This window comes from Dipteris shenzhenensis, chromosome 32 (assembly GCF_047967505.1).
Source record: "Dipteris shenzhenensis isolate YYH24624 ecotype China chromosome 32, Dip_SZ_1.0, whole genome shotgun sequence".
Classification (NCBI taxonomy): domain Eukaryota; kingdom Viridiplantae; phylum Streptophyta; class Polypodiopsida; order Gleicheniales; family Dipteridaceae; genus Dipteris; species Dipteris shenzhenensis.
The window spans coordinates 4,342,582-4,411,807 of NC_141627.1; the positions used below are offsets into that span (position 1 = coordinate 4,342,582).

Here is a 69,226-nt window from a genome sequence, read left to right on the forward strand (position 1 = left end):
TGAAGAGCTGGGCTGAATCAACCCCTTCTCCAGTAGGTCCTTGACCTGGTTCATAATTTCCTCTTGTTGGGCTGCACTAACCCTGCAAGGAGGTCTGTTAGGTGGGCTGCTACCAGGGATTATGTCTATCGTATGGTCTTCTCTCCTTTCAGGGGGCAACTCCTGTGGAAGAGAGTCAGAGAAACACTCTTTAAACTGGGGAAAAAAATTTTCCAGCTTAGAAAAATGAGACTCTTCTTCTACTGACTTCTTTTCAGATGCAAACACTAAGTACGTTGAAAGGTGCTTTTTCATTACGCTGCCAATGGCAGAAGCAGATACAACAATGATGCATTCTCCCTTCATAAGGATTGCAAAAAGAAGAAGGCTGATCAAAAAATGAAGTGTGCCAGCTTAGTGTCAGAGGAGTCATCTCAACTGTGGTCACAGAGGAACTTCTCTTGGTGGCATCTCCGAGTGCTACTGAGATTAGGTATATGGACTCCGATGTTGCTGTCAGGATGTCCGACATTGAAGATTGGTCAGGAGAGGAGTCAGAGACCTTTGTGAAGGTGATGGATAGTGATGGGTGTCTGGCTAGTGTTGTTGACACAAAGGGGGATTCATCAATAGGACCTGAGGGCTCAGGGTCAGACGGAGGTTGTGACTGAGGGAGGGACAACAATACAGAACCACAAATGGAGCTTCACGGTCCAAGTAATATGGATTTATGCCTGGGATATGATGTCTTGGGTATGTTGTTTGGTTGCAGACCTAGCCAGACGAAGGACGGTTGACACAGACCCTGAGAGCTTGGTGCCTAGAGGGCTTCAGGCTCTTCACCCATCATGAGGGGGACAATTGGAGGATACTAGTACCTAGAGTGCTCCAGTTTGATGGCGGGATCGTGACTGAAGGTGGTGGTGCCATCAAGTGATGCCAAGTATGGACCTGTGTACTAGACTGGTGTGCTTATGCGGAATCGAACCTGGCGGAGCAAGAGCCACTAGTGAAAAACCCAGGAAAAGACTGATCTACTGGAGCATCTTCATCGATGGATTTGGATCTAGCCATTGTGGGTCGATGAGAGGGGGTATTGGATTAGGGTTGGTCACCTCCCCACCTGTGAGCCCCCAAATGAGGAGTGCATCGGGGGGGTGGACCACAGAATGATAGGATGGGACATGGGGCTGCAATGTGGATAGCACATAGAGAGAGAGAGGAATTATCTCACAATTGGAAGCCACCTTGGAGGGTGATATGGCAATGTTCAGAGGGAGTCCGCACTGAGGAAGGGCAGGATTGCATAGGGAAACCAGCAAAGAAGGCTGCGTGGATAGAGCACTGACGTCAACAAGTACAAAAGTGACACGTGGCTATATGGGACCGGCAGGAGGTAGAAAGTAGAGGTGTTGCATGTCTCGGCTGTTTGGCAAAATTAATCAAGGCTGCATGAATTAGCTCAAGGAGCTCGGCTATTCATTGGCAGTTAACTTTGGCTGGACCAAGAACATAATTGGATGTTGAAGTGGCTTGCAGGCACAAATTGATCTCTCCATGCAGCATGAATGACCAGAGAGCTTTCTATGCTTTTTAAAGTCAATTGTGGTTTATGTTCATTTATTTGCCTTAGGATTTGGGGTTTCTAAGATTGCAGGAGTTTCCCTAGTATAGGGAAAAGCGGTTTTGGTTTGCAGTTTGATATGCCTGGTTAGCTGTAATTGTGGGAGTTGGACTTTCAATTGTAGATAAAGTTCATGTGTGTAATTTTAAAAAAAAAACACCAATCGACCTAAATGGAAGTTGAAGAGGAAGCTTCTAGGGTGGATCCCGTAGAATCAGGATTCATGCCGACCCCGCAGGTGTCGCGCCTAGCAGGCCATACACTGTCTGGTAGAATTGCATTATTGGAGGATGCTTTGCAACAGATTCTGGCTCAACAGCTGTAAGCAAATGTAGGGCAATCCGAGCTTAGGAAAATGGTTCACAGTATGTCTACTAGACCATCTCATGAGGAGAAAGGTAAAGCTCCAATGGAGCCTAAAACCAGTGTTCATACGGTTAAGCCTAGAAGGGCTAAGGTGCCTAATATTGCCAATTATAGGCCAGAAAAGTATTCTGGTCGGATGTCACACCGTAGTTCCGATATCATTGAGACCTAGTTACACAAATGGGATGAGGCTTTCGCCATTTGTGAAATCAGGAATAATATGAAGAAAATCCGCGAGGCCACCCACATGTGCAGCGGATAGTTGGTGGATAAAACAGCAGCAGGATGGAGTGGCATCCACTACTTGGGAGGGGTTCACAAAAGAATTTATTAAACACTTCTTGCCCCCTGACAAAGCATCCCGAGCTTGGGATCATTATAGAAACCTTCGTCAGAGAAATTTATCAGTGGCTGAATACACTGATAAATTTAGAGAAAGTGTAATGAAAGTTTATGAACCTCTACCAGGTAAAAGATTTTATCTTCGGATTGAACAATCGAATCAAGATGGAAGTTCGCGCTAAGTATGCGAACACGCTTGATGAAGCAATTGCCATAGTCTTAAACTATGAGGATGCCAAAAGAAACAGACCAAGTGGGTTTGTGCAGGTTGGGACTCGGTATGAGTACTCAAAGGAAACTGGGTTTAAGAAGAAGTTGGTTAGCAAAGGGAGAGTGCCTCACAGCCTAGTGGCCAAGCCAAGCAGGCGAAGCCAGTTGAGACCTTCTAAACCAAGTACCACCATTGGAATGAAAAAGAAAGTAACACCAATGGCAGCCCAGGCTTGGTCAAAGTCTTCTTTGACCCTAGAGAAAAAAGAGTAAGCGAGGAGAGAAGGTTTGTGTTTTGGATGCCTTCGGCCTCATCAGTCGAAAGATTGTCCACGAAACAAGGATCGTCGGATGGCTAAGATGGTGATCTCATAATGCGACGTAAAGATGGAGGGAAGTCCCAAAGTAGAACAGATGCGGATTCAGCTAGCGGGATGTTCTCAGAGGTCAATACATGTTTTGTTATGTGCATCTGTTGCTAAGCTAGTAAACAGTGCACCTCATAATATCCTATCAAAGCCCGCAACAACGGGATACAGAGTTAATTAAGATGAAGGGGCAAGTAGCCAATCATGACGCCATTGTGTTGTTTGACTCAGTGTCAACGCACAATGTAATTAACTCCAAGCTTGTAAAGAGGCTGAAATCAAAGACTAGCCCATCTGACTATGCATTTCCAGTCAGGATGGCAGACGGAAGTTCAACTGAAGTATGGGACCAAAGGGTTACCCAATTGGAACTTCAAATTCAAGACTATGCGAAGAAGCTTGATTTCGAAACGACAAAGCTTGCTCACGCAGATATAGCCCTGGGTAAGGCTTACCATTCTAAGAAGAATCTAGCCATAGATTGAAAAAAGCACATTTATCAGTTCAAGATGAAAGATGTGATGTATGTCTTACGAGGTGAAAAGAATATAACTCAAGGACAGTTGGTTTCTGTAATGGAAGTTTGGAAAACTCAAGAAGAGTTTTTGTTTCTTTGTACAACGTTGGTAGAGCCGATTGATACTCCATCGACTAGCACTGATGTTACCCAAGATGGGGAGATGGCCAAGATGGCTGATCAAATAGCAGAGGAGTTCTCTGACTATTTTAGGGATGAGTTGCCTTATGGGTTACCTCCAGAGCAGAACGTTCAGCATAAGATTGAACTGATCCCGGGGGCAGAACCTGTAAATAGCCTCCCTATAGGTTAATTTTTACCGAAGAAACGGAGGTATGAAGCCAACTGGAAGAATACCTCAAGCTAGTGCAAATTCAACCCAATTTCTCACCTTTTGCTTCGCCAGTGATATTGAAGAAAAAGAAATACGATACTCTCCGTCTCTGTATAGATTACATAGCACCGAATAATATCACTGTTAAGCACAAGTATCCAATGGCTCGGATCGATGAACATCAGTATCCGATCGCAAGATAGATCTTAAGTGTGGCTACCATCAGATCCGCATTAGGGCCGAGGATGTGCATAAGACCACTTTTAGAAGAAAATTTGGACATTATGAGTTTTTGGTAATGCCGTTTGGACTTACCAATGCTCCGACTACATTCGTCATGCTTATGGAAACGATTTACTATGGCCGTATATAGGGAAGTTTATAGTACATTTTATTGAAGACATTCTTGTTTTCTGCAAAAGTATTGCTGAGCATCACGAACACTTGAGAATAGTGTTCAGTACTTTGAGGAAAGCCAGTCTATATGTAAATAAAAAGAAAACTATGTTGTGCATGGTAAGACTTGAATATTAAGGATTCATTATTACTCATGAGGGGGTGGAAATGGATCCAAAGAAAGTGGCTGCAATACTGACTTGGCCTATCCCTCAGAGTTTGACCACTTTGCGATCATTCTTGGGATTTGTCCAATTTTATCAAAGGCATATATCAAAATTTCCGATATAGTATCGCCATTGACTAATCTGACCTCAGATAAAGTACCTTTTATATAGAGACATAATCAACAAGAAAGTTTTAACACCATAAAACAAGCTGTGGTCTCCGGACCGGTATTACAAATAGTTGATCCCCAGAAACCGTTTTTCATAGAAACCGATGCGAGTGGCATCGCGGTAGAAGCAGTTCTCCTCCAAGAGGGAAGGCTAGTAGCCTTTGAAAGCAAGAAGCTTTCTCCTTCTCAACAAAATTGACCGACTCATGAATTAGAGTTGTATGCCATTGTCCATGCTTTAAAAACATGGAGACGTTATTTGTATGGGTCAGAGTTTTATGTTGATGTTGATCGTGATATTCTGAAACATTTTTGTAAACAACTAGACTTGAGAGGCCGCCCAGCTACATGGGCAGAACTCATGCAAGCGTTTAATATGACCATTCGGTACCGAAGAGGAAAGGATAATAAAGCTGCTTATGCGTTGTCTCGCATTATGCATAATATGAGTTTCACGGTATTAGAGAGTGCTCTAATGGCCGAGATTAGAGAAACTCAAAAGTTGGATGAGTTCGTCCAAAGTCTTTGGCCTAAGGCTCATGTGCTTAAACCCAGGGAAAAGGGTGACATGGCATCCAGAAAAGGCCAAACTTATGCAAGATATACCATAAGGAATGGCATGCTGAAAAGAAATGGCAAGATAGTAGTACCTAATCAGAATGATCTCAGGCAAAGAATCATTCAACAGTGCCATGATTGCCAAAAATGAAAAAACATATGCATGAATATGTGACACGCTGTTTTTCGTGTCAAGTGAGTAAAGCAGAACAGGTGAAGCCACCCGGACTTTTATAGCCCTTGGAAATACCACTAGGTAGGTGGGAGAGCATTTCCATGGACTTTATGTAGATTTACCTACGACACAAGGTGGATATGATTCTATCCTTGTGGTGGTTGTTCGTCTTTTTTTTTTTTACGCAAAAAGTAGTGCTAGTTATATTGCTTGAAAACGAGAGTACAAGAGGGCCTAGAGGCCAGCGGGCTGTAATCACAAAACGGATACAGCCCGTGGTAACAAAATACTAATTACAAGCCTCTCAGGGCATAATCATCGGAGTGTGGACAAACAGCCACGGTGGGGGGGAGTAATGCCACTGAAGACTCTGAGCAGAGTGCTGAAAGAACAGCTCTTGATGGTCCCAGTCCAGAGGAAGCGCCGTCTCTTCTCCTTCCCTGCCCGGGACTCCCCCTGAATCTGATCCCACTGACCCTTGAGCGTGTGAATGATCGTGCTCCAAATGTCCGCTAGGGTCTGGGTAGCAGAAGAAACCTGATCTCCTAAGGTCTGCGCGCATCTGGAAGTCCAGATATGCCAGCCTACAATACTCCCTATGATCTCCCAAACTGGGTGCCGAGTCATCGCTCCTGCATCTGTCTCTGTCAGATGCCAAGGGAAGCTGTCCATGTATGCCCAGGTGGCCTGCGTGATGAAGAAAACTGGATCCTGCCTAGAGAACTCATAAGCCAAGTGATGTCCCATCTCGGTGCTGCACCAGCAAACGGCTCCCCAAGTGACCGGTCCTAGCTCGGGTGCAGCCCTTGCTAAGATCCCCATGACTCCCTTCCACACTGTCTGAGCATGCGAGCAGCTCCAAAGGCAGTGCTTCAGGAACTCCTCCTCCTGAAAACACATCTGGCAGTGCCCCTCCTGCCCCATCTGCCTCAGCCAGCTGCCAACTGGTAGCCCCTTGTGGGCCACCATCCAAAGAAAGTAAGAGATCTTCCTCGGCCGCCAGCTTGCCCAAAGAGTCTTCCAGAAAGTGCGAAGAAAAACCAGAGATATCCCTTGGGCATACCAACTATGTGCCTGTGTGGGTAGCCTGCGCTGGAGAGCCCCAAGAGCACACCTACCAGTACGCGCACTGTATGAGAAGAAGGGGAAAGGGTTCTCTGAGGTCTCCAGTGGTGGCCAGCGCCACTCCCCTAGGTCCCACTCCACCTCTGTCAAGGAGCAGCCCTCCCAAATCCAGAGTCTCCAGTCCTGGTCCTGCATAATCAGGGGGTCTATATGCCACGTTTTCCTTTGCAGACCTATGATGCGAAGGCGCTGCTAGGGAAGCTGGGGGTCGATCACGGCCTCTCTGCTCTGGAGACGGCTACCATCGGCGACGGAGAAGAAGTGAATCGAGGAGTCCAAGAAAAGGCCTGCAACCACCAAAGGAATGCCACGGGGTGTGAACTGCCCTAGCCACCTCTCATCTCCCAGGACGAGCTGTCTGGTGATCATGGGAATCCTCCAACCTGCAGGAATGGCAGCATCGATCTCCACTCACCGAGCCTGGATCCCATGTGCCGTACCTACTGCTGCTGCCAGCTCGCCTGGGCTCAACTGGCTATAGACGTCCCTCCAAACCCAGAGCGAGCGCGCAGGCCCACGCGCCCAGAGCGCCCATGGGATATGGGATCTCTCTCCAAGCTGGCGACCTGTATCATATGTCACATGGCTGCTCCAGATCAGGGGCTGTCTGTCTATCTCCTCTCGGCAGCTGGGGGGAACCTGAGAGAGGCTGTGCCGCAACTTCCTCCAGACCGAGACGAGGCCATGGAGGAAGGGGGAACGGGGCTGAGTCAGTGGGACAAAAGTGAAAATCCACCGGATAGAAGACTGCCAATCACCCCCTCTATGGGGGATACACGCGCTGAGACCATGCTGAAGCAAGAGCTTCCACGTCTGCCCTCCTAGGGTCAGACCGCGGATGACTAACTTGCCAAGTAATGCCTGACTTTGCAGTTCTGGATCTATGATGCCAAGACCGCCCTCTGTCTGGGGGAGAATGACCGTCTGCCAGGTGACCCGGGCTTTGGTGGTGCCGGAACCATCTGAGCCAGACCAAAGAAAGTTTCGCACCAGTCTCCTCAGCTGGGCTACACACGATCTCAAGAAACACCAGCAAGATGCCACGTACCAAGCGGTGGCAAGAAGGACCTGATTGACCACAAGGGCCCTGCTTGCCAAAGATAGCCGAGCCGTGCTCCAGAAGGCTAGCTTCTGTCGTATGGAGACTAGGACCGGTAAGAACTGTTGAGCCGGCGTGATATCCAGACCTACCTGGAATCCCAAGTAACGTGACGTCTGTCCTCTAGGGATCCAGCGAAACCCCAGGAAAATACCCCACCGTGAGCTGGCTCCCGGATCCGTAAGAAAACCAACTGACTTATGCCAGTTGATTTTCGCCCCAGCGGCTAGGCAAAAAACCTCTAAAGACAGTCTCACTCGCTCCAGTGACTCGATATCATCCTGCACAAACAGGGCCGTGTCGTCTGCATACTCGGAGTCCAGAAGTTTTGCATCGTCCCGAATAGGGAGGCGCATCCCTCGAAGACCAGTGGTACGGGCTAATAGGAAGTGAGTCATGGCCTCCGCAAAAAATAGGAAGAGGTAGGGCGCAAGCGGGCAGCCCTGACGCACCGAGCGCTCGAGGGTGAATCTCTCCCCCATCCTGCCACTGATGATAACCCGACTGGAGGCCGACCTGTAGAGACTAGCAATACCTCTGATCCACTCGTCCGGAAAACCGAACCGAGAGAGTGTACCTTCCAAGAAGGACAAGTCTACCCTGTCGTACGCCTTCTCAAAGTCAAGGAGTATGGCAAGGTGCTGGCCACTGTGCTGGGCCCACTCCGTCGCCTCTGAGAATGTGAAAATGGGTGGTTGTTCGCCTTACCAAGATGGCTCACTTCATTCCGACGAGAGAGTCTGTTAGTGCCCCGCAAGTGGCAGATTTGTTTATTAAACATATATTTTGTCTCCGTGGATTACCCAGATTCATAGTGTCAGACAGGGATGTTAAATTTACCAGTCATTTTTGGACTGCAGTGTTTGGGACACTAAGGACCCCGACTTGGGAATGAGTAGTGGGGATCATCCAAAAACGGATGGTCAGACGGAAATAGTCAACCAGACTTTGGAAGCTATGCTTAGAGCATATGTTTCATTGAGGCAACATACGTAGGACAAGTGGTTGCCGCTATTAGAATTTGCCTACAATGATAAAAAACATTCCTCTACAGGGATCAGTTCGTTCGAGCTGAACTATGGTTATAGACCAGCAAATCCAACTACAGATAGAATACCTCAGAAAGTGCCTAGTGCCATGAACTTTGTGGTTTAGATGCGGGAGATGCTAGCACTTGCGAGAGCTAACATTCGCCAGGCTGTGGATAGAGCTAAGGCATATGCGGATGAAAACAGATCCGTTAGGGAATTTAAGGAATGAGAGAAAAATCTTCTCAGAATCCCTTCACACTCCAAGTCTTTGACTGTAGGAGTGTGCGCTAAGTTATCACCCCAATATTGTGGGCCATGGTTAATTCTAAAAAGAATAGGCAAGGTAGCCTATAAATTAGAATCACCATAGGGTTGTAAGGTGCACCCAGTGTTTCATGTTTCTTGTTTAAAGAAGTTTTTACACACAGGTGACTAACTGATCAAGGGTGTTGTTTTGTTTCAAGAGATAAGAGGATAATGCAAGGTGCAAACCGACAAGAATCCTAGACCGAGGAACAATGTACGCCATCAGAAGATACCCACGGTGTTGGTTGCATGGCATGGTTTACCTCTATCTGAGGCTACTTGGGAATCCGTGTATCAGATGCAGAGAGCATTCCTAGATTTTATCATCGAGGACGTTGATGCCTGAAGAGGGAAGGAATGTTATGCTCAAGTTGAGATCACACGACCTCGGAGGGATCAGTGGACATTTTCCTTTAGAGGATCAATTGTTGTATTAGCACTTCATGTAAATGGTCAAAGGAAATGGTGTCAAGGTCCTTGATGAGGGTGACAGGGCACGGACTAGATGGGTCTAAGGCTATGGGTCTTAAATGCATTAAATGTGTAAATGTGCCTAGGGGCAAATTAATTTTATGTGCTCCAAGAGAGGGGTAAAAGATGCATTTAAGAGGTACCCTAGAATGATGACATGTGACAGACTAGATCCATCTAGGGAATTGGGGCTTTGTGAATTAGCATGCGAGTTTTTGAAACGTGTGTATTCTTCTTGTGAGTATGCTGTCACAGAGATAGGCTGGGAGGTTAATGAGCGTGCCATCACCTGTGATTCCCAACAGAGAGATTGGAATATGACGTTTCAGAGGGTGGGTGGGGAAAGAAGCAGAGGCCGGCTGGATGGGGATGTAGGAAGAGAGAAGAGGCTGCCACGATGCCTCCTTCACAAAATTCCAAATCACTCGCTGTCCTTGCCTGCAGCAGCCTTCTCTAGATAGTCGCCTGCGTTCTGGACTAGCCACGCCCTAAGATCCCCTTCGACAGTGGTTCACTTCTTCCCGAGCTGTCCACGATACATGACCTCGTGCTCTGATGTTATATGTGCAATCACCACTATCAAGACACAGGCGATGGTTTCATCCATGCGTGCTGCAGGAAGGGTGGGTGGGATATGAACAGCGACAATATCTCAGCAAACTCTGAACTGTTCATGAGCAAACTACATCAGCCCCAAACGCTCTCTAGGTCCAAGATTTTAGTACAACCTGGTGCTCTGATACCATGTCAAGGTTGCACAAAACTTGAGAGAAAGAGCGAGTAAAAGAGAGACAGCAACATAGATTGTGGAAAGATAACCTCGTTAACAGCATGGACATACCGGGCCAACAAATGGGGGGTGTGTGTGTGTGTGTGTGTGTGTGTGTGTGTGGAGGAAATGGAACAATCACAACGTGGCAAGGGGGCGCTATTTATAGGGGAAGCCCTGGCAGAACTGACCGACCCACCAGCCGACTGACTTGACCTAACTAGCCGACTGACCCGACGGTTGACCTGACCCTGGTCATGGTCACAAGCTGGCCTTTTACTGACCACTAACCCTGTAGAAAACACAGTTAGAAAAGACTGATTAACTACACCTCTCAATGGGAAGGTACCCCCGCAGAGCAGCCCTTACTCTCCACAAAAACATGGCTAGCTGTCCTAAAGCCTAACCTCACAGCGGAAGACTTTTCCTAGATGGATCCAAACTAAGCAACACTTAGGTACACTCAAAGCTAAAGTGTAAACAAGCAAGCAGCCACTTGAATCGTGAAGAGAGATGGTCACTTCAATGAACAACACCATAGTACTAGAATATATCCAAGCTTACAAGTTTTTTTATTGAGCGAGAGAAAAAAAAAGGGAGTTTGTAAGAGACATTAAACAAAACTAAGACGAGCAACATAAAAATAAAATTAACTTTGAAAGCAATGCAAAATGCTTTAATATTTATTCAAAATAAGCCAATCTCGTACGTAAGTCTGTAACCCAATTGTGGGAATACACCTGCAGCTCCTCCTGCTGTAGAAACACCTCATGGGCTGCCAAACTCTTCTCCTGACCTGTCTCTCAATTCTGCTAGCTGTGTGCTCTTGCGAGCTTCACTGGCTCTCAGTGAAGTGGCCCCAGAGGTCTCTATTTACAGGGATCTGGCTCCAACACGCATCTGGACCAACTAGTCCCCCTTTGACATTCTGAACGGCCTGTAGCGTGGCCAACCCAGTGGCTGCTGCCACATGATACGCCAACCTGCTCTGGTGATCCACCAACCACAACCTCCCCTGGCAGACCAGCCTCTGCTGGATAACCAGGCCTGGTTTATATAAGGCCTCTGCCAGCCCCATTTCCAGTCCCATGTGGCTGCTGCCACATGATACGCCAACCTGCTCTGGTGATCCACCAACCACAACCTCCCCTGGCAGACCAGCCTCTGCTGGATAACCAGGCCTGGTTTATATAAGGCCTCTGCCAGCCCCATTTCCAGTCCCATTGCTGGCCCTTTGCTGCCCCAGCCCTAGGCTGCTGGCTTGCACGCACTTCCCTTATGGCTGGTCTCTCTCCATCAGATCCAGCCTACACTGTGCCAGCCCTTGCAGTCCTTGTTGCCCTTGTGGCAGCCCATTTACTGCTTCATTGTGCTGTCCATGTGATGGCCACATGACATGCCATTGCTACCCACATGGCAGCCTCTTTGCTGCTGTCCCTGTGGAAGCCCTCATGGCAACATCATGTGCCCATGTAACTTGTGCCCACATGGCACTCCAGTCACCCATACATTCTCTATAGGTGATAAGCCCCTATGCTCTCCTCATACAAGAGGAACATTGTCCTTTCTTCTCCAACAATAGGCTGCTATGAAATACTCAATTACACACGAACAAGAGAAGTATATGCTTCATTTGATGGAATTTTGATTCTATGATCTCAATTTGCATCCATCATAGATGGACCAATGGGAAAACAAGAGAAAGGGCCAACAGGCATATCCAAAACTTGGAGGCCAATATTGAATACAAGTTCCCTGATGTGGTCACCAGTAATCCCCGCACGAACATGTCCCACTGTTGAAATGGTGGAACCGATAGGCATCTCTCACCATAATTTCACGCTCAGCAATCTGAGATATAAACTTCATAGCAGAGTGGCAGTCACTGCACATACGAAGATTATTGATTATACGAAGAGTTGTTCTTTTTGGTGTAGCAACAAGCCCCAAACCAACAGCAAGCTTCTCACTATGTTGGCTTATGTAGTGCTCCTTTTCCTCCTCCTCCACATCATGCAGGACTAATTTTGTATTTGGCACATAACCCATCTCCTTCATTTGAGCAGTCAGCCTTTCCAATTCTGCATTTATTTCATCCATTCGAGGGTGCGATCGATCCCTCGCTACAAACTTGTGCACTTTGTTGTTCAACTCAATCAAACTGCACCCAGGTTGTTTCTTTACACCCCGGTCTTCCATCGCCTTTCTCACTTTTGCCACCTCATACCAATTTTCCTCTATGGCATAGATGTTTGACAACAAAATATAAGGTGCAGGAATATCAGGATCCAACTTTAGAACATGTTCTGCAGCCCGCTTTCCACGTGGCACATCACCATACACTCTGCAAGCTCCTAGCAAGGTCAACCACACTATGACATTTGGCTGTAATGGCATTTTGGAGATGAAGTCTTCCGCATCCTGTAAATATCCTGCTCGCCCAAAAAGATCGACCATGCAGCCATAATGCTCTAACGTTGGTGTTATGCCATGATCCTCAGACATGGAAACAAAGTATCTACGTCCATCATCCACCAGGCCAGCATGACTGCATGCAAAGAGAACACCAACAAATGTTATATCGTCTGGCAGCACCCCTTCATGTTGCATTTGCACAAAGAGATTGAGAGCCACCTTTGCTTGCCCATGCTGTGCATATGCAGTGATGAGGGCATTCCATGAGACTACATCCCGGTTCCGCATTTTGTCAAACACATCACGTGCCTCCACCAAACTCCCACACTTTGCATACATGTTTACAAGCACATTACTTACCATCCGATGTGATTCAAATTTATAATCAATGACATGTGCGTGAACCACCTTTCCCTGAGCAAGAGCTGCCAAGCTAGCACATGCACCAAGGATACTTACGAAGGTGGCCTCATTCGGTTTCACCCCATCCCCCTGCATTTCTCTATACAATTGAAGAGCCTCCATGCCATGCCCATGCTGAACATAGGCTGCAATTATGGCATTCCAGGAGACTGCATCTCGCTGCTCTATCTTCTCAAACACCCTCCAAGCATTTATTACACTCCCACACTTGGCATACATGACAGCAAGGGCAGTCCCGATGACCCTACCAGATGCATAGCCATTATTAACTGCACTGGTATGGATCAACTTTCCATCTGCCAGGGCTCCAGGACTAGAACATGTTTTAGAGACATTGAGAAAGGTGATCTCATCTGGCTTCACACCTTCCTGTTGCATCTGTTGGAAAAGCTCTACAGCATCTTTGCAATTGCCATGTTGGGCATATGCTGCAATCATCGTATTCCAAGAGGCCACGCTCTGTCGTTTTGTTATATCGAATACTCTCCATGCATCAACCATTTCGACATCCTTGCTGTACATGTTGACAAGGGCACTCCCTATAACAGGATCTGATTCTAGTCCAGCTTTCACAAGGCTGGTGTGTATCTCCTTCCCATCCTGTAAAGTTGTTACGTTGGCACAAGCCCCAAGAATGCTGAGGTAGGTGAACTTATCTGGCTGAAACCCGCAGGCCTCCATCTGGTGATACAGCTGAATGGCCTCCTTGACATGGCCATTCTGAGCACATGCTGTAATCATCGCTGTCCATGAGACCACATCCCGATCGTCAATCTTCTCAAAAGCCCTCTTCGCATCCTCATAGTTCCCACATTTTCCATACAGATTAATAAGAGCCGTCCCCACTCTTATATCTGATTCAAACCCATCTTGCACAGCGCTGGCATGGATTAGCTTACCCTCTTCTAGGTCTGACGGGCTGGAGCACACGGTGAGGACGGTACCGTAAGTGACCTTGTCCGGCTGTATGCCTTCCAAATGCATTCGCTTGAACAGTTCCAGGGCCTCTTCACCGTGTCCGTGCTGTGCATACACAGCAATCATGATATTCCACGTAAAGACATTCCGCTGATACATTTCATCAAAGAGCGATCGTGCGTCGTCCAAAGCCCCGCAGCTGCCGTACATCTCGATGAGAAGGTTGCCCAGGAATGTGTGCGTCTCATGTCCATTTGCGATGATGTGATCATGGATAAACCTGCCCTGTAAGAGTGCACGAGAATTGCGGCACCCACGAAGCAGAGGAGCGTAGGAGGCAGAGACCGTAGGGAATCCAAGGTGATCGAGATGATGGAGCGACTCTTCTGCGGAGCTGAAATTATTGGAAATGTTGTGGCTAGGAGCACAACATGGCAGAAATGGCGGTTCCTGAGGGAAAATTAATCCACCATAGCCGAGTCGGAAATCAACAGAGAGTTCTTCAGAAGGCATATTCAATGAGTTTTCGCATGCTGAAGAGGAATTCAAAGGAAGAGCGCAGCCAAGGGCCCGAGCTTCCATCCCAGCCACGCCTCTTCCTTCTCAACTCATCAACTCACTTACCCGTGATAGTGTACACCACAAGCACTTATCCGGCTTACTGGCTTGTTTAACGCTTCATGCTTACACGTGTCAGCACTTAAAACAACAATTTGAATGATAACAAGGGGTCACTCGATAGCACTGCCCGTTACTAAAATATTAGACTTTGGCCACCAAGGTTTCATCAACTAGATCCGGGCAGGCAGCTCTTAGATTGTGAAAGTGAATGATGAGTTGATCTTCGAGGGTGGAACTCCATAAGTATTCATTTTTGTTATAAATTTGGATAACATCTTTTGCCACTCTTCTAAATATGTATCGATGAATGGCCATGATGGAACACTAGTGTATAACCGTCTTTTCTTATTTCGGATACTATTATGATAAGCACATACTCGCTTTTCAGTAAATGTTCGCTTCATTTTTTTGAATGACAGCAAATTAGAATATAAAAGTACCTGGTCTTTAGATGTGCTTGTAGATAACTACCCGTATCAATTGCTTGTAATCCACATGATATTGGTGTAGATGACAAGTCGTGTCAATTGATCATAAGTCACGTCTCCATCCTATATTGCAAATGTAAAAAGATATGTCATGAAGGTATACAAGAAACGAAGAACACTTGAAATGCTTTCTTATTTGCATGACAAATCTTTGTTTTATTGTTATGTATAATTACATAGCATTGTTCACATTTGGTATATAATCACACATTGATGTGGATAGAGAGTTGGCATGTGGATAGAAAGTTGGCAGTATATATAACCATATAATCATGTGAAAACATGATCATCTGGGCACAAATTTCACATTATATATAACCACATGTTCGTGTAACTACACGTTCATGTGGGGGGAGAGTTGGCACACTTTCTCTCCAAAAATTATAAGACCAAGAAATGTGCCATTCCTTGGGAGCTTGTATCGTGTATTTTGCAAATCGCATAACGTATGTGCGTTCCTTGGGATCTTGCATCATGTATTTTACAAATCGCATAATGTTTTTGCACATTGCATAATATGTCTTTTTTTAAAGAATATTGTTGTTGTCATATTGAAACGGATGTAACCATATCCAAAGAGGGGAAATTTAAAACGTGAATGTTCCACGTTGAGAACCTTCATAGACGGATCCATCAACCTTTTGACTTGTGCATACAGGCTCGCCTGAGACAGAATGTCAATTTGACAACCACCTTTTTGTTTTTTGCCCTTTGGTGCAAAAACATTGTGAACTGGTTCATGAGAACACAAACATTGAAAGGGTGAGTGCGATAGATATAATTAAGGCATGCCTATTCAAACATATGTATAGATGGGTTTCTCACCTTCACCATATTACTAAGTCTATTGCGCGGCACACTCAAAGACCTCCTTTAATGACCTTTTAACATTCTTGCTTGCACGAGACTGTTTAAGAAGCAATAGGGGCAAAGCTAACTTTGTTGGAGGAGACAAAGTATAGATAGAACACCTCTTCGCAACAAAAATTGGGAATACGAACAATATCGTCAAGTATAACTTCTTTCTTCTTTCCTTCTTTAATCTCCCGTGCTTTCTCACACTTTGCAACAATGTCAATCTTCTCTGTAGTTTCAATTCAACAAAGACAATCAACACAATCACCTTGGAGAAAATACAATTGATGAACTATTCCAAACACGCCTACCTTCAAGGCACAATGTGGCATCATCGACAAGCACATCACGTTTTCCCTTGCCATACCTTTTCAATACTTGTGCATGCACTAACCATCAATGTCAAATCAGAAACAAGGAAATTGAAGCTAGACAGGCATACAACAGTATCACCACGTGATCGTGTTTGCTTAGGGCCAGTGCACACGAGAAGGAAAATGCATGATCTAGAAGGAGAGATGAATTACACAATTTTGTTCACATGGGGAAATACAAAACACCATTTAGGCATTTAAACAAGCTCTGACTTGATTGGAATGGACGTCTGAGTACTTGCATTATGAAGAGCTGGGCCTTGTTGATTGGCCTACAAATCTTCATTTGTACCAAAGCCAGAGCATTGAAGGGATTGTAACCCCATACAGCTCTAGATGGCAGAATACGATTGGTTGGAGATGTGATGGCACTTTGGTGTGCAAATCCTCACCCTCAAAATCCAAGTTGCAAAAACGAGCACCAAGGGCACTTCACCTTGTCTAGAAATTCGAGCCATTTGCTAGTGAATTGCCACTAGCTTCGCATTACATGGAGAGTGTGCACTAGCTCTTAGCTCGGGCTGCTTCTGGGTTGCTGCATCACCGAAAGATCAAACCAGACAAAGAAGATGAACCCTTGCAATATTGTGCAACACCAATATATCAACACAAGATAGACAGCCAAAAGTTAAGATCAGATTGACAAAGAAGATGATGAACCTTTTGAACTGTTACGTCTCAATACCTGGATCGGTACATTTAACCACAAGCTTGTCCACAACATACACTCTTGCAAATTCATTCCAAGCCACATGTCGATGGTTATCAATGAAGCCATGCATTAGGATGGATCATTGTTGAGATGATTCAATTTTTTGAAGATGCTTGGGGTTATCTTGAGGATGATCAGAAAATGTGTCCCTCTCATGTCATGAATGCCGTTAAGCATCATGCAAAAGAACAAATGATGCATTGCATTGCTGATAAGAGAAAGCCACCTAGAGAGATCAGTGATATCTTAAAGAGAGTAGAATGTGAGGGAGAATTGGCTGAGGCCTATGAAAGAGATGAGCCTTGCCCTTAAGCTTGCAAAGCCACATTTTTGTCTTGTAATATTTTTGGGACACCATGTGCCAAACTTATTTTATTAAATTTCTTATTCAAAAATAAAATAAAATTTGTACCATTTGACATAAATAAAGATTGCAACATGTAAGTTTTGTTAAATTAAAGTAATTTTGTTAAATTAAGATAATTTTGTTATAACTTGTTTTGCATAGCATATGTAACAGTTTGCATCTTGCATGGGATATGTAACATCTTCATCTTTCATTGAGCATATTGCATGTGACATTTGCATCTTGCATCCTACGTCACACATCGGCACCTCACAAATGTTAAATTTGATGCATGCACACTTTGCATACCATCGCACACCAAGCATTCATCTACACTTTGCTCTCTGCAACAAGCAATACTTTCCTATGAGAATGTCACAAGGAGAGGATACTCCTCCTTTGCCCAGGGAGGAGGAAGGCTCCAGAAGAGTGGGCAAGCGTCCATTGATGCAAGAGGAGGATCGACGTGCCAAGCATCAACACTTGCAGTTAGAGCAGCTACGCAGGGTTGCCAATGCAGCGCCCAAGCATGTGCTAGACACTATTGCATGTGCATCCGTGTATGCTCAACCTATAGGTCTGTATGTTTAATAATTCAATTTTTGCATGCTTCTTATATTCGATGTATCATTTCTTAGGTCTTTTGTCAATAATTATCACATACGAACTAGCAACCAACACCATGGCCATTGGCTTTGCAGGCATGCAATGGAAAGAAGTAAACAAGCTTCTCTCAAAACAATACCTTTTGGCAATCTGGCCCTAAGAGGCCGATGAAGAGGAAGCCTCAGGCAGCCAAGCGAGGAGACGTAGAAGAACATCAGAGGGAGGTGGAAGCACCCCAACCCAAGCTTTGGACCAACACGGGAGATGGAAGATAACAAATTGGCGAGATGAATGGATTCAGCAAAATGGTAGGCAAATATATATCGAGGTATATGGGAAGGTGCCACACCATAATGAAGTGGCAATGTACTTTGTGAAATTCTTGTACACGCACTTCATAAAGGGTATCCAAGTGGACTTCTAATCTTATAAGGACAAGTGTACACGCTGTCATACTGAAGTGACGATCACCCAGTCACAATTGCCGACTAGATCTATTTGTCCACTTTGTAAAGCCCAACTATCAATGGCATTGTACATGGTGTTGGGCTTAGGATAGTTATATCCAGGACCATGACTTTCACCTCTTTACAATGTATACATTCTCTATGATGGAAATATATGACTTTGTTTCAAGTTATATGTTCTTTCAAGTTTATATGGTTGCAATTATGAATAAATAAAGTAATAAAGTAATTAAAATTTATAGCATAAAGTAGGTTGCAATTCTAAATCAAAATGCTCAATTAAATGGATAATCATTTAGCATTTGCAATTAAATTTTATTGAATTTACATGTGCATTCCATCCGAATTGGCACACTAGCAATCCTAAAACAATATGTAGGTTTCTATCTCGCATTAAAAAGCTAAAACCTAAATGAAAAAGCATTTTCTATTTCTCATTGAAATATAAATTTAAGACTAAAGAATAAAGTATTTTCCATAAAAATTAAAAAGCTTACCCAGTCATGGATAATTATATGCACTTTCATAACAAGCTCTGTGTGTGTGTGTGTGTGTGTCTTAAGACTTTGCATATGCTTCTTGTGCACGGCATCGCATAGGATTCTATTGCATATGAGGCTTATGCGATGCTGACATGGAAGAATCAAATCTTCAAAGGCCAAACCCTAAGCACAAGACATTTACAATGCATGATGAGACAATACCATACTGCCACCCAAACAGCATGCATGATGTGATAGAATAAAACCTCTCACTCTCTCTCTCTCTCTCTCTCTCTCTCTCTCTCTCTCACACACACACACACACACACACACACACACACACACACACACACACACACACAAAATTAAAACTTATCTCGAAAGTCATCCAAAAATAATGTCACCAAGGACAAGAAATATCACTTTGCATATGCTTCTTCCTCATGTCATCACATAGGCTTCTATTGTATACAATGGTGAGTGGTATATGTTGGAAAGTCAAACCTTATTAGGTGTGATTGAGGATATGGTTGGTGCGATGGAGATCACGAGATGCTCTCTTGAGCTCATGTGTGATGTCATCTACCTTTGTATTGAGCCTATTTAGAGGCTTCTCCTTCTCAATGAGATGATCAATTGCATTTCGTGTTCATCCCTTCATCTCTTTCAGCCATGTTTATCTTCAACCCTCCATAGCTATCCTCGTATTTCCCTACAAGTGGTATCAAAGCGGGTTGTTGCCAATGATGCTATTGACCAAGCTTCTTTGTCACCATCTGCTACTTATGTGCTAAGTTTTGCCAGCAAGCGCTCTATTTTTCAAAAGTTTGATTATGTTTCCCATAGAGTAAAGCATCTATGGAGCTGTGTGTCACTATTTAAGATTGTCTACAAGCTGATCTGCACCAACAGCTGTGGGAGCTAGAAACCAGATGTAGCATCATTACCCTCCTTCCAATCCAATAATGTCAGAATAGCTCCTCATGAATAGAATATAGTTTGAGAGGCTAGTTTGATATATGATCCTTTTTTAATTTGATATAGGATGCAGTGCCACACCCACATATGTTGCCCTATGCTCATCATGAGGAGGAGAAGCATTGACGATATGAAGTGGGATCTTTAGGAGGGACGGTTACGGATGCATAGAGTGATGGTGATAGTAGCCCTCCACCATTACCTCATGAGGCCATGGAGAAGGAGGTGTTTGATGATATGGTGCGGGATTTATATGTCCATCAGTCCTCAGGTAGGGATGATAGCATGAAGCAGGACGATCTTTTTACTGCAGCATCGACTCCACTGTTTGAGGGGTGCACATTCTCGCTATTAGACGTGCTTATAGATGCGCTTATAGACACGCCCATATTTTCACTATTCTAGCTGTCAGCGGTTTGAGTATTGTCGTGTTTTGATGGGCATTGGATAGTATGCTCACTGGTTATTCTCCCTTAAAGGCACATTTAGAGGCTTTGCACCTTTCATCAAAGGTGAAAGAAGCATCTCTCCTTCAAGAATCGGCTCACTATTTGTAGTGATCTCTGTGTGAAACACAATAAACATATTATGCAAAGAGTCTACATAATGTTCTTATTTTCATGTTTTCAAGCAACGCTATACTTATCTTGATAGTGAAAGAGAGTGCAGTGCAGTAGAAACGGCAGTAGCTCGTCAGTAGAGCTAGAGCAGCAAAGAGGCATCAAAGAGAAGCAGCTCCACTTATTCTTACAAGCTACTACTTTTGTGAATCTGAGGTTCGGCATCCCTCCATTCCACGAGACCTGATAACAAGGAAGTTCTGAAGTTGATCACTTCATTTAATTGCAAAAGTGTGTGGATGATCTTAAGAAGCAGACTCTTTGCTGCTCACTCATGCTGCATGATGGATTGGAAAACTCTATGGCACTTCTGTGTATTTTTTGAGCATTCCCAAAAGTATAAAGCCTATTTATTGCAGCAATTGAAGGAGCTCAATTTGTTACTAGTTTAGCGATTGCGGGAGTATCTTTCATGGCAGCTGTTCCAATTGCCATTCTTGGCTCTCAATTTTGCGGAGTATGGCCAACTTGTTCAGTGCTGCAGACTTGGCCCTTTGATTTGCAGTTCTTAAAGTCCTTTTGTGGACGTACCTCTGTGGGAAGATCATTGAAGATGCTGGTGTTGGATGGCTGCAAACAATTGCAAAAGCTCTCCCTTTCTACAAGTGCCATGACAAATTGTTTTGGTCACTATCTAGGCCCGTATCTAGGCTACAGTTTTGTTTTTATATGTTTTGGTTGATGGGTTCTCTGCCCAAGATCTCCCAAAATGATTGTAATGCCTTGAGTAGGGTGTTGTTGTTGGTTGGCCTTTCCATTTTGACATGCTATCAGTTTGAGTTAAAGTGCCTTTGTGAGAATACCCTCTCTTTGTGTTTGTGAGGGAGATCTCTTTTGTGAGCGCTCGTACTCGTTTGGGCTTTTACACCGACTTTGTTTTGTGAAGCTCTTTTGTTTTGAGCATTCACTATTTTGTCAAGGGTAAAGCTATTTGGACAATATGTCACTTTCAACCCCCTATCTTCAGTTTGAGGAGGGGTATGTTGGAAAGTCAAACCTTGTTAGGTGTGATGGAGATCACGAGATGCTCTCTTGAGCTCATGTGTGATGTCATCTACCTTTGTATTGAGCCTATTTAGAGGCTTCTCCTTCTGAATGAGATGATCAATTGCATTTCATGTTCATCGCTTCATCTCTTTCAGCCATGTTTATCTTCAACCCTCCATAGCTATCCTCGTATTTCCCTGTAGTATGCCAGTTGGCATGCTCGAGCAAATGAGCTTGATCAAGAGCACCGCAATTGGCATTACCACCTAGAGGCCTATGCGATGGCAACAAGGAAGAATCAACTTTTCAAAGCCCAAACCCTAAACACAATATATTTACAATGCACAATGAGACAATATCATACTACCACCCATTAACATCATGCGACGAGACAATACCATACACTGCAAATTTCTTAACCCCCCTAAACCACAACCTGCAATCAAAAAACAAGAACACATTCAGAATACAGTGAGACATTCAAAGCCCACTACCAGCATCATTGCCATCATTGCCACAATTCACAAGTCACTATCCTCATCATGTTCGTCATCAATGTCCTCATCTTTAGACCCATGTGGAAGGCGAATATTATTTCCTTCATGTTCATCCGATTCATCCTCCTCATTGATATCCTCCTCAGATGTTGCACCATCAGCCCCTTCCTCATCCTCTTCTTGGGGTTATGGGATCTACAACGATGGGACTCCTTCAAGTTGGATAGCATTAGGTGGGACATCGTAGGTCCATTTTGGAGCTTTCTCCTCATTCCCACATCTCCTAGTGTGTCCAGAATTTTATCAGTGGCATAGATGTACACTAACTTCTCAGCCCAATCCTCTAGAAGTCTATTTCGTAAAGTACTATGAATGTACTTATAATGACTCCAATTTCTTTTTGAGCCTGAATTTGAGCATGTCTGAGAAAGAACCCTCATTGCAATCGAGGGCTTAGAAGCTCACACGTGCCACCATTCATCATCCACCATTTCCAAGAAGATGTAGTTTTTGCCAATGCTTGAACATCGCTCAATGCAAACAACCCCTCCTTGCATTGATACTTGGCTAACTCGTTACAACACTTTGCAAACTCATGGTTTTGGGGATAATATTATCGCACAACCTTATGAAAGTCATGCATAACGATTGGGATCTCTTCAGGCTTCATATTCCTTCACTCAAGGTCTAAAAGGTACCCAACACTATGCAAGGGATTGTGAGCTTGTTTCCATCGAGGCCTAAACAATTGCCACAATTCCTTGCATTTTGTAGCATTGAATGGTCTTCTCTCATTCTCTTGGCTTGGGCGAGTAGGGGGATTCCTTGCAATAAGAGCTTGCTCAATACTCCAAAAAAGCATCCATTGTTGGAGCCTTTGAGTACCAAGCCCTAAGCACATATAATATAGGTTTCATAACATTAGCAGCATCCTCAAACCATTTCCATAATGTAGGGGATCCCAATGTTTCTTTCAAGTCGTGCATTTTCTTCTTTGTTGCCCTATCGGTCAACTGTGACATCCATCGTTCAAATGCATCATAATGAAATACCTCTATAAGAAAACTCCTATTCTTTACCAAGGATTGCAAAGTGTAGAAGTACATAGCAAATCTCATGGTTGCTGGCAATTGCAACATGGTAGAACCATCACAAGACATAAAAATTGCTTCGAGATGTTGCTTCGATCGTATTAACTTCACGATGTCTCGAGACTCACAAATAATCTCTTTGAACCATGGCACTTGTTTATACCAATCTTTCAATGCAAGATTTAAAGTATGTGTGCAACATGATGATGCATATAGGTTGGTATAATCCCTTTGCAATATTCTACCCACCTTTTTACAACTCTTGGCATTATCCATGACAACTTGTATAACCTTTTTCGGGCCTAACGCTATTATAACCTTTGATAATATGCCAGCTATATATGTCCCCAACTTCTTTATATGTAAGGCACCAATTGACGTGTGGAAGGCCTCCCCACGCGGTGATATAACCATCCCATTTAATAAAGCATGACATTTTATGCTTGTCCACCCATCTGAGACAATTGTGCATCTGGTGTTATGCAATTGCTCGAAAATGCTACAATTTATGTGATCTTTCTCTTCTGCATATGCCTTGTCTAATAATGATGTACACAAAGTGTGGTATAAAGGTGGCTTGAAGCTTGGTCCATAGCTAGCAATGCACTTCCATGCAGCTCTCATATAATCGTTATCGACCATACTCAGTAGACATCCTGACCACAAGATTGATCTACCAAGTACATAATGTGCATTCATCTTGAATCCGAATGCTCTCAACTATCATGGGTTGCTTGAAGTTAGGAGTCGCAGTTGTCGATCTAGTTGCACGAGCCATAGGTGGAGATCTATCTTGCATGCTAGTGTCCACACAAGGAGTTCTGGCATGGGAGCCTGCAACACTTGTACTTCCATCATTGTGTGTGCTTACAGACTCTACTCCACTTACATCTTGACTTTCCCAAATTGATCTTCCTCGGATTTTTCCAGAAGATTGCAACTTCTTTGTCAAGCTGCGAGCTGCTGCAACACCTCCTAGGGCCGCACAACACTGGATGCTCTTTCTTGAGGTTCTATGGAGTGGCATTCAAGAAAACAATGGTATCATCAACCACCTCACTATCGAAGAGCTCCTAATCCTGTCTGATGGAAAGTCTAAGCCCGACAACATTTGCTTGAGATCTTGAAAATAGACTCATAGCTTAAACCACAAATAAATACAAGAAGGGGGTAAGAGGGCATCCTTTGCAAATTGATCTAGAAATCTAAAACCTCTTTCCCCTTTCTCTTTGTGCCACCCCTCTACTAGCCCTTTTGTATATAATAGAAGGTGGGGATCCCACTAAGGCCCTGCCTTTTGGGAATGTCGTTATAAGTGTAAGTGTAAAGTAGCTTGATAAAAAGGGTGGTATTGAGAAATGTGGTGCCATAGCATACTAGAGTGATGTGAGAAGAGTGGTGTGGAGAGAAAGTATGTGATTGGTAGAGTATATTGCATCAATGGAGTGATGACATGTGTATTGGGAAAACAAGATGTTGATCTTATACTTGCCTATCACTTGTCTTTCACATCTTGTCATATTGTTTCATTTTGAGCCTCCCTAGGATTTTTATATTGCTAGATGAGTGAAAGAGAGGAGAGAAAAGAGGTGAAAGAGGTGTGTGTGTTTGTAGTGGATGGATCATTAAATAAAAGTGGGGACGTGGCTATTTTGACAAAAGCATATAGGATCTCGACAAGAGGACAAAAACTTGACTCTAACAACACATTAGGAGCACATCAGAAAGCCTTAAATATTTGGAGGTTCTTCGTTAGCTTATAAAGATCACGCTGGTTCGTAGGAAATAGTGTTCACGCTGGTTCGTAGGAAATAGTGTTCAGAGTGTCTTCTTGCTTGTCGATTGTTTGAGATGGCAGCTTTTGAGAGCACCCGTGAGGCTATGGAAACCAACCACAGCAATACGTTTGAATGTGGTCTCTTCTAACTTATGTCTTGCATCTTCTACTTCTTTTCACTGCTTTCATAGTTTCATTTGCAATGCTTTTCGGTATTTCTTGATTGCTTTTGTCTAACGTTCGACAGAGCTTGTGAAGAGGTATGGCAACAAAGCTCATGGAGAGGCTGAAGGAGCAACTTCTGCATTTTTTGGTGGGGTTAGCTATTGCATGTTACTTTCGTTGAATGTATCTTTAATTGTAACCTTTGCTCCTGCAGAATCCGCAAGTCCAACCAAGAAAAACACCGTTGAACGTGCTGCTCCAGCAACTTCTTGCACGACACCTTTGATGGTCACTGCTATTGGAAAGCCCCCAAAAGACCTGCATCTGCAAGTTCAGTCCCCTGACGGGAAATTTGCAAAGCGTTCTTTGAAGAAGGGATTCCACTTAGCCGCAAAACAAGCGTACGTAGAAGGTAGGTTATACGAGAATTCATTTCTGTTCAAACCTTTGGATTCTCTACACTCTATTTTGCACTAATGAAATATGTTTTCTTTTGCAGGTACTTTGTGTTTGATTTGGGTAGATGCTTGAAAGTGCATGAGCGTCCCTAATGTTAATTCGTTGAAACTGTTCCCAACGTTTTGCAAAGCACATGTGACATGGACGCCTAGTTTGATTTTTCATATCTTGGTTTCTGTATAAACTTTGCTAGTGCAGTCTGGAACGCAAGACAGGGGTTTTCGATTCGGATATTTGATTATTGCGCATTAAAAACTATGGATTGTCATACACCCCTTGCTTTGTTATGTGCTGCTCCTGTTTTTTTTATCATTTCAATTCATGCTTTGAGGGATGCCCCTTCCTGCTATTTTTCACGTCGTTAGGACTTGGATTATCGTTCATTTTCTCAGTCTTTTCATTTTACAGGCCCCTATCTCAGCAATGTGGATCATCGTTGATTTTAGAAAGTGAAAAAGGAAACAAAATTTGAAGGGCGCTTCATTAAATCGTTTGCTGTTCTGTTGTTGTTCTGCCTCTATAAAGCACCTTGTCGCTGCGATGCACGCATCGCGATGCTCTCCCTCAGTTTTTTCCATTGCTAGGATTCGATTTTAATTCTCTGTGTGCATAGATACGGGCTAGACGATCTCAATGTTCATATTGTAGATGGCTAGAGCTGGTCTGAAATACGTGCATGTGCGTGTTGATTGTAACTTGGTATTCCTTCCGAGTGCCAGAGCGTCCTGCTAGTTGCTTCGAAGGCCCATTATGTGCCCATAGCAAACTCCCTGATCGCCATCGTAGGGGACGTGAGGCAGACCATGAATACCTGCAATTTCGTATCGCTCGTAGGCTCTGTTCTCAGTCGTTACGATTGATCTATGTTCTCTTAGAACCAATGTGGATTTTTGATGAGTATAGGGAGAATGTGGATTTTCGTACCTGTTCCAAATAGTAATGCTTGTAGGTTTGAATCCACAAATTATCTGTGTAATATTCGTTGATTGAACGCTTGAAGTCTTTTGGTTTCTTCATAACGATACAGTATGCTCCTGCGTCAAATTGTCTGCAACATTCGTTGACTAAGGGCTTGAAGTTTTTGCAACATTCGTTGATTGAGGGCTTGAAGTCTTTTGGTTGTTCATAATGATGAAGTATGCTCTTGGGTCAATTTGTTTGCAGCATTCATTGATTGAGGGCTTGAAGTCTTTTCGTTTCTTCATAACAATTCATTTCTTCATAACAATTCGTGTCAGTAACTTGAAAGTAAAAACAAGTAATGCGTGTTGATTAATTGGCCATTGTATATTAACGTTATAATTGTCTGAATTTTTTAAAGTTTATTCCATTTACCTTGGAATATCATTTAAATTTGTTGCTATGTTGTTTTCAATCGTTTCAAATTGAAAGTAATTTTATTATTTCAAGCTATGTTCAAATGAAATGTGAATGAAACTTTATGAAGTTCAAGTTTTGGTGGACTTTTATGTGTGTGCAATTATGTTTTGAACCATTTTATTATGTAAAGTTATTGAAAATTGCAACATTGAAACTAAAACATAGCTTCCAAACATAACAAATTGAAATACTAACGTCAAATGATATCCATTCAAACCTTTAATAATCTATTTTAACACATTTGCCAAACTAATTGTAGCAAGTAAAGCATCTTCTACCTCAAAGAAGAAGAATGAAGATGAGGTGAATTCAAAAGAGTTGGCAAATGATGATGTTATGCAAGCCCCTCCTCTTGCATGTGATGACCACAACTTGAAAGCCATAGTCAAAGCAAATCAAGAAGCTTTAGATGATCCAAATTCACTCCCATTGTTATACATATGGCAATTGACAGATTGTATTAGCCATAGGTTTGCATTTGAAGGCAAGCTCTTAGCCAAGTATGGAACCAACAAAGCAAGGATCCTAGTTTGTTTAAAGGCAAATTTCACTGATAGCCATAATTGTGACACTATCACCTTCGTTGTTCCTCATTCGTACGTCGACCAATTCAAGGATACTCTCTAAGTCCATGCGTTTTATAGGATAGAAGGCACGATAGTGCACAAACGCAGCATTGGTGAAGGAGGCACCTCTCAATATTCCATTCACCTTGACACAACCACAACAGTCTTGAAGGGAGAGCTGTTCGAGGGCACTATCACACTATTGAATGACCACAAGCTCGCAAAATATGTTCCTTTTTGTGCAAAGAATTGCAAGTCATTGAAGCAAATAAATATTGCTATGGGGACCATATCATTTGTGATTATTAGAGTTGACATGAATGGAGCAGCAGTAGACCAATTGATTATTGCAGATGGTCCTAGGAATGAAGATCGTGCTACAATAAGATCCTCAAACAAAACCACATTAACATATGATTTGTTTGACTTTTTGGCAACTGCTCTCTAAAAACATTGTGCTTGCAACTCACATTTGTAAACGAACGCAAAGGATTGTCTACAGGACTGGTGGAAGAGTACAATGAAGAAGGCATTGTCATGTACACACTAAAAAATATGTCGTACATGTCTGTTAGGAACACCTTGTGTGTTGTTTACTTTATCGTCCTAGCAAACGTTCTAGACAGAGCTAAGAAGGAGGAGTTGACACAAGTCTTTATGACACAAGTCAAGAATCTTGGATACGGTCGTACGGTAAGATTTGTCTCTTTGGCTTTTTTCTTTGCTCCTAACAATGCAATTTCCAATGTTTTGCCCATACTATGATGCATTTCACTGGCTTGCTCGAGTTCACAAATCTTAATTTGCAACTGGTGGAGTACTCTTGCAGTGCTTGTGCCAAAAGCCACGATCAACAACGTCCATTTTGCTACACTTGCAACGAAGTCAAACCCATTTCTCAGACTCCTTGCTTGACAGGCATGATAGTTCAACGAGGAGGAGATCAAGTCACAGTGCATCTCCGTGGAAGTCATGTCAACAGTGTATTGGCATTAGAGGCCCCATTCTTGGATATCCATTCTGAGAGTATGCTTCGTGTGCGGTCCATGCTACACTCCATCAAGCGTATCAGAACGTTCACAGTAATAGTTCTGGACACATTATTGGTTTTGACCCAAACGCTTGAGCATGTTGTCACAATGTATTTCATTTAAAAGAAAAAATGATGCTCTTTTTCATATTTGTCTTTGTCCAAGTTAATCTTGCCTAATCTTTCATTTCAATTTGCAAGGAACTATTGTGCTGACAACAAACCTATCCATTGAAAATCTAAGTGCGTGGTCAATTTCTTGATACATTTGTCTTCAACATAATTGTGTTGTGCTATTATATAAATAGAAACAAAATGGATGTCTCATTTAGAAATACTTGAAAGCCTTGACACGTTCAACATTCCCAAGAATGCAACATTCTTAACAAAGCATCCGCAAAACACAGACATAATAAAGTGTTTGATTGACCTTATTCCTTCTTATTCATATGCTTCTTTATTGAACATGCTAATAGCATCCATTGAAGAAGATGAGAATAATAGTAATCGTCCATGGCATTCCTTGTCAACTCCTCCAATAGATTAGAGTAGCGAGAGTGCTTGCGTTAGGCAAATTGGATACATGGTGTCGAATGCGTCTGCTTCAAGAGCAATACTATATAGCTGCTTCACTAAACTTGCACAAAAAATAAATTGCTCATTCACCACTTTGTGCCAAACATCAACCCATGTGATACCCTAAAGTTCTTTGTGCTATACAGTCCTTCTTGATGAAACAACAACTCCATTCCAAATCTCTCCTTTGTATAAGAAATCATATAAGCGAGCTTATGTGGCTTGGGAGAAAAACGATGAGATGGAACTTGCACTTCTTCTTCAAAACAAACTTGATGCAAGTGTTAGAGACCTTGCCATGACATTCAATGCCGCAAACACAGGCCAACGTTATTCTATTCAATTAATAATGTGCAAGGTCTATAGAATTAAAGATGTAAATCTTAGGGAAGCAAACAAACAGAATTTAGAGAGTGGAGCTTCTAAACAAAGTTTGCCTCTAGAAGAATGTAACACAAGGACCATTAACAAAACAGCACTGAACATAGCATCTCAAAAAAAGAGAGAAAGAGAAAGAGAAAACCAAATAATGCTCGCACAAAGTATGCAGCAGCAATAAAAGACTCACCATGACATGCTTGTGTTTGCTGCAACACTTTAGCATTCCAAAGAAAGTTAAAGACAACAAACTCACAAATGACTATGTTCCTGAAATAAAACAAAATAGCTACTGCACTAACACACTTGAAAGAAAAATGTTTGTGTAGTGTTTGCCACAAGCACATTAAGATTGGTACAATTCCCACATTTTGCCACACAAACATGGTTCTACAAAAGAAAACAATGTTCACAAGTGCACTCAATGATATCGAAGCACGTCTTGTGTCAATTAGAATTCCTTTTGCACAAATACAAGAACTTACCTTCGATCGACAATATGGCCTTAGAGGTACCATAGTGAACGTATTCGCAGATGTGGATAGAGCTAAACGTGTCTTGCCTAGATTCCTCACTGATGGTGCAACTGTGGTAGTTGCAATCAAAAGAAAACTTGCGTACTCATAATTACATGAGTGGCTTGGTAAGACCCACACTCACAATGCGTGCATTGAAAGAAGTCTTACAAGGGACACTCTACAAGAACAATCAAGTACAATTAAACTCTGCATGGACTGAACACATTCTTGAAACAATTACAAGAACAATTGTTAGAAGAGGACTCAACCACATTAACTCCTACAAATAGGAACTAGAGACCGACACGCTAGTCCATGGTATGTACACAATGCAACAAGTGATTGAATTTGAAGACAAAGCTATTGTTATTGCTCCGTCAGAGGGATTTTTCACCACTAAGTATCTTCAAGGACAAATACTGTGAAGAACTAGCTTTTCCAAAAAAATTATATGGCCATGCATGCACATACAATGTGCCTGAACGTACATCGTACCAAGACATTGCACAATATGAGCTTACATGCAAGGATCGTCCATTTGCAATGTCCATAGAAAATATCTTCTTTAAAACGGTGAAAATTCTCGAACGTCAAATATTGTCATCCACATGGTTGTGTATGCGAAAAGTGTAGCTACATGGTCATACGTTAAAAGCAAAGGACACATTAGAGAACACCAATGTGGAGCGCCTTCTTAATTCAAACATTGGATATCACAACTTTTCTTACTTGCGGACATCCTTTGATAATAAAAACAAGCTTTAAAAAAACCTCTTTGCAATGGTGTGTCAACTAGGCCCTCCCACCTTCTTCATGACTTTGTCTGCAGTAGAAAGGCTATGGGAACCTTTGGTCGATTGTTTGGAAAAACTAGACCCTAAACCCATTAGCGCTTTGCAAGGCAACGGGCCCAACAAACTTCGTAACTTAATCTGACAAGACCTTGTAACAACAGCTCAATACTATGTACACAGATTCCAAGTGCTGAAAAGTATTCTCAAACAAGACCCTTCAATTTTGGGGAAAGTGTGGGATTTCTACTTTGTGAATGAATTCCAAAATTATGGTAGCCAGCATGACCATGGGTTGATTTGGATCAAGGGATCTCCATTGTGCAACATCTCCACCACCAATGCTATAGAAGAATTCGTCGACAAATACATATGCTGTGATTTGTCAAAAGTTGACTTACCAAACCCAGACATACAATCCCATAAACACAAAAAGACATGTCAAAGAAGAGGAAAGGCTTGTCGGTTTGGTTTTCCTCGCCCACCAATACACACAACAATGCTCTTACTACTGCTCAATAGAAGAAAACCAAAGCACATACAAAGAACAAATGAAATGCATTTGCACACTCCTAGAAAAACCAACAACGCTTCATTTGACACTTGAACAATTCTTCACTGAACTTAACCTTACAGAAGAAGAATACATTCTTGCATTGCATTCAACTATAAGCCAACCAACAATGTTCTTAAAGGGTCAACCTAAGGATATATTCACAAACAATTTCAATCCGAATGTAACAAAGTTGTGGGAAGCCAATATAGACCTTCAATTCATTTTGAATCCACATGGAGCAGTAGCATATTGCACGTCCTACATGACAAAAGTAGACAAAGACATAGCCAATGCTGTGACAAAGGCATTCTTCGAATGCGTAAACACAAAGACCCCATGAAATGAATGCATACGCAAAGTTGGTAATGCAATACTAAACACACAACATATAAGCGTGCAATAAGCTATCTACTTGTGCTTGTCTCTTCCACTCACAAGTAGCACTAGAGAATTCTCATACATAAATACCAGCCCAGTTGAGGAAAGAACATTTCTGTTGAAACGACGCCACCAGCTAGAGCAACTCAACCTTGAAAGCAATGACATCTTCTTTGTAGATATAATAACTAAGTATGCTCAGCGTAAGCGAACAATGCTTGACATATGTTTGGCTTCGTTTGTTAGCGAATATGGGGGCAACAAAAACGTAGCAAAAAAACACAAATGCAACAAAATTATTAGCTTCAAACCAAGGACCTAGAAAACCATTATAAAGAGTTGTGTCTACTATACTTACCTTTCTTTGCACAAGAACATTCCCTAAGTGAAGACACTTCAACTTGGCATGATCTTTACACCACAAACAAGGAGTTAATAGAAAAAAATAGAGCTTGCTTCAATAAGCTACAAGCTTTCAATACATCGATTTCTCCATCCAATGCATCAACTTGTTCGTTAACCTCATCTATCAAGGATCACAAGAAAGATGACTTTGACTTGAAAGTGGAGTTCCCCAAACCTCCTAAACAAAATCAATTCATTCAACATGGCCATCTTGCATACAAAGCACAACCCAACGATGAGTACCATGCATCAATCCATGCTTTAAATAATGACTAGCGTGCAATAGTAGAAGACATTTTGTTCAAGAAACACCTAAACCAACAAATCCCCTTGCACATATTCCTAACAGGAAATGCAGGGACAAGCAAGACTTTTACATTACTTGTATTGATCCAAGCATTGTTGAGGCACTATTATCACACTGATGACGTTGATATTTCTTTGCCTAGAATTCTTGTGCTCGCATACACAAGAAAAGTTGCATTCGATATAGGCGGCAATACAATACACTCAACACTCCATTTGCCACTCATGACAATGGCATATAAATGTCTCTCAACAAAAACCCTTCAAACACTTTTAGCATTGTACAAAAACCTAGACTTGATAGTTTTTAATGAGGTTTCACTTATTGCACAAAACACTTCCATAGCAGCGGATATGCGCATGTGCAAAATAAAGCATAATCATTCACAGCTATTCGGAGGTGTTGATGTACTCCTTTGTGGTGATTTATGCCAAGCAAGTCACACAAAGGATGCATGGATTTTCTCTCAAAAAGCAACTCCCTTATCAATGTTGCCTTGCATTTGGAGAGAACGCGTACGTTACTACGAGCTACATACACCAATGCATCAAAACAACCAAACCTTCATCAGAATTTTAAACAACATTTGAACCACTTTGCATACACAACAAGACTTGGACTACTTGAATGCACTCTACCACCGTACACCTGCAAACAAGCATGAAATTTCACACCTATTCTACACAAATGTAGCTAAAGACAAACACAATGAAGAAAGTCTTCCGCATGCTACCCTCGAGCCCCCACTACCTAAAAGCCATCGACAAAAAACATAAGACATGTAGCAAGATAATCCAATTGCCATCAAATCCCAATATGATGAGTTGCGCCTTAAACCAGGTATGTTAGTTGAACTTTGCTCTAGAAATATGAATATTGCTGATGGCCTTGTGAACGGAGCATATGCCACTTTCATGGACTCTAACATGGTGGTCAAACCATCCATTGTACGGGTCTGCTTAAATAAACAAATTGGCATGAAAACTCGAGCAGAGAACACAATGTTCTACGCAAGTAAAACTCATCCATCATAGACATCGATCTTCCAAGTCACTCATGAATTCCAAGTAGGGAAAAACCTTCTCAACACAGTTTGCAGGCATCAATTTCCACTACAAACCGTAGCTGCAAGAACAATTCATTGGTCTCAAGGCCTATCAATGAACTACTTTGCTTTCAACCCAACATGCATTAAATCCCATGGCCTTGCATGCACAACCTTGTCACGCGTGCGTGATCCAACCAACCTCTACATAACCCAGCCATTACTAATGAAACACATCAAAGTTGACACCACTGTTCTCCAAGAAATTGAAAGGCTCAAGTCAACACGTGCATGGGAATTCAACTCCATAAACATCTCACAAATATTAAAAAAACCACCAATTCATACAATCCTTGAACACAAGGACATTCCAAAAGCACAAACAAGACATCCTTTCTTGTCCTCATCTCCTTGCATCACAAATTCTTTGCATGCAAGAACTATACACTCACCACTCCGAAGACACAAACATCCCAAACTTCAAACAAATACTTGTAACAAAAGGTCATGGAATTTCAACGTACTACAAGACATGGATATAACTTCTTTACAAAAAGTATTACTTCGAAGAAGGAGTTGACTGCTTGGTAACAATTTTCCATTCTCCAACCTTCAACGAAATCGCTATATTAAACATTTATAAGTCCCCAAAATCACAAGCAAATACACTACTTAACTTACTAAATGTCATCCTCAATTACTTGAAGTTGAACACTCCCACATACATCCTCGGAGACTTCAACATAGACTATAGAATCCAAACATCTAATACGCAAAAGCTCCAAAAGTGCATGGAAATACACAATATGCAACAAATTATTCAAAACCCCACTACTATTCATGGTTCCACAATAGATCATATATGGACACATACATTCGTCCAAGAGTCCATCAATGGAACAGAGTACACATATTGGTTTGACCATTCCCTAATACACACTACTCTTTCAAATAAATTAACATAACGTTACACCGACATTTGGCAGGCCTAATGAATGTAATTCAACTTGTTAGGTAATTCTAACTTGTTAGCTGACTATATCTACCCCCTTAGGGCTTTGCCAGTGGCAGTCGATATATAAGAATAGTTGGCTTACTCCCGCATTTGCTCTCAAGCTCAGATCGCCATGCAGGTTTCCTTCTTGTGTATGTGTGTCTTGGCCTGCCAGATGCTGTGTGGACGTTGCCGTTGTAATTCTCTGCTGTTTTCTTTTGTTGCAGGCAAGTGACAGATTCAATATCAATTCTCAGCTCGAGCATCTGCAAGCCAAATACGTTGGGACTGGTCATGCTGATCTGAATCGATTGTAAGTACAGCCGCAGAGTTTTCTATCAATTCTCTGCAGAGGATGTTTGGAACTTTAGTATTTTCTGAGGTTTGTGAATTGCTGTAGCACGTTTTTCGTGGAGGTCGTGGTAACGGGGGATCCGGGCCTATCTCCGTAGAGGGTGAATTGAAACGATAAACGGGCATTGGCCTTCGCGCGCTGGTACTTTCCGTCCTTTGTACGGAACAAAACCTACCCAAAGCCATTCATATCTTGCATCCGCCAGCTTTCGGAGACATTTGGCATCAAGTCTTTGGCCAAGTATGCGTCTAACCCAAGTTATATATTCTTCAGACCTGCAACTTGCACATTGTTAGAGAGAGACGTGGGGGGACACGTCTACCTGCCCTATCCTCCTGAATCTCACGCGAATGAAGAACTCATGAATCGCCTTTTTGTATGTAACATGCTTGCAAGCCAATTATAGATGTACGTGCTATTAACATGTGCCAAAGTATTACTGAACTGAAAGTCCTCCTAGGATCCTCTCTTACAACAAATTCGAGTCCATCGACACCATCACTGCTACTATCCACGCTCACCTCTCAGTCACTTACACACATGTATGTATACTCTGGTCCATTGTTGGAGACTATGTGGAAGGGCGTGGGTTTGGAAGAAGTTGACCACATCTGCAAACACCTAGTGTGGAAAATATATGCTCTTGAAGCATGGAAATATCCATTAGATTGTTTGCCCAAACTCTTTTGAAGGAATGATGATGAGAACCATCACCATACTCAACTCATGGATGGGAACCGTGCATGTTCCAAGTCACCATGGTCCAAATCACTTATGGAGAAGTTTGGGGACCTGCAAACAAGATTGTATGGGGTTCAAATGCTTGCGTTGAAGCATAAGATCTCTTGGACTTTGAGGGGTTTTTTGAGAAAGATAGTCACCGCTCCCGCACATGCACACGAGGCATGTCCCATTGCTGTCTATCCAAACTCTTGTCAAGGAATTATGATGAGAACCATGCACAAATTCAAGTCACAATGCTCCAATTGATGGATGGAAACCATGCATATTCCAAGTTACCATGGTCCAAACTCATGGGAGAAGTTTGGGACCTAGAAGCATATGATTTCTTGGAATTCAAGGGTTTTTTTGAGGGTGATAGCTAGGCGTTGTGCAACATGCATGAAACATTGCAGCCTACCCTAACTCTTGTCAAGGGGAACCATGCACATTCCAATGTGGTCCAGCTCATTGGGGAGCTACAAACAAGACTATACGAGATCCAAATGGTTGTGTAGAAGCAAATGATCTCTTGGAAATGCGAGGGCGTTTTGGAGGGAGATAGTCACCGTTTGTGCAATGTACATGAGAGGCACGATCCACTGCAACTTTAATCAAGTCAGTATGACTTCCTGGCCACATGATCTAGGGGCCCAACCTTGAGCAGAGCCTCTTGTAGGTTGTGATCCCCCTTTCCCATGGGCTTGCTTCTTCCCCTTCCCTTACATCTTGCTTCTCCATCCCAAGATCCCCCCTCCCCTCTTGTGCTCTTTCTTGTCTCACTTTACTTTCCCCTACCTCTTGGGCAACCCTCAACCCCTATTCCCTTTGTCTTTGGGCATTTGATAGCCCTGTTGCAGCCCCCCATGTGATAGTTGTTCTCAACACAATGAGGTTTTGGGAGGATTGTTTTGTTTCTCAATATTGGGATGAGGGCTGTATTGTCTCATTTTTTTTTTCGGGGGATGCTATGTCTCAAAGAGAAGGTGTTTCGACCAATGACTTTCTATTTGGGGTGAGGGGCTTTGATGGTAGCACCCTCGATCCCAATCACCATAATGTTACTCTCTTTTGAGGACTAACAACAAATAGAGCACGCTTTTCATGAGCTTCAAGATAAAGTAGTAATAGGGCACACTCTTGGCCTTCCCTCGACACTTGGTACCATAGATTCATAGTGAATAACATGGAGACCAATCCACTTCCTAGTGACCCAGAGCGTAGACATTTAGGCAATCTTGGTGCTCATCTTGACATGGTATTGGATACAGCCTTCACATTTGATAGTGCTAAAGGTGCATCTGGTTGCGTAGGTCCTAGGCTCCTTTCTATCGGAGATTATCATGTATGGAGTAGAGTTCCTCTATCATGTTGAGGTGGTAGATTTGCTAGGCCAACTGTCCCAGATGTAATGTGGCCGAGGCATGCCCTTGGTTCATATGTCGCATCCCTCCTTGAATAGTAGAATGGATTCCTACTGGGGAAGAGCATATTTTTATACTATGGTCTACACCCACTGCTGGTCGTTGATGACGTCAGTGGGGATGCCATAGTAGCTAGTCCCTACTATGCGTGATGGAGTTTATGGTTTTCAACCTTATAAGTGACTATCATGAGATTGAAACTGCACTATGTTGTGTTTTTAGAGGATGAGTTTGGGAATGTTCGTGGATTCATCTAGGTATATCCTACTAGGGGAAAAGAAAGGGAAGTATGGGGCCAAGGTTGTGGAGAATTCATGGAGATAGACTCAATTTTGGTGCTTGAGCTACAGACACGAGCTCTTGAAATTTCAAATTCCTCCAAGTTGGAGTTAGAGCTAGACTCTCTCCGACAAGCCCTGTCCATACTTTCCAGATCCTTCAGACCTCCTTTGGCTAAGGCAGCGCAGCCCCCATAGAGAGCCGTGCTAGACTAGTGTCCGTGACGGATCCTCGCTTGCTTATTGACACTCAAGCTGAGACTTGCTCCCTTAACTTGCCCCCCTTCTCTTGGTAGTCTCTTGACAAGGGCAGGTCTTCTTCCTTGTCCAGGTCACTAGCTTGGCCCTTGGAATGACGTGGATGTTCCACCAAACTACCTCCAGGCCCTTTCGCATAATCTAGACCATGGAAAGAGGCAAGGAAGGCTGACAATTTGGAGGAGGAAGGGCTCGTGGGGTAGAGACAGATGATGCATCACCTAGGGTAGTGTTTAGTTATGCATGAAATATTACAAACTTGTGTTCGAGGAAAGGGGGGGGTGGCTGCCCCGTGGAGAAGATGAAGGCAACCTGCATGAGGGGGGTGGAGGCTGGTGAGGAGGGGGGCAACAGGAACGGGTGGGGAGGGCTGGCGAGGATTAGGGATCACTAAGTTCTACAAAGGAAAGCCTGAGAGATCGAAATAGTCTTTTGACTTATTGCTCCTACTGTTGTTGGCTAGCTCAATCTGATTCAACAGTCTTGATTGGAGCCCAATTGGCATTTTCTGCTTGAATGGGGCCAGTTCCTGCTAGAACAAGTAACTCCAGGCCGAGTTCTTCCACCTCTGTCCTGCTTGCTCTTGCCTAGTGATTCACTACATCATTAGATTGTCTTGCTGCTCTGATCAGAATACCATGCCCATTTCCATGGCATTTGGTGAACGTGTGTGTGTGTGTGTGTGTGTGTGAGAGAGAGAGAGATTTTTGCTCCCTTTTGTTTCTTGATACGTCTGTTTGTTTTTGTTTAGTCACCTTCTTCCTTCCTTTTTTTTTTCTTGTTATCTTTCCCTTTTGTTTAATTGAGTATTTTTGTAAGACTGGGTTTTCCCAAGAGATAACAGCGTATCTGCCCCGCTGATCAAAACACCATACCCATTTCCAGGAAATTTGGGCATTTGGCAGACATATATCACAGCTCTGCAACTGTATTGTCATGGGCATCTGCAGCCCATGGCAAGGCTGCCTTGCTTGGCAGCTCTGCAGCGCACTGCGGAACCTTTCAAGACATCAAAAAGTGCAAAATGATTGTTAGACATCAGTAAAATACTCATTTGATATCAAAGATTATAGCAAGTGATCTCTCTTGAGGATATTATCTTTCAACAAGAGTAAACTCATAACCTATCATCCTTGGGAATCAAAGCATCCTATGTCCATCTGGGAACACAAAACATCTGGGCATCTAAGAACACAAAACATCCAGGCATCCGCAAACATAAGACATTCAGGAATTCGGGAACACAAAGCATCCAGGCATCCAAGAATTAGGTTTAGCATTGGGAAAGGGAAAAGGAATAGAAACCACAATCTAGGTATGTGCTAGCTCTGATATCGTGTTGGAGTAAAGGAGAAGACAAGACAGTATATGCCCCCAAGGAAGTGATTGTATTCATGTACTAGATACATATATATAGTTGAGGACAAGGGTTGAGTATGGGTGAGCTATATAGCTCTAACAATGGATTGATGAGTCTTTGCACCTTGTAGAAACACAAGACTCCCATAATTCTATGACCCCACTAAAGGAATGCTCTTGTGCACCACATTTGCCAATTCCTCTACTAATGAAAGGCATATGATCTAAAGACAAGAACATCTAACTCCATGTGAACCAAACATACCCATGCAAACATGTTTAAGAGATTCCTTCAAGTATATCATTTATATGTGATATATGTAGCAGCATGTTTATCCTTATGCTTGCATACAAAGTAAGGTTTTAGTTTCTCAAAGAATCACTGCCCTATACAAATACTTGGATATTCAGCTTTAAACAATATAAAGAAGTTTGTTTAAATAAATAAGAGAATATCAAAAATTAGATTAGGATCTCACCTTTTGCTATGCAGAAGCAGCAGCCAGACAGCAGAACAGGGCCAGAACTGCGCAGCAGCAGCAGTACTGCATTCCATACAACAGTCGTACAAGCTGTACGGCAGCCTGCAGACAGGTGCAAGGCAGATGAGCAGGTGCAGGCAGAAGGTGCCATGTGGCAGGTTGGGCCTGCAACAGTTGGTGGGGTGACTTCAGCAGGTTGGCAATTTGCAGGCCCAGTCAGTTCAGTCTGTGGCATCCAGAAGGCAATGGCCTGCGTTGGCCTGTCCACCCCTATTCCTATATAAACATGCATCCCCCTTCCTTGAGGCTATCAGAAGCTCCAGCTGATCCCGAAGTAGATGCAGCATCTCCAGTAGCTCCACCTCCACCTGTAGCAACAACGTCAGCAGAAGCACCAGCAGCAGCAGGAGACGCAATCAATGCAGCTCTAGGTAGCCCCACAGTAGTCCAAGGAGCCATGCAGCTCCCACATCAGTAGTCGCAGCAGTCTCAGCAGTCTCCTCAGCAGCAGATCTTGTAGCAACTCCTCTCATGGTTCAGTCCATAGCCTCTACAGCATAGCCTCACAGCCTCATAGCCTCAGCATAGCCCTTTATCGGGACTCAGACATGGCCTCTTCAATGAGGAAGAACAACAGTTGTACGAAGGGGTATTACTGTGATTTCCAGGCCCCACTGAAAAGAATGAAGATAGTATGTAGCATAAATCATGACGGGTCTCTCTCTCTCTCTCTCTCTCTCTCTCTCTCTCTCTCTCTCTCTCTCTCTGTCTAATGTGTGTGTGTGTTCGATCCTCGTGATCGCTTCGGATACACCTACTGTGTGCGTCTTGGCATTGTTGCTACGAAGTAAAAAACTCTCTCTCTCTCTCTCTCTCTCTCTCTCTCTCATGTCAACATTCCACGCTTCCACACTCGGTAGTTACGATTGGCACAGAGCATCAAAATTTACCCTAAGATTGTGAGGAGCAGTAGGGGGTAACGAGTGCAAGCAGGACACTATTGGTGTCTTCTATATCAGGTCTTTATGACTTCAGTCCATCCTTCAATCTCTGTGGAAGATCCCCAAGATTCAAATAGCACAACCAGTGCATGGTGACTACCCGCTCCGGCAAGACGACCATGAGTCCTGGAGACGAGTCTGACCTTGGCATGAAGAAAGTGGGGGATTAAACTCAGGTGGATGCTTTGCCACCAGCACATCGACTAGCAGCACCTCCACCATCGGAGGCCAAGTATATCCTTTAGACATGGTTGCTATGATGCTGATGCAAGCCGAGCAATCACAGAATCTCTTAGCTCACATGTATAACTTCAAGAGCTGAGGGATATACACAGGCGGAATGGCTCTGAGCAGATCAAGAAGAGAGAACCGGGATTGAGCTTTGCTACTTTCGTTGCCTGGCCAAAGCTACAGAGCCTGACAGAGTAGTTCCCCCTCCAGTCAGGCCCCTTTGTAGGGAAGCTGAACTTTGACAGGTACGGTGGAAAGCCAGAACTGTTAGTTCTCTTGTCATGGCTCAACCAACCCGAGAGCTACGTTTTCATTCTGCAGATGGGAATAATGAGAAGTGCATCTTGGCTTCCATGCACTAGACAAGCGAAGCCATCATGGTGGCACAAATGGCACACAAAGTGAAGTCATCATTTACATCTTGCCAGTAGTTCTTCCCTTCCATCAGGATCTGCCACCTTGTTGGGAGTAATCTTAGCAGTCTCACTTGTGACACTCCAAGAGAACCAGTTTGCGAGGTTCTCATGTGTTATGGACAGATAACAAGCAAGAAGGTCACTATCTTGGTTGATGGTGGCAACTTGGAGGATTTGTTGGATGAGGCCTTTGCCACCGGTCCTCCAACTCCACATTTCTTTTGGGGGTACCCAGCCACCAATTTGTACCTCATTGACAGCATGGGATGTCGAGCTCTGCATCAGCTGGATGGCAGAGAAGCGAACCTTCATTGTCACCCAGTTAGGCCCAGCATTTTCATTCTGCAGATGGGAATAATGAGAAGTGCATCTTGGCTTCCATGCACTAGACGAGCGAAGCCATCATGGTGGCACAAATGGCACACAAAGTGAAGTCATCATTTACATCTTGCCAGTAGTTCTTCCCTTCCATCAGGATCTGCCACCTTGTTGGGAGTAATCTTAGCAGTCTCACTTGTGACACTCCAAGAGAACCAGTTTGCGAGGTTCTCATGTGTTATGGACAGATAACAAGCAAGAAGGTCACTATCTTGGTTGATGGTGGCAACTTGGAGGATTTGTTGGATGAGGCCTTTGCCACCGGTCCTCCAACTCCACATTTCTTTTGGGGGTACCCAGCCACCAATTTGTACCTCATTGATAGCATGGGATGTCGAGCTCTGCATCAGCTGGATGGCAGAGAAGTGAACCTTCATTGTCACCCAGTTAGGCCCAGCAGACATCATCTTCAGTGCACGCTCATTTGCAGACCACCAATGAGCGGACCACCACGCTGTAGTCCATTTGCAGAACCACAACACTTGAATGCAGTGTATAGACGGGAAAGTCTGGGTGCTGTTTACTCTGGTCTACGATAGACCCGGCACCCTCACAAGTACAAACTGTTCTTGGATGAGGGTCTTCAGCCTGGCCTCCTGGTTCAGTTTCAGTAGAAGGGGATGTCATGGGCATCTGCAGCACATGGCATGGCTGCGTTGCTGCTGCTGTGCAGGTCACTGCAGCCCACAGCAGCAGCAGGGCAGTAGAATAGGGCTAGAACTGCTGCGCAGTAAGCAGCATCAGCACTGCATTCTGTACAGCTGCCAAACAGGCTGTATGGCAGCCTGCAGACTGGAGCAAAAGCTCAGGCACCAAGAACAGGCACAGGGTGCCACGTGGCAGGTCAAGCCAGCAGCAATGCTTGGGTGACATGTCAGTGGGTGGGCAGTCTACAGCATGTCATAGTAGCTAGTCCCTGCTATGCGTGATGGAGTTTATGGTTTTCAATCTTATGAGTGACTATCGTGAGATTGAAACTGCACTATGTTGTGTTTTTAGAGGATGAGTTGCTATAATTCTTTCTATCTTAAATGGTGCGTTGCCCTATCAGCTAGATTTAGATTTAGATGCTAGATTTAGATTTAGATGCTCGTTTGGGAGAGACTAAAATGAAATAGTTTAGACTTCACAAGCAGTTGTAGCTTGAATGAAGAGATTTGGACTACTTTTTGATTAGCCTTCTCCTTTAGTGATAGCCTTTGTCATGGCTGAGTTTTCCCTTCACCTCCGGAGTGTTGACAGAAACTCAGTACGAAGACTTTGTATAAATGGATGCTCAAGCATGTGTGGGTGTGTGGATTTGTATGTGTGAGCATACTTTTATACTATGGTCTACACCCACTGTTGGGTGCTGATGACGTCAGTGGGGATGTCATAGTAGCTAGTCCCTTCTATGCGTGATGGAGTTTATGGTTTTCAATCTTATGAATGACTATTGTGAGATTGAAACTGCACTATGTTGTGTTTTTAGAGGATGAGTTTGGGAATGTTCCTGGATTCATCTAGGTATATACAGGCCTAATTGGTTCAGTCTGTGACATTTTGCAGGCCACAGACTGGGTCGGCCATGTTCTAGCCCTATTCCTATATATACATGCATTCCCCCTTGAGTCCAGCATCCCCCAGGCGATCGGAAGCCCCGGCAAAACCTGTAGTAGATGCAGCAGATTCGCCAGTGGTAGCTCCACCTCTACCTCGAGCAGCAGCAGCAGCATCAGTAGAAGCACCTCCAGCAGCAGTAGACTCAGTCAATGCTGCAGCTTTAGGTAGCCCTGCAGCAGTCCCATGAGCAAATGCAGATCCCACAGTAGTAATCACAGCCATAGTTTTTTCCATACGTTACCATACGCATACGTCATACGAGTACGGAAGTATGATTGGAGTATGGTTCAGCCCTTGGGGCTGAAACATACGTGACCCTAGTTTTATCCAAAAAATTTCAGAAAAATATAGATTGATCATTGATCATTGTACACATTAAATTGACACAGAGGTATTAAACTGAAACTTGAAACTTGTATAATTGTATTAATTTTAAAGTCGTCAATCATGAGTCATGAGTCATGAGTCGTGAATCGTGATTCTTCATTCATGAAAGACTCCAGCCTCCAGAGACCGTAGTCATCTGGATTCTAGATTTTGATACATCATAGATGGAATCATAGATCATAGATCAATAATCAATACTACACCAAATTTCAAAAGGTCCAAAACATCATGATCAAACTTCAAAGGAAGTAGGTACACCGTATTAGTAACTACACCAAAACATGAAAGGAAAAACATCATAAAGAAAAGGCTGCTAGTGTGCCACAGCCTCAAGCTGCATCTTCATTCTCATCCTCTTGCTCATCCTCATCCTCATCATCATCTGCATCAATGCCTGCACCCTCCTCCTCCTCCTCCTCCTCCTCATCACTATCATCCTCATCTGCCTCGCCATGGAACTCCAAAAGACTAGAGCTGCTTGAAGCTGCAGCAGCATCCATCGTTCCTGTAAGTGTAACAATAGGGGCTGCAATGTCTTCTCCCTCTGTATCTGCTTGCCTCGCTAGCAGCCTATCATCATCCTTCTCCTTGTTGATCATTTCTAGGGTCACTTCTATCTTCTCAAATCCCCTTTCCTTGATTTTGGAAATGAGACGCAAATTAGTATGGATGTATACTAATTTCTCGGTATTCTTTGGAAGCAGCCTATTCCTTCTTTTAGTATGGATAAGAGAGAATGTGCTCCAATTCCTCTCACAAGGAGAAGCACATGTGCCTTGCGAGAGCACTCGAAGAGCTAACCGCTGTAAATTTGGTGTGTGAGCCCCAAATGTCTCCCACCATTTCACCCCTTGGTGCATTCTCTTTTCATCCTTTGCAATCGCACGAGCAAATGTGCCTGACATGGATTTGTAAATATCCAACTCATCACATAAGGTGCCTTGGCTGTCAACATCATACTTGGTGTACCGCTCTATGGCATCCATCCACCCATCGTGCACCTCCTTGTCACTATCTGGATTTTTCTCTCTCCAAATAGGATGGAGAACAAACGCTGCCGCATGCAATGGAGAATGCAACATATTCCACCTGTCAACACATAAGGCTCTAACATCAGCCAGCTTTGAGGATTCAATCCCATCAATAGTTGCCATCTTCTCGACCATCCGATCAGTGAGTTCATATACAAGTCCCATGGTAGCTCCTTCCCTATCAGCCAGGCGAAGGATCTTCAAAATAGGTGCACAAAGCTTCACAATGAGTCTTGCATCTTGCCAAAATGAAGCACCCAATATAATAGAAGACACCTGTTGTGCTTTCACAGTGCGTGACACCTTCTTCTTGCAATACTCATCACTGACAACCATGCGACGCAATCCATTGTATACCCTCTCATCCAACAAGTTTGCTAACATGATAAACATGTAAGCAAACCGTGTTTGTGCTGGCTTCACCAATTCCTTCTTGCTGAATTTTCTATACATTGCTAACACGGTGTGTTTCCGGGTAACAAATGTCACAATCATGTTAGCATGTACCAACACTGGCTTTACCCATGGAAGCTTTCCAATGTCCTCAAACAAGAGGTCAAGGCAATGGCATGTGCATCTAGTATAGAAAATGTGAGGCCACTCTTCCTCCACCAATTCTCCTGTCCGCACACAGTTAGATGCATTGTCCATACACACCTGCACCACATTTTCAGCCCCAACATCAAGAATGGCATCTTTCAGTATCCCAAAGATGTACTCCCCTGACTTATACTGCCCACTTGTGTCCACGGACTTCAAGAAGGCTGAACCATATATGCATGAGACCATAATATTGATTATAGGCCGGCGTCGAGTGTCAGACCAACCATCACAAGTTATGGTGCAGCCATATTTTTTCCACTTATCCCGAAACTGTATCTCTTGATCTATGCATACTACTTCATTAGTTAGCTCCGTTGTGCGCAAAACATTGTAGGATGGAGGCTTGAAGGTAGGCCCAACTTGGCCAATGGCACGAACCATCTCCAAAAAATAAGGGCTCCTCACCTTCCAATGAGGAATATCCTCTGCAAAGAAAAAACGACGGAGAGCAATGTATGCATCCTTCCGTGCTTGTGACTCCCATGCCTTTTCCAAGGTTCCCTTTGACGTCTTCAACTTCTTTTGCTTTGGCTCATATGCACTGCCAGATGCATTTCCACTTGCAGTACCACTCACTGAGGCATCTCCCAAATCAGCCACATCTTCAACAAGCTGTTTTGCAGCAGTTTTTAGGGGCACCTTTGCCTGCAATCTTCGACAAGTATCTTTCACATTTTCAGGAGGAGCAGTACACTTGTCAACCCCCAAGCCTGTGATCCCAAGAAAATGTGCCCTTATACGGGTCGGTCCTCCATCCCATGAATGAGGGCAATATTTACATTTACAAGTGAATTGGCCCTTCCCCAAAGGCTTCAAGGCCTCTACAAATTCCCATTCTGGTCCTTTTTGTCTTCCCATTTGTAGATCTGCAAGCTGCAAATTTGCAAAAGAGGGCATATAAATTATAAGGCAATGGGCATTGGGCAAAGGAACAATTTCCAAAGAGGGCTTGAAGTCCTTGCAGGCTGCCCTGTTAGATGGCATCAACTAAAGAGAGAGCACTTGCTGCAAAACAGGAAAAAAAAGCAGCCATTGCATTTACCTTGACACTTGGAGCAGGTAGAGCGTAGAGGCAAGCTGCGGGCTGCAACTGTACGGTGACCACTCACCTCCAAAGCAAGTATAAGAGGGCAAAGGGCTGTCTAAATAGAGGGCAGCAAGGTGCTGAAGAAGAGGGCAAACTGAAGAACTTAGAACTTAGAAGAGTGAAGGGCTGAGGGGACTCGGGAGTCGGGACTGAAGAAGAGGGCAGCACTGAGCAAGGTGCAGAAGAAGCTTAGAAGAGGGAAAAGGGCTGCAGCCTGCCTAAATAGAAGCAAACGTCAGCCTAAATAGGCTCTTGAGGCAGCAATGGTCGGTGTGCAACGGCCAGCCTGCAGGCTGCAAGCAGAGCTGAGAGCGTCGGTCGACGGTGATTCGTGAACAGTACGGAAGCCTTCGCAACTTGCAATATTTTCGTACGGAATCCGGATTCGAATTTCGAACATCGCAGCCCAGCAACAATATAAGGTACGCATCCCGATTTTTTAACCCCCAAAAAAAGCCACGTACGGAAATCCGTACGGATGTCCGTACGTACGGCCGTACGGAAAAACTGACCATATGCGTACGGTTGCAATCATGATCACAGCAGTCTCCTCAGCATGGGGACATTTCAGCCATAGGCTCTGCCACAGCCGTGGCCATAGACAGCCTCATAGCATCAGCATAGCCCTTCGGTGGGACTCAGACATGTCCTCTTCGATGAGGAAGACGAATGGTTGTACAATTACTGGTGATTGTCAGGCCCCAACAGAACAAATGAAGATAGTAGGTAGCATAAATCTTGATGTCCACAATTCTCTCTCTCTCTCTCTCTCGCTCTCTCTCTCTCTCTCTCTCTCTCTCTAAGTCAGCATTCCACACTTGCGCACTCAGTAGTTAGGACAGGCACAGTTAGTGAGAGAGTATTCCAGGCCCCTTGCCTGTTACATATATGCACCAGAATTAGTTCTGAGATAGTTGAACTGTAGGAGCCACATTCCAGAGCTTCACAATTGTGTTCAAAGTTTTCCTTGGTTCTGTTCATAAGCCACATCAGCTCCGATGCATGTCTAGGTCATATGTTGTGGTAGCTGATGAAGCACCTGTATAGCATGAATGTTGGAAGATCTAGGTCATATGTTGTGGTAGCTGATGAAGCACCTGTATAGCATGAATGTTGGAAGGAAAATTGCAGATGCAAGTTCAGTTGATTTGGTTGAAGTTTGACCTAAATAATGCAAAAACACCATTCCTAGCAGGCAGCACAGAGACGTTATATGTTATCTATGTTCTACTTTTAATATACACTATTTGAAGATTGCCATGTATCACTAGGGAGATTAAACCCATGACCAAAACAACTTGTATTGTTAGCTATATCACTTTGCAAATAATACAATTTCGTATGCATAAATGCCTGTAGTATGGCAATCAGACCCTGGGATTATGAAAGCCTGATTTTCTTCATTCTACCTCCTGGAAGAAAGGCAAGAGCATAACTGGCTGTGTACATTGCCCAAGCTGTTAATATGAAAGGCTGTTCTCCATCCTGTCCAATGTGCACCCCTTCACATGGTTTGATGTCCCAGGCTTGGCTCATAAAACCATGCGAGGGGCTGCAGTTTGGACAGGATGGAGAACATTGAGCAATGTACACAGCTAGCTACGCTCTTGCATTCATTCCATAAGGTAGAATGAAGGAAATCAGGCTTTCATAGTCCCAGGGCTGATTATCATACGACTGCATTTTTGCATATGAAATTGTATTATTTTCAAAGTGATATTGTAGCTAGTGATACAAGTCATTTTGGATTAATCTCCCTAGTGCTACATTTCAATCCTTGAATAGCCTACCTTTGTAACTCCATGCATATTGCACTGTTTCTTCTTTGTCTTTGACTGTCTCTGTACCCACTTTTTTGACAGCACTAAGAAGCTCAACGTGTTGTCAAATATGAAGAAACCTTGTTAGTGTTGGAATCGCCTAGTCAATGTCCTCTTAGTTCTGGACATTCTGCATGGCATGTTACACGATAGGAGTGTGGGGCAATTTTTCCAGGACTGCTGAACTCGTATAGGGAAGCTTTTGGAATTCGTAGAAAGAGGGTTAATGACTGAAAAAAGAGGAGCTAAAGTTTTAATACTAGGGTTGGCTGGGAATATGAGGCGCACTATCAAAGAGGATTTGGCCATGCTCGAGGGAGAAGATCGAGCAGTCCTCAATTAGCTGTGCATCATTCTGGACAAATACAAGCATAACGGAGGACCCAATGTGGCAATTCACATGGGAATTAAAGGGGAAGAGAATTACTGATGTCAAAGGACAGCACACAAAGAGAAACCTGGGAAGCAAGTGGGGACAGAAAGGTGGATGAAGATGGAAAATAGATCATATTATATTTGTGTATCCCTGATTCGATCCTCGTCAGGGGTTCTCCTGTGGGTGTTAATGCAATTGGAAGATTATAAAACATGAATTACGTTTATGTTACAACCCACTCACAAGAATAGCAAAGTTCTCTTGATTGAAGGCAAAGTCTAGCCAAAGTTATCTTACTTCTCACTTAAAGAGCTCGAATATCAAGAAAGGAGTATTCATCCCTGCTGCTGCTTGCCATTGGGTCTTCCTGTTTGTTTTGGAAGTTTACTCGAAGGCATACGGTCTTTGCTTGCTAACGATGTATGGTCTTTTCAATTCTGATCTAGATGCTTCTGTTCGTTGATTAATCTTTTCCCTGCAGTGAATGGGCGGTAAACATTCAACGTGATAGCTATGCATCTTATATTGGACATTATCCTTTGCTTGCCTATTTTGCAATAGCAGAAAATGAATCCATCGGCAGAGAGCGATATAATTTTATGCAGGTAACTGGTTGCTAAAGGCCTGGTGCTAACTTTAGTGTATTCTTGTTGCTTTGTAAGACAGTTTACTGATGCTTGTCTTTCTGCCTGTTGTGTGGGATCGTTTACAGAAACTGCTTGTGCCATGTGGTCTGCCACCTGACAAAGAAGATGACTAATGTTGGAGTCGCACTATGAATACTGAAATACAGTGTAATGCTGTCTCAGTTGAATTCTGTGGAAATGCTTTGCACATGTTGGGGCTGATAAGTGCTCGAAGTTTCAGCTTGTCTTTCTGGTGCAGACACAAAGTTTGCATGGTCCAAAATGTGGCTGGATTTCACTAAATGGCAAAAACGTTTCTGCATGCCATCTAACACTCATGATGTAATACAGTGTAATGTCTCAGTTTGAAGTTTAGCGAAGAGTGAAATACAGTGTCATGGAAACTTATTAGGTGTGCTTTTCCTATGAAATTTTGTTTCTTGGCTGATAAAATTTCAACGTAGGTGTTTTCTTTCTAGTGCTGCACAAGGTTTGCGTGCTCCAAAAGTATGGGTGTTCTTTCAATAATTAGCAGAGCTCTCACTCACTGTGATAACATCCTTGAATGTTAACAAATACATGTCGCCTTCTCTTGCTCACATATTCCATGCCCAAACATTAGCATCGATTTTGTGTTGTTTAGCTGTGTGAATACTTTTTATACTTAAGATGGTTTTAGGGACATCGTGATGTCTGAATGGATTGCTGTAAGGGAGATACATTTTTCAAATATTTGTGTGAATTAATAAAGTGAATCCTTACACCTGGACTTACTGGATTGAATTAGTGAAATTTTATCACATAAATAAGCTAGGGATATTAGACGTTGGAGTGGCAGGAGCAGCATTAATAAAGTGAATCCTTACACTTGAACTTACTCGATTGGATTACCGTAATTTTTATCACATAAATAAGCTAGGGGTATTATACATTGAAGTGACAGGAGCAGCACTATGGATGAACAGTGATATTTTTGAGAGATTGCCTATACTCATTTGTTGTCTCATCAGATAAGTGAGGGAGTGCTTCCAATTATGTAATGCCAATATATTACCATTTTTTGTTTTTATCTCTAACCAGCGTAGCATTGTATAGATTTTGCAAGGATGCATCTTTTCGCCTTTGTTCGGACTTCTTGCTAGGGTAAGTTGGCGAATGCGTGTAGGTCATTGCTTTTGAGCATCTTTGTCACTTCTGGCTGCTCATCTTGAGAGTGATTTTGCGAAGCTTAGCGGGCTGCTCTTTTTGTCCAGATGGAGGACTTGATGAAGTCATTGAAGATACTAAAGCATAGGCAATGATAATATGGAGGACGAAAGGGGTGAAAGAAAGCTGTGGATGAAGTCAAGGGTGCAAAGTGCTTGAACTTCTTGAAAACACATTGTGGAAAAGTTTGATGTGCTCTTTGCAACTGGATGCAACTAGTGCCAGCAAAATTAGTGACTGCCTCAGCTAGAGTACTCTCTATGTCTACTTCATTATCACTCCTAGTTAAGTTGAGATTAAGAACCCTGTTGCCACATGGCAGTTTCTCATCTTACCCTATATTGGATACCGTGACCAGACAAGTTGACACCCGGTTTGGCTTCACTAAGCTTCCACTTGCCCTTGTAAAGCTTCCAATTGTGCTATGCAGTTATCAAAAACTTCTACGAGTCTGTAGGGTCCATTCCATCATTAAGCCACTTGGTCAACAAAAGTTGTTGGCAAGAGAGCAATTCCCCCAAGAAGGCCCCCAAGATATTTCCAAGGCTACCCACTAGTACCCTCACAACAACAGGTGGTATTTTGAGCTTAAGTTTGTTTTTGGCAAGAGAGAATATTTTCTCAGAGAATGAGAAGAGATACGAGTGCTCTAGCCCTGTAAGGTCACTCACCTACAGTGAGGATGGAAATGATTCAGTACCCTTTGCAATTTCAAAGGATGTGGGCTCACCTGTCAAGGAGATCTCAGTAATTGAGATCAACAGTGATTTTATTAAGATTAAGTCTCTCTAGTTAAAAGATGTAGAGGAAATAGTAAGGGCAACTCCAATCTCTTGCCAAAACTGGTTCCTGACATTTTTCTAAGGTGTCAATGGAGATAAAAGTCAAGAAGTCCTCAAAAAGTGTGAGCAAGAAGAGGACCAAGACTGACTCCTCACATGGGCAAGTAGAGAGCAGTGCTGTAGTGGCAGTGAAGAAACAAAAGCAAAGTCAATAGAAGTAGGTTTCTGACTGAACACCGAGATCATAGGATGTGGAGATGCAACAGACTCAGGCATAGTAGACACTAAACACCATATATTTTAATGGGGTAAATAAAGCATACAAAGTGTCTTGATGCCAAGACTTTTTTAATTTAGAAAAGGAAGCTTCTTAGGCCTCCTGTGGACCCAGATACTGGTAGGATTCCTAATAATGTTAGACCACCTCACCATCTACATATGGCAAATTTGAAGTCAAAGATGAAGACAAACCCTTTTCCTAATGTGGTCCCATGATTGTAGATTCAGCTCAATGTCCTAATAAGGGCAGCTTTGATGGGGTTTTGATGTGATAAGAACAATAACAAATACACATGATAATTTTAGTATTGGTGGGTGTTATAGTGGAGAGGCCAAGAGACAATTATGGAACGAGTATCCTAACTCCCACATTGAAAAACAATAGAGGGCAAAATATATGCTGGTCTAACTAGGGAAGAAACCAATCTTTTGGCATGGAATCACAACAATGACAATGACTACCGAGAGGGTATGACATTTATTTAGAGAATCCATGTCTTCCACAATGAATACCTAGATTTCATGAGAACTAATGAGAAGGTGACTATAGTTTAGGATTCATTGTTGCTAAGAAACAAGTTTAGTTTTTTATGAAACATAATGTTGTGATGCCATGAGGAGGTACGATCAATTTTTTCAATTGGCATCTAGATCTAGACCAATATGGGATTTACAAGATGAAATCTTTGACGTGGGAAAAGGGGGAGGTGAAGGGGCAGAAGAAAATGAAGGCCAAAGATTATCCCAATATCATTTTGAAAGGACAAAGTAAAAGAAGTGGTATTTCTATGAAGGCTTTATCAAATTGAAATGAAAATCACTGTTTGGAGATCTATGCAAGGAATAAAGAATGGAAAGGTCTTCCTTTCAACATTGGCCTTGGTCAAGACACAAGATCTCGCCCTTGATGAGAAGTCTCAATTATTTGAAGAGTAAGCTCCTATGCTCTTTTTACAAATAAGTTTATATTTATATGTGTTTTAAGATGTATACGTATAATTCAATGTATCTTTTTTAAAGCAACTATCAGGCTTACATGAGAATGCAAGAGCAAATGATGCTTTGATTGAATGTACAAACTTGGGAGCAGATAGTAACAAATTATCCAATATCTAGTGCATTTGAGTCCCTGAAGTCATTTTTTATTGCATTAAAAAAAGTAGTAAGTATATCATCTAATATATTATTTGAAATTGTTATATAATTAAAGCATAATTTTTCTATTGTTTGTAATGCAAAAAATCAATCTAATTTTTAAGCCCGTATTAAAGCAACAAGGCTTGAAAAGGAGAGGAGAGATGGTCATCCTTCTTTTACAGAAGGATGACAACATGAAAATCTTCAGCCCTCTCTCCGAACCTTTAAGCATCAATTATTAAAATGTCTTGCTGTGACATGAAAGATTTTGTTGCTAATATCCCTAAATGTGGGTACAAGTTAGGCATACCTAGCATTCCTTGTGGTTTCAAATGAAAGGGAAGTTTCAATGATATTGCTCTTGGACACAAGTAGATTGATGCCATGGTGTCGGCGTTCAAGCCATAGCTAACATTCCCTATGGTTTCAAATTAACGGGAAGTGTCAACGATATTGCTCTTGGACACAAGTAGATTGATGCCATGGTGTCGGCATTCAAGCCATAGCTAACATTCCCTATTGTTTCGAATTAAAGAGAAGTGTCAATGATATTAAAGGGAAGTAGATTGATGCCATGGTGTCGGCATTCAAGCCATAGCTAATATTCCCTATGGTTTTGAATGAAAGGGAAGTGTCAATGATATTGCTCTTGACACAAGCAAATTGATGCCATGGGGTCGGCGTTCAAGGCACATAACACGGCTCCAGTTTAGAGATTTGTTATTTTCCATTCCACGGCCCAAGTAGCACTAGTTGCAAAAGCTCTAATGGATCATACCCATTCATGGGAGAATATGATATGGTAAGTTCTCTATGACTTTGCCCATTAGTTTTTATGCATACTAAGATTTATTATGACACCTTTGATTATATTATAATGTTTGCTTTCATTGATTTGATTAATAGGGTAAAGACCAATCCGAAGCATGTTTCAAGAAATAAAATGATACGTGCATTTGTCCATTGGATACTTCTCTACAATAGTAAAGTGTAAAACTATTTCATATTGTCCTCGTAGAAATGTAAATAATGTGTTTCATTTTTCTATTGTCACTCAGAAGCTTACGTATGGTGATATGGTAACTATTCCATTATCAATCCATATCAAAAGTCACAATGGTTAATCAATGAGCTTTTGGATTTGTTTTTAGTGCAAGATGATTAGGTTTGTGACCTTTTTGCCTGGGCCGGAACAACCATTGCGTGTGATTTGTAAAAGCATAGAAATTGTATTGTTATTGAGAAGGGTCCTATGCAAGCTGCATTCATCTTGCAAAGGGTCCGTATGATCAATGATCTTCCTTATGATGATTAGGAAGGTGGAGCAAAATATAGTAGTGACAATGCAACAATACAAATGGCATCTAGGGAGGCCAAACCTACCTTTAATAACGAATAATATAAGCTGGCAAAGCCGTTTGAGGAAGCAACACTTGAAGTGGATATTCCAAATTCTATAGAGCAAGTAACTCAACAATCAACTGAGAAGCCTAATGATCAGTTATATGATATTTAAGAAGTAAAATCTTTCATCTAATGTAATTTATATCTAATATAATAATATTACACTCTTTTTGTTAACTACATTAGCTGGCAATGTCGTTCAATGGGATAGTGGCAAGTTCCTAGAGCTAGGATTGTGTCTTGGAGCCAAATAGCCCCAAGTCGATTGTAAAGGATGAGGAAAGAGAGTGGTATAAAGGAAATAGAATTGGTCCTCCCTTCAAAAGGTGGCATGTATAAAAGGCCAAATGGTTGACTTTAGTCTTGACTTGTTTGTTGCGCACACATTGGAATATAAGCTCTCCTCCTCCTCTTTGGAGTTGTCTCTTGTTCCCTCATAGTGCCTTTCATGAATGCCATGTTCTCTTCTCTTCTTCCCTTTTTCTTCTCTTCCTCTCCCTTCTTGACTTCCCTCTCCCCTCCCTCTTCATGTCCAATTACCTATCCATTGCCCAATGCTGAGTATTATAGAGAACAGCTATTAGTTTTTTGGTGTATAGGAAGGTGTGAGTGAAGAGAGGTATTGAAAGTCATTTGGAGTGTTTTTGAGTGTTCAAAGTTTGTAGAAAATTAGATCGGGTGATTGCTAAGGTGTGCGTGATAGAAAATCCCAGCAAAAACACTAAGAAACGATGCTGGGAGTGATTTTCAAAGTGGTTTGAAAGGGGAAAACTCACTTTTTGCAAAACACCTTATTTTTCCTTCAAAGTTGTTTTTTTGGGGTTTTTTTATGCGTAGGTAGATCAGGTAGTATAGCACCTCCACACACAAAAAGTCTTAAATAGAAACTCTAAAAATCAAGGAAATGCCCAAAAAGCAATTAGTGAAACTGTGTGCTTGTGTGTTGCTACGTTAAGCAACGAGTCCTCAAGTCACTACTATAATAACACAGTAGTCGCTTGTTGGTTAATCAAGTCACCACATTATGAAGTCATCGCATTAATCAAGTGGCCACATTACGAAGTCGTTGCATTAATCAAGTCACCACATTATGAAGTCGTTGCATTAAGAAGTCATAGCTTCAAGTCTCTACATTAATCAAGTCACTGCATTATGAAGTCACCACGTTAAGAAGTTGCCGCACTATCAAGCAACTACTATATCTAACCTGCTGCGTTATTGACTCGCTGCATTAGCATTAATTTGCTCTCAAAAAATTGGCAGTTGGCTAGTTGTAAATTTAGTGAAAATTGATGAAATTCACATGCAGATTGCATTGAAATAAAGGACAAAGGGGCTACTGCCCCTTGTCCCCACGTTGAAGCGGAATCAACTTAGGATCGGAGCCTCAATTGTGCTGAGATCAACACATGCACTTGAGATGAGTAAGAGTCCTAGGAGCTAATCCTGAGCCTGAGGATAGTGTCTCAAATACCCTCTTATCGAACGACACACCTAGCTCTACATCCTTAGGGTTAGCAAGCTTAAAAGTCAATTCTTACACCTTACACAACCCACAAGGTGACCTTACCAGCTCAAAAAAGTTCATGATCCTGGATAGAGACATGGGAGAACCTCCATTGTTAGAGCCACGGTGGCTCCAAGCACTAACTTTAATGATTCCTAGTATCTTACCCCATCTACAACAACTAGATTAAGGGAAACTTTTTCCACTTTTATGGGTAGGCTTGGAATAACAGAACCAATATACATGCTAAACCCATTTGCTGGGGAGAATGGGCTGCCAGTGGAACCTCATGTGTCAGTCCAACAATTCGTGTTAGAAATAATGTTTAGGGAAACGAGTCCCATTGTATCTACTGCAATCAGTCACTACTAGATCCATCCTTTGATGATATCCACTCATACAGGGGTGTACTACCAAATTCCCTCAGGAGTTTCAAATGCTGGAACATAGTGGACAAAGGAGTAATCCAGAAGGTCCACAAATAAGACCCCCACATCCGAAGCCCCTTCATTTTGTATTTAGTCACAAAACATGGGAGGTATGCCATACCTGACAACTACTCCTTATAGGCCTATGCCTAGGATGAGAATACCACTCCCCAAACTCAGCTCCAGCCCAACTTGATAGGCCCAACCAACCCCAAGTTATAATGCAAATGCCCAGTGGGTTAGGATCCTCAAATCCTACATTTTTACAGCAACTAAATACATGGAACCCTCCACTGAGACCACCAATGTATAGAGTAAGGTCACCATATCCTCAAGCTCTACCTACTCCACAAAGGGTACTTATCGATGAGGCAATGAAGATCCTAGTGCAAGCACTAGGAAGGGGGGTCACACCTTCAGTATTTATGATGAGAGAACAAAATCCTTCTAGAAGTAAACTTGTCATGATCACCAAGTTAATCAACAAGTTCTTAGGGGAAGGAGACCTAGTATTCCATGTTGAGCATTTTGAACAAACTTGTGAGACATTTGGTGATATCGAGGATCTAGACAAGGTCAATGATTTTGGCTTAAACCTTGATAGCAAAGCTGGACAATGGTTTCGAGCACTGAGTGAGAAAATTAATTGGGACATGTTGCAAGAGTCCTTCATAGTGGGGTTTGCCCCCACTGGACCCAATTGGAGCCCCATCAACCAACTCTATGAGGTAAAGCACAAAGACACCGAGTCCTTGCGGGATTCTATTTCAAGAATTAAACACTTGAAATCTTGTTGCGAGCCTCACGAGAGGATGAGCAATGAGTGGTTACTGCCATGCTTCCTCATCGGACTACGGGATCCGAAGCTTCATGACCATCTGTTTTTAACAAGAATCCTATGTCAATTGAGTTGTGCAACATGACTTATGTGCTCTTAGATAACAAGAAAGAAAAGGATCAAGTGAAAAATTCAGAGTTGGTTTCATTTGATTTGTCCCACACCGGTAAAACCATTAGTGCGGGTGAAGCCCCTTGAGTTAACTCCACTAACCAAGGGCGTAAGTATAGATGAGGTGGCCACCAATATTTTGAATCGGGTGAGCCCACAACTTAAGGGAGGATGAATAAAAGAAGACCCGAGTAATCCCCACCTATTACCAAGGATTGATAATGTATGGTGTGGATATTGTCATTCGATGGATAGTGGAAAGTCCCTAGAGCTAAAATTGTGCCTTAGAGACAAATAGGCCCAAGTTGATTGTAAAGGATGAGGGAAGAGAGTGATATAAAGGAAATAGGGTTTGTTGAGGATTCATCTCAACATCATGTTTAATATTGTGCATAACACTAACCCAAAAGAGTGCTAAAAAGGAAGGGTTGGAAACCCTAACCCTAAAATTCAATATTAGATAAAGTGGGAAGACTTTTGCATTTTGGGAATGAAACTTTAATCTTATTCTTGTTGTATATAAAACATACAAACTCCAAAATTGTTAGGGATTGTAGATTTAGACTCTGCTATTTGAGATCTTTCCAATGATATGTCACATGAGGGGGTTTTGACAAAATCTTATAAAAGTTCATCGGACTCCATTGTTTCTTATGGGAATTGGGATTTACCCATTTTATATAATATTGACTTCTAACCCTAATGGGGTTTGTATATATTCACGATTTTCAACTAATACTAGTGTACAGTTAGTGATTTGTGTTATGCTCTCTAGTTATGCCCTCTCTCCTCATCTCCACTCTTCTCCTCTTCTCTCTCCATATTCATTCATGGTATCAGAGCTCCCTTGCCTTCCACTGAGGCATAGCAATCCGTACGAGAATGATTGAGAGATTGAGAGCAATTGAGTGTTCTTTATTTTCATTGATGAAAGATTTCATTCCCTTCCATTGAGAGAAATTCCATCCTTGATAGAGAGAAGAATTTTTGTTTCCTTGAGACATTTCCGTCGAATTCTACTCATTTTGTCATTGAGAGATTTCTATTTTCTACTTCATGGGGGAGAGAGAGAGAGAGAGAGAGAGAGAGAGAGAGAGAGAGAGACTTAGTTCCATTCTATGTCGGACAGAGTAAAGATAGCTTTCTTCATTGTAAGTGAGAATTCCGTCCATTTCTATTCTGTGAGAGAGATAGGGAGAGACTCTTTTATGTTCCTTTGAGAGAGAGTGCTATTGAGAAGGGACTACTATTCTATAGCTACTCTGCAAGCAATTTCCAAGCTTCAGCAGCATCTACATTGCTCACACACGAGCTAGTGGCAACTAAGGCTGCAAGCTGATCTACGAGATTTCCAAAGAGAGACCAGGATAGCCTAAATGATCAACGAGCTCTACGCCTCTATCAATGAGAGCGACAACTAGGCTAAAGACTAAGGGGGGCCAAAATGTTAAAACTCCATATAGCACATGTGTGATCAAAGCGTATTAAAAGAACCCCCTACCTAGAGATTTATATAGCCTATATACACCCCTTGTGTAAATTATTTGATGATTAAAGTATCCCTTATGTATGAAAATTCACTTTTTGAATTTAAAAATACCTTATGTATGTATATTTTCTACAACTCCATAAAAATATAGAACCCCTTCTGTTGATCGCACATGCTATCTTACATATTTCTTAAGTAGTGACCTCTTCATGGCTAAGGCGACTCACAAGGGCTACTCGGCGATTGAGCCAACCACAAGCACCTAGCTCTATTTACAATGACTTGCAAGCTCACTCTATGATTGAAAGCTCCATAGCCTTAGTACCCTCTACAAATGACTCGGGCCTTGACTTAGCCCTCCAACATCAGCCAATTGAGTAGCCCCAACGACCTCTGCAAGGTGACAAGGCTCACAATTGACAAGCCAGCCTCAACGACACCCACAAAGCTCCTACTCGCAACACCATAGTCCAAACGACACCTACGCATAGATAGAAACAAAGCTCGCAAGTCTGACGACAATGACTCTGGCTTGAAGGTGGCAACATGCACCAAGCACAAGCCTCTCCATCCACAACCAATAGCCATCCACCAAACAATGGCCGCTCACCTTCCACACCAGTGCTCAAGCCAATAGTCCTATAGTGAATGATACAACCTCACATAACAAAGGCCAATGACCCTCAGAAGCAACAAATGCTGCTCCAGCTTCAATGACAGTCTTGGAAAGGGTAGCCAAAAAGGAAGCCTATAGATTCCTAGATGGATTCTCTGGATACAACCAAGTGTCCATCGCCCCGCAGGATTAATATAAAACAGCCTTCACAACCAAGTGGGGTGTGTATGTGGCTAGAGTAATGATATTTGGGTTGACCAATGTGCCTACCACCTTCCAACGAATGATGATCATGGTCTTCAAGGAGTACTTGAGAGAAGTATTCTTGGATGACATATGCGTAAGCTCGACATGGGATGATCACCTCAAATACCTAAGGCTCATCTTGGAAAAGTGCTGATTATACCGCATATCCCTGAATCCTCTTAAGTGCCAATTTTGGGTCAAACATGGTGTAATTCTTGGCCACATAGTGTCCCAGAATGGAATCCCCATGGACCACAACAAAATCAAACTCATCTTGGAATCTTGGAATTACCACCCTCCACCAACACCAAGGGAGTCCAACAATTTACTGGCTGCATGGGCTACTACAGAAGGTTCATCTTATTCTACGTGAACATAGCCCACCCATTATACAAGCTACTAGTATCTTTTGAGTGGACCGAGGAATGCTAGAAATCCTTTGAAACCCTCAGACTCACCTTAGCCACTGCACCAGTGTTGAGAAGCACCTGACTGGGATCTAATATTCCACGTCCATATCGATGCTTCCAAGTTTGCTATCGGGTGTGTACTAGCCCAACTAGGGGAGCATAACCTGGACTACCCGGTGTACTTTGTGAGTCATAAACTGAATGAGGCCGAGGTCAACTACACAACAACCGAGAGGGAAGGTCTAACCATGGTCTATGCAATCAAGAAGTTCATGCATTACTTGTTGGCCAACAAGTTTGTCTTCTTTGTGGACCACCAAGCATTGTTATACTTGGTCAACAAGCCATGCAGGATGGGATGCATCACTAGGTGAATGCTAATCCTCTTGGAGTTTGACTTCACAGTCGGTACATAAGGGAAAGATCCATGTCCTAGCTGACCACCTATCGAGAATCCCAAACAGCGAAGTCGAAGATGACCTCCCTGATGCTTCCCTCTTTCTCATCGACATCATACCTGAATGGGTTGCCGAGATTGGTCACTACTTGGCCAACAACCTACCCCTGGGCCAAGCTCTCAAGAAGGATAGAGCCCGCAAACTCATTAAGGACGCTGTGCCATATCAACTAGTGGCAGGCCAACTATACCGCATGGGCAAGGATGGCATCATGTGAAGATGTGTGTGCGAGCACGAATACATCAAGGTGCTCAAAGAAGCCCACTCTGGAATTGCAGGGGGGCATTTTGCTATCGTTGATGTTACAACATGTAAGGTGCTCCAGGCTCGCCATGAAGCCGAATTCATCAAGCGATGCAACCCCCACCAGCATGTGCAAATCCTACATAAGGTGGACATGATGCCCTTAACCGGAATCTTAACCGATCAGCCCTTTGAGAAATGGGGCATCGATTTTATTGGACCCATAAATCCAGCAACTAAGGGAACTGGGGCGAGATACATCATCTTGGCCATAGATACTTCACTAAGTCGGTAGAAGGGCGAGCCACCGTGAAGGTAGATGCAAGATTCAACGATCAATTTGATAGTTTATGGCATAACACCAGGTCCTTCCCAATATGATCTGTTCGTCAGTTCCTTCTGTGGGGAGAACATAAAAGCGTATTTCTACTGCCTGGCAAACAACCATTAGACTTAAGTTCACAAAACCCAAGGTGCTTATGAGTTGGCCATTGATAGCCCTTACTGAAGCAACGGTGAGGTTTAGGGGTACCTGTAGCTTTTCCCATACCTTGTAGGAGATGAAGTTGTGGCTCACTCTCGAATCCACGAGTGCTCTGATGCACATGTTCGGTCCGTGTAGTTGAACATGCAACCTAGTTGGTTCTATCATTAGTTCATCCGCTAGTCCTGGCTATTCAAGTGTTGCCTTAAGCAATGCCATTTGCTTACGCTGTCTGAGCTTAGCGTTACGTGCTTTGGCTTCTTCGATGGCATGGCGTTTTATCCTGGCTACCTCGGCCTTGAGTTCTTTTTCTCTATGGATGGCGTGAAGGGTGGGGTAGGCAGTGTGAGTGGCCCGTAGTATCTCTTTAATTTGCCCAGTTAAGGTAGCCGTCCATTTCTATTCCATCAAGGGTGGCTATTTGGCATGCCCCTTGTGGAGTGACTTTTACTATGCGGTAGGGACCCATACCTCGGTACACAATCTTGCGCTTGGTGTTGTGGACGTTGTAGAGGAGTTCCAGATCACCCTCTACAAGGTCTTTGTTCTTGAGGTTGCGATCGAACCACTCTTTGTGTTGGGCCTTCTCCACCCAGAGGCAGTAGGTTGCACGCAACCTTGTCTCTTTTAACTTTTCAAGGTCAATTAACCATTCTACCAAGGCATTCTCCGTGAGCCTTTCTTTGATGATAAGGTGGAGGCTAGGCACTACATACTCCATTGGTATCACTGCCTCCACCCCAAAGGCTAGGCTGAAGGGGTTACAGTGTGTGGCCACCTTGTAGGATGTTCTGTAGGCCCATAAGGCTGCAATGAGCTTATGCTCCTAGTCGGTACAACTGACCTCTACTATGCAAGTTATGATCTTACAGTAGGTTTTATTGGAGCTCTCAACCAAGCCATTCGCTCTAGGATAGTATGGTGTTGACCTCCTATGTATGATCATGAATTCACTAGTCATGATTGCTATCGTTTCGTTGAGGAAATGAGTTCCTTGTTCATTGACTAGCTCTACGGGACATTCGAACTTCCCTCATGAATGGTGGTAGAATTGTGGTAATCTCGCCGTGTGAACCAAGTCCTACTCCTTCAACTGCACCCTCGCCAGCCCAAGATAAAGAAGTTCTACAAGAGGGCAGACTTAAAGCTCCATCCACCTCCACCCCTCCAAATACCAACCCCCCAAAAAGAGTTCGACCCGAAAGGAGCAGAGGACCAACCATGGTGGCAACCTGATGCAATTGCGCATTACGCCGCCATTGCCATCCCCCACTCAGGAAAGCTGTGAACTACACGTACAAGAGGCTATTCTCTGTGCACAACGCTACTTCAACCAGAATTGACGACCAAAAAGAATCCAAGCGGCACAGGAGTCCCTAATCTCTCTAGAGACGTCTCTGTTGAAGGCATCCATGCCAAGAAGGACATGACGCCATCCCGCACTTCCAACTCCAGAATCCAATCCACCTCCTCAACCACCGCATCCCCCCAAGCGTTGGGTCCCCACCAAGCTCTTGGAAGACTGAGAGAGTTACAATGGCAAGCAGGTCATCGGGGTCCAGAAGGTAGCAATACAAGAACCTGTGTCGACCCTGGATGCAGAACCATAAGAACCTACCGACGAACCAATTGTTGTAGCACACAAGCCTGAGAGTCGCCCTATTACCACGAATCGTACAACTCAACACGAAAATTGCCCAAGACAACGAGGGAGCCACACAAAAACTGACCCCTACAATGAGGGGTGTTGCACAAGAACCTCCCTCCAAACCTGAAGGCGAAGCCTCAAGGGTAGTTGCGATCATACCATCTCCAATAATGCTGTCCGACTCACGAGAGCAAGTGTCCGTGCCAAAGGCGGGTCACACAAGAACCCGCTACTCCCACGACAAAGGACCATCCTGCAAGAACTCATCACAACGCCAGTGTACCTCTGGCATCCAAGGTAAGACACAAGCTGGACACATGCTCTACATGGCTTTTAACATGCTATGCGGTAGTGCAATGTTCGTCAACACTGCATTCTACATGATCGTCGAGTCCAGGTCTAGGTGAGTCAGTATGGTAGGCATATCACGTGATGCACCCGCAGCCCACAAGTCATTGCCTGGCATATACACTCATGCGCATACACAGTCAGCACTAGGTGATTAGGGTAAATCCACATCTTTGGTATTTTTTTTAAAATTTTGTATGTTGGCCTCACAGTCCGCCCCACTCATCACCCGTACACCCCATCCTTTCCTTTCTCTCTACCACCTTCCCCCTTGTTCCCCTTTCCTTACTCTCCTCAGACAGTATCCCACTAGTTATTGCTATAGTGCTATCCCGTTGACTGTCGCCATCCACAAATCCCGTCGCAGATTGTTGCCATCCTATTATCACGCCGGTTGCTTCCATACCGTATCCTATCGATCGTTGCCATCCACAGATAGCAAGAATTTGATCACATCGGGAGCCTATTTCGCAAGAAGGGATGATTGTTATCACTTTGTTGAGCACGAATGGTTTGAACTTTGGGGAAGGATATTGACTGCCACATGAAGGGTTATTATGAGATAAAGTTTGTGCGCGGTTGTGCTGGATGTCCATGGTTGTTAGACTCGGCAAGGTGATGTCCATGGTGGACTCATGAAAAGAGGAGGGGTGTGCTAGAGTGCTTTGAAAGCTGAGAAGGCTATGAAATGGGTGAAGGTCTTTGGACTCGGAGGCATGCGAAGGTCACGTGAAATGGGTTAGAATATATATACCTTGGGGGGGAGCACGTGTGCTTGGATGTGACGCTCAACAGCAAAGATGCGTTATGCGTAAAATGATCACAGACTCTAACTCCGGTTAAGAATATACTCACAGATTGCTTCATCCCTTTCATCAACATTTCCTTTGCTTCTTTTCGTCGCCTCTTCTTCTGCGACATTCTTCCTCTGCATCCTGCACTCCATCAAGCTCGCATTTCCATTGCTTTGTCAACCTACATGCCCTTCTTCCTCGTGGCTTTCGACGATGCCGCCTGCATTTCGACCTTTGCTTGCCTGTTTCTCTTCCGATTGTTGTTTTTATGTTGTTCTTTTGTCGATCCTGCGTCGGAACGATGAAGTCTCCTTTTCTTTGCGCTCATTTGGCCGTCTGCAGCTCACGCAATTCAGCTCTCTGTCACTTTGTTTCTAAGGCAATCTTGGAGGTGGCGAAATGCTGGCGCTTTTCGATCGTAGGACACTGCAAAATTCGGTGCGTTGGCCATGATTTGCGAAGCGCAATTCATCCTTACCGATGTTCTCGCCTGAATACCTCAAAACTTTAACTGCAGTTGAAAAGAAATTCGTAGGCTTAGAAGCTATCGTTTCTCAACGCTTTTACCCTTACGATTATATTTATCAGATCGTCCGTCGGAAAGATGAAGTCTGCATTTCTTTTCCTTTATTTGGCCGTCTGCAGCTTGGGCAATTCAGCTCTGTTACTTTGTTTCTACAGGCAATCTTCGAGGTGGCGAAATGCTGGCATTTTTCGATCGTAGCAGACAAGCTTCGGTGCGTTCGCCGTGATATTTATGAAGCGTTCATCCTAACCGATGTTTTCTCCGTGTTTTAAGTTGCGGAGTTGAAAATAGATTCGTAGAATTCTTCAACGCTTTTATCCTTCCACCATGTGGACAGTTTCTTCAGCCTGCCATGGCTTTAAAGCGTTTCTCACGGTGAATGATTCACCTCCAGACTAAAACCTAGGAACGGAAACTTGAACGTAACTTTCTTTCTTCTGGCAGAAAGTTAATGTAGTCCTTGAATTTGTTTCATGTTGAATGATTCACCTGAACGTGGCGGAACTGCGATCCCGGCAAAAGCCTAGGAAGAAATTAACGGAAAGTTGAACGTAAGTTTTCTTTTCAGCTGGCAGAAAGTTAATATAGTACTTTAATTCGTTGCTCGCTTGAAACTGTAGACTTGCAAAAGACGTTCTCTTGCACCTTCCAGCTTTGATCCCCCATGCTTTTCACCGCTTCTCAGCAGCTTAAAAATCTTGTGCCTAATAGTCGAACAGCTTTAGTCCAGAATACTGCTTCGTTTGCACGTGTGTCTTTTTGGTATCTCGGTAAAGGATTCAATTCATGGACTTTGTGTACCTTCCATATGTTTTAGCCGCGTGAAGAAGGGTAAAAGGATCAAATTCAAGAATTCACCGTGAAGGACGCATAGTTTAAACATACATTCTACGTTCTATGAAGCTACTCAATTTTATGGCGACATAAGCCGACTTTGCATTTCTGTTTGGACCTTTGTCAACGCAGTGATCCGATCGCAGTTTCCTTATCAGAATGTCGTTTGAAGCGTCATTTAAGTTTTTGAATGCCGGTGAAAATCTTCAGGTTCATCTTACTAATGCCCGCCAAAGAGCGAGAATATCTTCGAATAGTAATATTGTGGTGACTGCCTTAGGAATGTGGTGACAGCCTCGGCGAACAATTCAGATCTCGTAAAGATTTTGAGATATACAATTGATCTGATCATTCTGATGCTCTGATAACTTGTTTTCTCCTGGCTCACTGAAGCCAACTGTAACACTTTCTTGTCTTCTCCCAGTTGCAGCAATCAGCCCGAGCACGTCCAATTTTCGATTTTCAAAGCTATAGCGAATGGTTGATTCACCCACAGCCCGCGGAACACAGCAGAAAATGGTTGTTTCAAGCCGTCATTGCGACATAGGGACAAACAGCCATGACAACGAGATTCGCTGCAGAGATTGTGAACCTGAGCTGAGAAGACTTCGGGCGGAGGTACGTGAGTTGAGTCAAACTAATGCAGGATTGCTGGCGCGGCTGCAATGGGCCATGGATTGCAAAAGAGATGCAGAAGTTGCTTTATTCGAGCAAGGCCTAGGACAATTTTCGGGTGATACGTCACGGTCTTCACTCGAACCAGATTGTGTCGCTGAAGATAGCTCGCGCCAGTCACACGGCAGTTTCATTTCACAGCATTTTTCGACAAGGAGAGACATCACGCATGAGATGGTAGAAACAACAGAGAAGCACAACGCCGATCCAGCTAGTACTATCGTTGATCTGGAGAGAGCTCTTGCAGACAAGACGCAGCAGTTTCGGAGTTTGGCTGACAAATACAACGAGTTGGTCGGGAGATTTCAGGATTCTCAGAATGAACTTTTCGGTTTGAACAAGCAGAATCTTCAGCTTCAGGCGTCCAATCTGGAGTTGCTCGAAACACTGACAGAAGGAAGCTTCCAGACGCAGAAAGATTCCATGTTGCTTGCCAGCAGCAATGCCAATATAATCAACCATGGGACCTCGTCCTCTGCTGGATGTGTGGCTATCTTGCCGGTCTCTCCTCTTCCACCGTCGTGCACTCCGATGAAAGACAGTAGTAGCAATTGTTCTGAAGAGCTTGGACGGAAAGTTTGTGACCCGATGTCAATACCTTTGCTTAAGGGCATGCTTCCATCTAATGAAACTGCATACGAGAGCCTTACCATCCGGCCGAAAGGAAGCGAACTATCCCACCTTGAATTGAAGGTAAACGGCAGCCCTCAACGTTTCAACGGGTCTTGCAAACGTCCTGACAGTACTTCTCCAACAAGTGTTCTCGTATTTGAAACTACCCCCAAGAAGCCGCATGGCACTCAGCGGTTAAACTCGGTATCTTCATCACCGCGAGACTTGGCTCCCATGATGAGTGCCTGCTTGCATTTGGAAAGGAATGCCGAAGGCGAGTACTCGGAGAACAGCTCGACCGCGTCACCAAATGCAAGCAGTCCTGATAAGCTCACATTCCACGGATCTCCGACCAGAGTCCCCAAAAGCATTTCCATTCGTGCTAGCGTGGCCGGAAACTCGGGTCTTGGTCCACGTAAGGGGGCTAATTCATCCGAGCAAGCTGAAGCAGTCCCCCGATCGTGTGTGCTTTCACCATTGCGTCCGCATCGTCTTCGGCGTGCCTCGCCTGCAGGGAAGGATCATGTGAGCCAGCGAATTTGAACCTTTCCGCCAATACACGTTTATTCAGGAAGCACATGTTGATTGATAGGGCACATTTCAAAGTCGTAGTGATAATCGAGACTTCACATTAGATTCATCACAAATTATACACGAATTAGAAATCGGCCTTAAGCCGGGACGACACTACAGTTGTGTCATATCATTGTACACTTGTTTGGCAGGTTTATGCAGAATCACGGGAGGAGGACGTTATTACACTACAGAATGTGGCGTGCGACGCATATGAGCAGGGCATGTACAAGACTGAGCTTTGCAACAAATGGCAAAATGCTGGAGAATGTCCGTATGGAGCTCGATGCCAGTTTGCTCATGGTATGGGAGAGCTGCGTATAGTGCTTCGTCATCCTCGATACAAGACGGAGCTTTGTCGCATGGTTGCTGCCGGCCAAGCCTGCCCTTACAGACACCGTTGCCACTTCCGGCATGTTATCACAAAGGAAGAGAAGATGGAGATTATGAGGCTTTTCAATCACTGATCAATCAGTTATGCTCTAATAACAATATCAATTCCTCGTAATCATATATATATATATATAGATATATATATATATATATATTCATATATATCGGCTTGGTTGAATATCAATTCGATTCTTATGCGTATTCAGCAGCCAGAAAGTCCGCATCAGCAGATTATCTAACCAAATCCTGGTGACAATTCAGAGTTTTATGCTATATACCAAGCAGGCCCTGTTCTGGTGGCATAGGCTCGGCATAGGACGAGTTCTTCTTAAGCCTAATTATAACTACCGAGTATGTAAGCAAGCAAAAACTACTGTTGGATTGTTTTTTGTCAATTGCAATATCTTAGGTTCTTTTGAGCCGTGCGTGCTGGTCTGTCCGTAAAGCTATTGCATACTTGTGTGGAGATTGGAAGTCATAAGCAAGCAAACTACTATTGATTGAAAGTGCCTTGACTTGCAGTTTTCAATTGAGTCGTGAGGAAGCTGAAATCTTGTAGAGCTATTAGCGTGCTGTTACATGCAGAAGTAAGAATTTTCCGAAAAGTGGGTTTGGTTCCAACCAAAGATCGAGTCTAATCTTGAATTGGATTTCGTCATAATTTTATTGCTAATGCCACCTTGTTAATATTTTTTTTAAAAATGCCACCTTTTTAAATAAAGCAACAATGAAGAAATACATAAAGGATTATTAATTAAGGGATGGTGTGTCCCACCCAAAAAGAGAAGGGGAGACCGCATACAAAACGGAGGACTACATTGCAATGCACTTTGTCAAGTTTCAACCATCACCATTAAAAGTGAATATTAACCTTTGATGCCTCGCTTTCTTCCCCCATAAAATCAAGCCACGTCCCATAAGGCCTCCTTTAGACTCACCAAAATAAGATCACCACAAAACCGAAACCCCACATCAGAGTCAAACACCATTCATTTCTGACACAACACACATTTCATTAATTTTGGACTTAGATGTCTAAATTTGGACTCATCCTAAAAATGCTTCCCAAATGAAAAGTTTACTTTATGAAAATGTCATTCGAGAATCAAAAGTTTACATTTTGGCACTGTCATTTTCACATAATAATTTTCACAATATCTCTCTACAATGTTGCACTAATAATGCAAAAACTACTATTAAATCCTACTTTTGTCTCTCTTGTTTCTAAGAATCCTATTCATGTTAAAAAAAATTATTGAGTTACTAATTTAAATCCATGAAATACTAATTATAAAATAAAAAATTATTAATTTAATTTAATCCATGAAAATGCACTTAAAATTCAAGGTAGAAAACTATAACAGTCTTGAAGATTCAACAAATTAAAAGGTTTAAATAGACAAGAGACATGGAAGACTCTTTTGTACTCCAAAAAATAGCAATAGCTATGCTTGCAATTTTACATTATCATATGTTTACCAGAAATATTTCTCTAGATGAGTCTTTGTACAAAGGAGTCTCTCATGGCCTTTTCAATAATTTAATTCTGCCTTTACAATGAGTTAGGTATAAATGGGTGATCCTGACATTTGCTTGTTTGAGGTCCGATTCGTCGTCACTTGTTGCATGGGTGCCATCTTCATTCACTCCCGTTTGACCATCATCATCTCCAGTCTTTATTGGTGATTGAATGGTGTTATCATGGGCATTCTTCATTTGAGCTATCTCCTTCTACTTCCTCCTTAGCGAGCATCTTTAAAAACTCCATAATATGCAAAATAATTAGTAGCAGTATTTTTATTTTTTCTTCTACATCATACTCCATGTGCTTCTTTGTTTTCTTTATCCTTGATTTCCAAGATACTATGACTGTCTCTGTGGAAAGCTCTGAAACTGCCATTCCTTTTTCATACAACTAGTATACAGTGCATTGTTATCCTGGTTCTCCTTCCTACCCCTTGGCTCATACCATACCGTTGTGAATGTTGTAGCTCTCCCCTGGTCATCCATGCTCAGGTCCACCACTTTTGCAACCCAGAACTTTGTATTCTCATGTTCATCAGCCAATGGTCGAACTGTAACAAAACAATGGACATCTATGTCTACTTGTGGCTGAAACTCTCTCTTCTTTGGTCCACAATATGGATGTGGGAGTAGTGATTCGAACTCATTTTCAGAGAGACCACAAGTTGGGTGCAAGTCATTATCAACATTTGGCCAAAATAAAGGCCTTTCTATCTTAACATCATCTTCTTGCATTTTCTCAAGGTCCTTTATAAATTGGTAGGTCTTGCTAATTACAACAGCAGTGTGTTCCTTGCAAGAGGACTTCCAATCAAGAAATCTCTAAAGCATTTCCTCTTTATATGTAATAAAAGCTTTAAAGCCTTCTATTTCACCTTTGGATTTCTTATTGAATTCTTTTATAGGAGCCCATGTTGGATGCATTTCTTTGCTCGGATTTGAAGTTAAGAGGCAGTAAGGTTCTTCAGGTTCCCATGTTGTATCATGAGAATAGTATTGCCACTGCATCATGAGT

At 43.0% G+C, this 69,226-nt stretch overlaps 2 protein-coding genes and 1 pseudogene across 2 annotated transcripts; 1 reads left to right on the forward strand and 2 right to left on the reverse strand.

Moving 5' to 3' along the window:
• Positions 1–10,715: 10,715 nt before the first annotated feature.
• On the reverse strand, positions 10,716–14,358 carry LOC147880205 (pentatricopeptide repeat-containing protein CRR2, chloroplastic pseudogene; annotated as a pseudogene).
• Positions 14,359–34,216: 19,858 nt separating this feature from the next.
• On the forward strand, positions 34,217–49,124 carry LOC147880206 (uncharacterized protein At4g14342). The gene is made up of 4 exons (XM_087370993.1): positions 34,217–34,351; positions 34,440–34,525; positions 48,502–48,625; positions 48,733–49,124. The coding sequence occupies exons 1-4, from the start codon at positions 34,346–34,348 to the stop codon at positions 48,778–48,780; spliced, it is 264 nt and encodes an 87-aa protein (XP_087227119.1). The 5' UTR covers positions 34,217–34,345; the 3' UTR covers positions 48,781–49,124.
• On the reverse strand, positions 43,433–45,610 carry LOC147880207 (uncharacterized). Its single transcript, XM_087370349.1, has one exon. It carries the CDS (start codon positions 45,593–45,595, stop codon positions 43,433–43,435), a length of 2,163 nt encoding a protein of 720 aa, XP_087226475.1. The 5' UTR covers positions 45,596–45,610.
• Positions 49,125–69,226: the final 20,102 nt, after the last annotated feature.

What these genes read in the sequence shown, in the direction of transcription:
- LOC147880206 (XM_087370993.1), top strand. An exon ending in CATGCTGATCTGAATCGATT is followed by an intron (nt 34,526 to 48,501) that starts GTAAGTACAGCC and finishes TTTTCCCTGCAG; the next exon opens with TGAATGGGCGGTAAACATTC. An exon ending in AGCGATATAATTTTATGCAG is followed by an intron (nt 48,626 to 48,732) that starts GTAACTGGTTGC and finishes GATCGTTTACAG; the next exon opens with AAACTGCTTGTGCCATGTGG.
- LOC147880207 (XM_087370349.1), bottom strand. Translation starts at nt 45,595, where the DNA reads ATGGGAAGACAAAAAGGACCAGAATGGGAATTTGTAGAGGCCTTGAAG.